This window comes from Nicotiana tabacum, chromosome 23, assembly GCF_000715075.1.
Source record: "Nicotiana tabacum cultivar K326 chromosome 23, ASM71507v2, whole genome shotgun sequence".
In the NCBI taxonomy this organism is placed as follows: domain Eukaryota; kingdom Viridiplantae; phylum Streptophyta; class Magnoliopsida; order Solanales; family Solanaceae; genus Nicotiana; species Nicotiana tabacum.
In genome coordinates, this window is record NC_134102.1 from 18,835,041 (window position 1) to 18,907,129 (window position 72,089).

Genomic DNA, 72,089 nt, shown 5'->3' on the forward strand with positions numbered 1-72,089 from the left:
AGGTTTGAAACCACAAGTTTCAAAATTTTTACAGTCACACAAATGTTATGGCTTATTTAAGACAACATATCTTAAAAGTCTTCCATTCTTTATTAAACTTTGTGTCAAGTTAAACTAAGATAATTTTTACTACTCTGTACAAGTTAATACTTATTTTCATAAGTCACATTCACTGATATTTGCTTATTTTGTTTCTATTATATTGACTGTAGTTCTCAACGAAAAAAGCAGTGTTTTGTAAAAAGCTAAAGAAGTGATATGTCAGAAGACCTCCGTAGATAAAGACTGGTTAACAAAAAACAAAAATACGCCGTTGCCGGGGATCGAACCCGGGTCACCCGCGTGACAGGCGGGAATACTCACCACTATACTACAACGACTTGTTTGTTTATCGAGTCCCCATATATAATTTGGACACCCTAAATTTTGTTAGTACTTCCCTTTCTATCTCAATTTGCTGGTAAAGATGACCAGCAGAAGCCTCAACAGAGGAAGAATTCCGCACGAGATAACAAGGGACGTTAAGGAGGACGTGGTTGTATGACAAATTTTCTCTTTTTGTTTGTTTAGAGAAAAAAAACATATTTTTCTATAGTTGGTAATAATTTATTTTAATTTTTAATTTGCATTTAATGCAAATATTTATGGTCTGATTTAGATTACAAGTTTCAGACTATACTCAGATAAAGCTCATTACATGGCATTCTCCTTGTTGGTTAAACATGATCTTTGCCCAAAACGAAGTGAGATATTGTTATTCCCGTCAATATTGCTGTATTTGTAAATAATAATTCTGCAAAATATAAGTTAACGTAATGAAACAGTAATAAATTCGAGCCCACTGAATTCACAGTGTTTCCTTAAGGAATTTAATCCCCTCTTAGTACCCAAGGTAATGGATTATTTCCTCCCAGGATAGAACGAATAACACACTGGTGTAGCGGTACTTCAAACCCCAGTGTTTCAGCGAACACAAAGTTCGGTAGCAAATCACACTTACAGTTGCTTTGTTTGAAGTTAAAAAAACAATGCAGAACGAAGGAGTATAAACTCAGAAAATCGTATGAAAATGCTGAGAGGAAGGAGTGCAAATGTATAGCCAATTTGTTGAGCGAATTATGTGTTGTGTGTTGAGTGTCTTTCTTCAACATCTGCTGCACATATATATAGCAGCAAAATGTTGAAGAAGACCAAACGTCCACCCTCCATGGTGGAGCAAGCATTACATGTTTGTGGAGCAAGCACTTCATGGTGGGAAGACCATTATCCGGCTGCCAAATGATCAATACACGGATTGGAAAATATCCGTTACAAATACGGATAATCCTACGTTAATATTTACTATTAACAAATAACCAAATCCGAAGCCGAAGCCGCAGCCGAAGCCGTAGCCGTAGCCGTAGCCGACGACGGCGCGAGGCTTGCTTTCTTCTTAACTCTTTAAGAGCTACAAGAAGAGCAATTATATATATACCCACCAAAAATGTCTTCCTCTTCCAATATGGGACAATGTCTCATTGTTAAGAGGGGAAACTTAAAATTTTACTCAAAATTTCATTTTCCCTCCATTTCCCATTCACCCTCATTTTAAGAATATTCATCTTAAAATAATTAAGAATATTCATCTTAAAATAAAACCTCAACAGATATAAAATTAGCCAACCTAGAAATCTTCCTTCCTGCCCAGAGGAATGCCACTTTCTTATTTTCTTGGTGTTACTTTTTTGTTTTTGTTTTTCCTTTCTTCCTAATGAAAAGAAACAATATTAGAGTAAATATTGTGTTACCAAAGGACCAGACTACGTATCACCTTTGGCGATTTAGAATATTTCTGGCTATATGGGTGAAGACATAATTAATTTTGTACAGAGGCAGCTCCACAACACTTAGAGACCTAAAGCCAAAGTTTAATTGAAGGCCCTTCAATAATAATTTTAATAGAGATTTTTATGTAGAAATTATTTTTTAATTTTTTGAGATGCAAAATTATTAATTAATTTTTTATAATAGATTTCTTCTAATAGATTTGTTCATCGAAAAACACTCCCCTATAGTTTCTAATTTTGGTTATTCTATTGATTGCGAAAATTTATCAAGATCTCCTTTTTGAGATTGTATATTTCAATTCTTTTTTCTAGTTGTCATATTTAAATTCTAATAAATATTTAAAAAATATACCAATGAAGTAAAAGTAACAAATATAAAATAAAAAAATACTAAAAAGTTAGAATAAAAGAATCCGATTCAAGAAGTTTGAAGACTTAATTCCAAATTTCGTAATGATACTTCAAATATTTCCTGCAAGCTTTAAACGTGAGAAAGAACAGAAAACGAGACACAATGTATTATAAGAAAGGTAAATTTTAACTATGTTTTTATAGAAGCAATCGGAAGATTTGGACAACGAATAGTTGATCTTAGAAAAAGTAAGAAAGAATATAAGACAAAGTATGTAAATTGATAGAAAAGGTAAAATGAAAGATTGTAGCTATTGCATAAACCAAAAAAGAGAGCCTAAAGTTTTAACATGTTTCCTAATTAAAAAAAAAAAGTAAAAAGTGGAATAATAATTTTCCTTATCAAATCCATTTCCCATTTGTATGTAAGTGATTTATAGAGCTATTCGTATTTCCCTATTTTTTAAGTCAAACGGTCACTCATTCATATAGCTAAAATGTTGGCTTTTCTTTTGTATGAAAATTTTAATTTTCTTCTGAATAATACTCTATATTTCCAAATAAATAAATAAAATATAAGCCCATTATTTTAGAAAATGCCCTCCCTCCTCAAATTTAGGGGTCTAAAGCAACAACTTTACTTTAGTTGCTTTATGGTTAAGCCGGTACTGCTTTTGTATCTAAAACCCTTTTGGATGTATACATGAGCGCATGATCTTCTTCTACATAAACTTTATCCTAAATGCAATTTCAGAAAATTAATTTTTTTTAATTTCTAATGCTCGGGGGAGGGATATAAAGGATTTTGAACCTTTCTTTTTAATGGAAAAAAAAGATTAATTCACTTCATTTTAGATTAAAATTTAATTTTCATATGATCTTATAGTATCTGTATGACCCAAAATTTAGATCTAGGTTTATACAATCAAATTTATAATGAAATAAGGTTAATCTTAGCCAATATTAATGACCAAAGGATAGATCAAATGTATTTATTGAAGATACCCCACATATACTGTTGAATAGCGATAAATGATAGCAATAATGGTGTAATGAATGATTCAAGAATATGAAAGATAACAATAAATAACAATAAATGATATTTAAGTAAATAAATGCATAGAAGTCACCCACAAAAGGTGAGATTCTCCAATAATTCTTCTGATAATGACGGATAATGATAAGCCTCTTGGTATTCGGATCCTTCTTGGATCGGGGAAGAAAAGATAGATAAAGATGTAAAAAGGTAAACTTTGTATGTATATGATACAAAGAGAGAATCTTCAAAGAATGTCAATGTATTGCCCTTTACTATGAATGTCCAATCCCTTCTATAACTACACATCTTTCTATCTATAAGGGTACATGGGTCACAAAACCCTAGATAGTACAACTAGGAAGAATATTCACTGAAATATTCTCTAGGGAATAGTAATCCTAGAACTAGCCGTTACTGCTTTCAGAAAAGGGGTGCTCGTCCTCGCCTTCTATCGCATCACTTCGACCTCGTCGAAGACGTGTTGTCTTCTCGTGACGTCGACCCTTTGAGGTCAGGTCATTGTATCCTTTTGACAACACGTGGCAGTCTTCGAAGGCTTCCTTATGTTGACTTGATCAACATGCAACGTGATATTTGTCACCCATACAGTATCGTGTGTAAATTATTCTTTGTCCGAGAAAACTTTTAGAAGATTATATTACTTTCTTTATGGATTTTAAATGTAATATCCCTTGTACGTTAATAAACAGGCCAGATGATATAGAATAGGAATGATGAGGCAAAAAAAAAAAAAAAAATTTAATCTAGAAAAGTGTGAGTTTCCATTCATATTCACTTTCACTCCAAAAATAAATAGGAAAACAATGCAACATTTAAAAATTGAAAGTAGTACATGCGTATCAATTTCTTTTGGTTCTCTTTATCTTGCCTAATAATAAATTATTGGGAAAAAGAATCATGCATCTCTTTTGTGTATGAAGTATGGCCTCCTTTGTGTGTGAATTCAGTGGAACACATAACTAAAGGCCGACCTTAGCTCAGTTGGTAGTCCTTAGGTCACTGGTTCGAATCCGGTAGGTCGGAAATTTTCTTTTAATGTTTGATTTTTTCTTTAATTTTTCTTTTCACAGTATTCATTGTAAAAAATTTGGTTTAACATAGCAATGTACCAAATGCTGCCGTTACTGAAAATATAAATTTACCACTTATGGTAGAATAATTTTAAGTACGTAACTTTTAAGTTAATGATATGTGTATTGCTGGAAGTGATCGGACGCCAAATACGTTTGTAAATGATAAATTTTGGTGTGTAAAAATTCATCCTTGAAAATGGAGTGTGTTAAAGGCACCAAGGAGCAATGGTGTATGCAATAACTTTTGTAAGCCGTGTCAATAGTTGAAGAAGTTAACAAATAAATTTATCATTATATACCAAATATTTTTATTTTTTTTATACATATTTACGAAAAATTTTAACGAAGCGGTGTCATGTGACACCGATTGAGATAAGGTGCCTATGTTCATTTTGTAATATCCCCATCTGGTGCAAACCATAAGGTGCACCATATTTCTGAAAACTGTTCAAATTGCAGCTGCATTTGCTTTACTTGATTCAGCCAACTTTCCTATAATTCAAGTGCAACATACTAAAATAATAAATATCTTTCTGTGGAGGATATGAGAAGAGGAATAAGGTACTTAGAAAGGCACTGATAAATGAAGGGTGACAAAAAACACATACACAAACAGTAAAATTTCTATCTTATGCAAATTTGCATTTTCTTTGGTAAGAAATCATCCTACTTATATCATGATAACCGTTCCAAAAGAAGATGTTTTGTTATACCTCACAATAGAATTAAATTTCGCATTTTTACTTCGTGTAAAAGAACGCATTACATAATGCTTCAATTTACACAAACTTGACTGGATATTATATCACATGGAGCAATCATCAGTGGTGCTCTCATTTGGATATTATAAATCAAGCAGAATGTCATCAGACTTAGACCAGCTTTCCACCAAAGGCAAAGCACAGAACAAAGAGCAGTTTCTTTGATGAATTTTCCAAATTCATATTTCAAACTGTTGTACAAATTACATCAAAAATTTTAGTACACTCACCAGTTGCCTCTTGGCTGCAACATTCACTTTTTCTTCTACCTCGAAAAACTAGAGGCAGATTCAGGATTTAAATTATATGGATTCACTTAGTATAAAACCTATTGTATTTTTAAAATTATGGGTTCATATCTACTATTTGTTTTCAATTTTGATGAACTTTTACACAAATTTATGCTCTATGTCGAAAGTACCGGGTTCATATGAACCCGGTGCCAAAACGTTGCATCCGCCTCTGTCGAAACCCTCATCCCCACCACCCAAAAAAACAACTGAAAAGTCAATCTTGATGAACTACCCAACTACTACCAGGAGCTGCTTTCATGCCCCTCTTGATCATCTCTCTTCTGAGTCCTTCCGCTTCCTCAAATCGCCCACTGGTAGCATAAATTCTTGCCAATATCACAAAATTAGCAGGATTCTCAGGCTCTACTTCAAACAAAGCCCTTCCAGCTATTTCTGCCAGCTCGACTTCTCCATAAGTTCGACAAGAAGCAAGAAGTGCTCCCCAAGCTTTAGCAGTCACCTTCACTGGCATTCGCCTAATAACGTCATACGCCTGATGCAATCTTCCCGCCCTACTCAATACATCTACCAAACAAGCATAGTGATCACTGCTTGCTTCAGCACCATATCGATCTCTCATACGAGCAAAGTACATTTGTGCTTCATCAGCTAATCCAGCATGACTACAAGCTTTCAATACTCCAAGGAAAGTGATCCCATCGGGCCTTACATTGGCCATTTCCATTTCCTTAAAAACTTCAAGTGCTATTCTTGCTTGCCCCTGAAGCGCGTAAGCTGAGATCAAACTGCTCCAAGCAACCACATCCCTGTTCCTCATACTGACAAACACATGATGGGCTTTGTCAAGACACCCGCAACGCCCATAAGCCTCTATCAATCCGCTCTTCAATTGGGGGTCCGGATCAATGTCATTCCTTATTGAATACCCATGAATCTGTTTGATCAAGTTCACATCCGCTATGCCAATACATGCACGTAACAGTGCAAGAACCGTAATCAAATTCGGCCTCAAACCCATTCTTTCCATTTTTCTATAACACAAAATGGCCTTAGAAAACCCGTCATCTGTTTCCGCCAATGCTGCAATAATCACGTTAAACGTGGAAGAATTAGGCGCCACGTCCATTACTCGAAACAGTTCTAACGCACTGTCAACATCATTAGAATGTGCGTAAAGCGAAATAATCGAGTTCCAAACGACTACATTTCTCTCAGGATATTCATCGAACAGTTGGCGTGCGGACGCAAGTGAGACACACTTACCATACATGTCGACTAAAGCGCAAGCAACAAAAGGGTTGGAGGTAAAAGATGCTTTGTATGTGTGAGCGTGAATGGTGGTGCCGAGCTGAGAGAAGTTAAGGGCGGCGCATGACTTAAAAGCAAGAGGAAATACGAAAGGGTCGAGCGAAAGGGAAAGTGAAGAGTGAATTTGGTGGAAAAGAGAAAGAGCTTGTTCATGTCGGCCTTGATTAACGTGGGATGTTAAGAGCTTTGTGTGAGAGAGCAAACGTAGGAAGTTTGAAGAATAAGTGCTCATTGTTTTGTAGCTTTTGCCGCCCAACTTTGATTATACCGTTGGATAGTTCTTTTTTTAAAAGGTTGAGCTTATTTTAACTATCCGCCCAAACAAAAACAAAAAAATATTCAAATCATCTCATTATATCGAGCGGCGGAAATAATTTTTTTGCAAATGATGCGCAACAGAATTTTGTAAGTGGTTTTGTAAGTGGCAGAGTGATTTTGATGCCATGATCTATTGAGATTCAATTATTTATCGCTCTGATAGTTGGAGTAAGTGAATTCGGTGGCGGGTCTACATGGAGTGTTATGGGTGCTTAAGCACTCATTGCCTTTAATTAAACTAAGTAGATTTACATAGGCAACTATCAAAAAATTTAGATAAGCATCATGGGCGGATGCGATATACAGTTACTGGGTTCAACTGAATCCAGTACTTTCGACACGAAACATAAATTTATATGTAAAAAATATTAAAATTACAATAAATAGTAAGGATGGACTCATACTTTTAAAATATAATGAGTTCAATGCTAAAACTTTAAATGTTGAACCCATATAATTAAAATTTTAGATCCGCCTATAACAAGCATTGAGTGAGCACCCATAGCTAAACCCTTATTCCTTCTTTTGGAATTTTTTCGACGAGCACTCATAACTTTAAAATATTGGATCCGCCGAGTGAAATCAATAGGTAAAAACCTCTTGATGTTTGAGACAGTTGGAGGAGGATATGGGAGGCCAAGATGAAAAGATAAATATAGAGGAGAGGCCAACTAATGTTTGGCCATGGCATTGCTTGTTTTCAAAAGTAAGACATACAGGAATATAAAAGAAGAGTACAATCATAATTGCAACATATTTAAGTACAATCGAATTACAAATAAGTACAAAATTCTATCAAGGAGCTTTAGAGATATAATGGAGGTTAATGAATCGTTTTAGTGATAAAGTAATAGATTTTAGAGGTAATACTTGTCGAGCACTAGTAGTAGTTTCAAAAACTATGGGAGCTAAATGGTAAATCAAGCTTGGTAAATTCCTATTTTGGCATCAAATGGAAAGGTTCAATTAATAAAAGATACGGGGCAAGAACAGATTCAACATTCAGTAATTTTTTCTTGTAATCGGTAATGAGAATCATAGGGTTATGATCATGATTATATGTTACAATTTATCACTTGGATAACATCAATTTACATACAACACTACACTATTTCGATAAAGATAAGGATTCTGATCTTCACTAGTACTAGCAAAGCATCTCATTATTGTAGCTACAATTTGAAGTGTTTCATCTCTGACCAATCCCCCAGAACACTTAAAACGGCAACTCTATTTTGTGGTAAAAATATAATGTTAACCAGGCTTCCTACAGAAAGCTAAGCCCGTGAGAGAACATAGCAGCAAAAGCATTCATTCGAGTTTTGGGCAAAGACAAGCCAACCTCTAAATCTCCTTTTGAGTCTTTGGACTTGCTGAGGGACATCGATACGCCATCACCATTGTCAATAGAAACGAACTCTAACTTTTCTGGTTTTCCCCAACCAAAATCAACAGCATAAAAGTTAAGTTTTGTTGATCCAGCAATAGTAAGCGACCGTTTAATGTCTACGGAGCAAAATTCCTTGAACCACTCCCCAGTGAGAATATAATTTTCATCCTTCATCCTTTTCTGAATGGTTTCTCCAATTAATTCCACAGCAATTGTAAAACCTTCTTTTCCTGCTAAGTCAACATGACTTGCTCTTGCAACGAGCGTCACTAAGCAATTCCCGAAATAAGATTGAGGAAGTGGTGGATTGAGACGCGATCTGCAATCTGCTACACATCCCAAGAACTCTGTTACATTTTCTTCTATCTCTTCTCTGATCGCGTCCTCTGATTTTATCAAGCAAGTCCATACATAAGCACATGTTACTGTGAAAGATGTTACATGAGTTAGGTTTGGTCGTCTTGACAACATTAAATTCTTGAGCTTCGTGATGTCATCATGTGTTATAATAAATGTACCTCGAACTTTATCAGGAGGAGTCACAATGTCACACATCTCCAACTTAAATTTCTGCATCTCATCCCATATAGACATCGCTTGTCCATGAGGGTCTTTGATTACGGACCTATCATAAAACGGAATAAACTCATTAGCTAAGAATTGTTCATCTCCACTAAATTTATTAAGCGACGCCCATGCCCTTATGAACCCTAATATAGTAGCTCCATCACCAGCAACGTGATGGTTAGTGAAACCAACGGATATACCATTATTCGGAAAAAGTGTCACTTGAATGGCTAAGACCGGGGCTAATTGGACGCCTGGTGCATCCTTAGGTTCTGCCAACTGAGGAACAAAGTGATACAAATCCTTAGAATTTCGGGGATTGTTACCAATGAGATGATTGAAATCCATATCCATCTTAGAAAAAGTAATACAGAATCCCCTGTTACATAAAGCAACTCAGGATAACCGCTCGAATTTAGTGGACAAGCAACGTTGCCAGCTAAGGGTATATAGTGTTTGAGAGCGAGGGAGAGTGAATCTTTAAGAGTAGGAATAATAGTTTGGACGAAATCGGATCTGGAGATGGGGAGCTTGTAGAATAAAATCCGCCGCATACGGTGGAAAGCTAACCAAATATGATCAAAATATGTGAGAGGGAGTGTGAGCTCAGCTGCACTGCCGGGAGGTGGCGCAACTTGACATTGCTCAATCACAGACGCCATTGTTGTAACTTTTGGTTAAGATACACAGAAAGTAGGTTTGGCTTATCAATATATAGAAATATTGCATGTGACAAAAATTATTGCTTCTGATATCGTACATGAATTATTAGGCCAATACTGCATATTGAAAGCTAATAGGTGGTTGTAGAAAAATCCAATTGCACATCAATGATTTTTCATCTTTACAATAAATTTCACGCTGAAGTAGACCATAATAAGAATAGACCATATCTTTTCTTTAACTATTCAGTATTCGAAATTTATCAGCTCAAGTAATCTGAATTCGTGTTGAATTAGACCATAATAAGAATAAAAACTCCCTACAAAAAATTTTTAATATTCTCAGGGTTCAAATCCGAAACCTCTCATTAAGTGTATATGAATCCCGATCATTCCAGCAAACTCTTTTGTGGTGCCAACCTTTTTTACCTACTAATTCGGTGTGGACAGAAAATTCAGCGTGTGGGGAGTTGAGAATACATACAACTTCATCATTGATTAAATTTAGTTGTTTGGTCAATCATATAGGAAATCAATATTATGGGAAATTTAGCATTGCCTTGAAATGGCGATATATATCACCTTGGTTAGTGAATGGATGAATTCAAACGAAAATAATCAGTTGATAGATCTCTTCAGAAAATTTGGCACACAACCGTATGTGAATATATAAACGTCAAAAGCAAGACATAAATTGCACAAGACTGTGAAATCCATTTCCAGAAAAAGAATTGTTCTTCCTGATTGCACTTTCTCATTATTTGATTAGAAAATAGTAGGGTATATAAATGCTAAATAAATAGGAATGTTGTTAAAACCTTGGACGATATTATATTTAAATAATAATAAAGGCTGCCAGTGCTTGAAAATGACATTATTAATGATTAATTGTTGCATCCCTGCAACATAAGAAAGACGTTATTGTAATGGTAAAAGGGGTTCAAAATCACGAGTTCAAATCCTAGATATTATATTTTAGTATTTCATTGCTCTGGGTTGTTTCTGCTGCATGCTTCAGCCTTAATAGACAGGTATAGATGAGAGGAAATTTTAAGTGATAGTATAAAGATGAATTTTCATAATCCTCTGCAGTTTAGAGCCTAGTAACTATAGTTTGTCTAATTACTATTCGTAACTACTGTTTAATTATTACCAACTTGTATCACTTGTATTCAAACGTGCAATCGAATACATCCTGTGTCAACTGTATTCGTTCGCGCAACGAATACAACATGTATTGATTGTATTCGTTGAACGAATATAACCAAGGCAAAATACAAAAATACTGAAAAATAAAATGTTTTTTATTGAGAGTCGAACGCAAGACCTCCGCTAACTAAGCAAGTGCTCTAACCAACTGAGCTACGAGAGCTTCTTGCTCTCTTGTTTCAGTTCAAAACAATTAATCTCTTGTTTCATGGATTTGCTATAAAATTCAAATATAGCTACGAATGATAAATTTGCTTAAGGTATAGTTACGAATGATAAATACAATGTATATGTTTGATGTGTCGCGTAAATTGAGGCTTCCGAGTTTCTCTCAAATTCTGAAGATTATTTGAAGTGAAGATGTTAGATGAATAACAGCTCGCTGCTATAATTCATCTAATATATGTCAGCTTAATTCTTTTCATTCTCAGACTGTTGATACTAATTCCCTTTACCTTTCATACAACACCAGGTGATTTATTAACTCTTTGCATGAAAAGAACAACTAAATCAAACTCCATTTCCTCCACAACGAGCAGAAACGACAGAGAGGATTCATCCAACTCCAATTAAGGACCCGTTTAGCTGTTGTGGTGTTTCAAGAGAGCAAAATGTATCAAGAAGATATGGAGCAAAATAGAAAATACTTTGAAGACAAGGTCACAGTAGAGCATACTTAAGATACTAAGGACTTTTGGCCCTTTGGTCCAAACTTGAAAAATGTATATGAGGAAAAGAAGATAGATGTTATTAACTTTTTGCAGCACTGATTTTGTACAGGGCTATCTTCTGGATTGAGCTAAATTATACGCCAACTTCGGTATCAGGGAGAAGTATGGCTATTCCGCCTATCAAAATATACAACAACAACAATCCGGTAAAATCTCACAAATGGGATATGGGGAAGGACGAAGGTAGTGTCTACTCAGACCTTACCCCTACCTCGGAGGAGTAGAGAGGTTGTTTCCGATAAACTCTCGGGCTCAAGAAGATGAAAATAGACAATAGATCACTAACCCACCTATCAAATATACTTTAGGTGTCACACCCCTTTAATACACCCCAAAAAGACATGTGTTATGAATTGTTGTAGGTTAAAGAGTTTTTCCAATTAAAGTGACAAACTTGAGTAAGGACTATTTTATTTACAGAATCGCCACTTGGAATTGAGTTTTTGGGTGTTCCAAGCCACCTTTTATTTGAATCCCTAGTCAAAGGAATGTTTGACTCTATTATTATTGGTCTGCGAAAACAAAGTCCGGGTAAGAAATTCTGTTGACCGGAGAGAAGGTGTAAGGCATTCCCCGAGTCCCGTGGTTCTAGTACGGTCGCTTTATTGACTACAACTTGGCTTGAATTAATTTTGGATAAACTGTGATTTATTGATTTCCATATTTTATCTATCCGCTTTCAATTATTAAAATATGGAATTATCTTTGAAACGAATCACGTGTATGGATCCGTTTTGTTCATTGTGCCAAAACCATGTCACACATACGTGTACACAATTAATAACACTTTATTATTATCAAGATTGTTTGGTCAAGGTCACGCGAACGCTTACCCTGATTTAGTTTGGGAATCATAATCATGTCACGCGAACATGTACATAATCACGATAATAAATTTAAAACGCGCTTAAATCGCTCTAACGATGTTCCAGTAGTTCATCCTATACTAATTTGAGATTATTGTAAGGCCATGGATTATGAAAGTTGTAACGGATAAAGTGTACAAGGATGAAATAATTTATTAAGGGTCAAATCTCTGCATGCCTCTACGCTCAAACTTCCAACAAATCAGGCATAAGCGTAGATAGGCTCAAAATAAGGCCCCAAGTCTTAAACTACTGCAACATGTTCTAACTCTAATCCATAAGAAAATATGAAATTAACTCATTCATGGATAAAATGCATACATAACCATGAAAGACAAAATCAGAATCCATTCTATTTAACTTACAAAATTAATAACCAACTGACTCACACTTTTATGCCTACACCCTGTTACAAAGATAGCCTTATCTAAACAATATAATGACAGCCATTTTCAGTAACAAACAATTCCCAAAAAGTTATGCATCTCGATTCTGCCTTTGTTGATTCCTATGGAGGCCAACTCTTAAACATGAACTCTTCCCGGTATCAATACATGATTACTACGCTAATAAACAACTACCGAGCCACTGATCTTTCAACCCAACTGATTATGCAAGTTTCATTTCAGCATGTGACAGTACTAAAAAAAGGAATTAAGCTAATACAATAAAGTGGCTCACGTTCAGGAAATCAAACTCAATCAGAAATCTTATTCTAGTTGAGTTTACCGGCAGCGAAAGCTAAGTCAAAACAGATAGGTTCTAATAGCAATAGCAAATGAGGTCTAAACCGACCATAGCTTCGATTAAGAACAGCAAATGAGCCGGAGAATAAAAACAATTACATATCATAGCAAATCTGAACACAGTTTAAAGGAATACATACCTAATTACGAAGGAATTGAATTTAGAAGAAAGGGTAGCCAAATAAAGGCTTAATTCCGCAAATTAGAGTTCAGCTACAGATTTAGCAGTCAACAGCAAATTCCAACAGCAATCAACAATGTTTTTGAGAGATGACCACTCTTAGAATCCTAGAAATTATCAAGAAAACCCAACAGCTCTTTGAAATCCCTTTTTCTTTCACTTTTTCCTCTATTTTTTCAAACCGTAGAACTACAGATCTAAACTTGATATTTTTGGGGTATTTGGAGTATTTTCAGTTGCTCCTTCGTGTGAGATCTGTGTGTGAATTGAGAGTGAAAATTCAGCATGAATCTGTATGAGAGTAGAGATCCGTGTGAATGGGGTCAGAATGAGCTTATATCCTCCAGAGAAAAAAAAATGGGCAGCGGCTAGGGTCTTAAAAATGGGAGAAAGGTCTTCCCCTTCTAGAAAGCAGAGGGCTGCTAGGGTTTTTGTAAAGGAGGAGGGATCCGTCCTTTTTTTTTCTTTGTCTGAAAAGTGTGTGTTTTAATAGCTAAAAATGAGGTATGAGGTTTATGAGTGGGGGACAAGCATGGGGGACAAGGAAAAGTGGAGAGGGGACAAAGTGTGGGGGGACAAGCATGGGGGACAAGTATGGGAAGATGGGAGCGGGAAATATTCAAGCACGGTAAAAAATTAGGTGCTCACATTAGGCAAATTGTCATTCAAGTGCTATCGATGAGACAGAAAGCCTCATCGCCTGCAACTATGGGTCAAAGGGGGTGCCGAACATGGTAAATATTAAAGGGCTAACCACATATAGCTCAAAATATAACAGTGAAAAGCAAAATCAACACATAGAGAACTAGAAGGCATTGCAAATGGGACAAGACTTGGTCTGTATAGGTGTTTACTTCAGGGAAGATATGAAATTAGAAATGCTAATCGGAAAACGACAAGGTCTCTGCAACTAAGTTGACTACAGAAAAAACAAGGTCCGTCAGAGGCGGAGCTAGGACCTTTAGTTTATGGGTTCTGGACCATAATCTTTTTTACTTACTGGGATCTAAATAGACTATTTATACAATATTCAATAAATTTTTCAACACAAATTCAGGGTTTGAGCCAAAACTATTGAGTTGTGCCGAACCCGTAGCTATAAACTATTGAGTTGTGCCGAACCCGTAGCTATAAAGCTGGCTCTGCCCCTGAGGTCCGTCGCTTGATTGAAATCACAATAATTAAACGAGAAATACATCAAAACAACAACAAGAGTGCACTAACAACTAATATAAGGCAACAAATGGGAAAGCAAAAGTTCATCATTCAATATGTCATAATTATCAGATAGCTCTAAACTAGTTGAACCAAATTTGATAAAACATCTTACACTTCCACTATGCCATGAAACAGAATTAGCAGAGCGACATCCCATGTCGATTGAACTTGGTAAAATACTTTACCTTCTAATCATGTTCTTCTTTCTTGCACCAAGAAGTTCTATAGTCCAGCTAGTCTTCAATCCATAAACTTCCAATTCCTTCCAAGAACTCATCCGAAACTACACTATCCCCTTGAAGCAAAACAAGCGATTCCATGTAATTTTGAACATAAAACGAGCGGGAACTCCCACGAATACCAAGATCCTTCTTGTGTCCACTATTTGGATCATAAGAAACCAGCTCATAGCTCCTAGTTGAAAACAAAACTTCACCATTATTCCTATATCCAACTACTCTCTCCATATCATCCAAATTTATACTATAAAATCTACTCCAAGATTCCAAAACTCCGTACTGCTTCATCGCCCATACTTCACATGAACCACCATCTATCTCCCTCTCATACTTAACAACAGCAAGGGAGCCCTCAAACACCATGATCGATAAATTCGTTGCAATTTGACCAGCTAAAGCATCCGGCAGCATAATATCCCCAAACACCTCATCAGCTATACTAAAAAACATAATTAAACTCCGAACACCACCATTCTCGCCCACATCATATGCAATCCAATGGACAGCTCCATTCACAAATGCCTGAGACCACATAAACTCCACCATACAATGCTTAATCTCAGCTCCTATCACTCTCCTCCAAACCCCAGTATTGAGTGAATAAATTTCAACCTCAGGAGGAACATTATACCTAGAAAATACATCATCATTCTTATGATACACAAGTCTGACCAACTTGTAATCATCATCATCATTATTAGACAAATGATCAGCACCAAATCCAAGTACAAACATGTCGGGTGACTTAAACCTAATTAAAGGCAAGGGTAAAGTTGTAAACTTTTGAATAGAAGGGTTCCATAGAATTACAACTACATTCCCTACGTCAGCAAAAAAATCATCACACAAACACATGATTCCATTGCAGCTGCCAACTATTCTGAAATACCCAAGTTGGCAATTGAATGGCAAATTCAGTTGTGATGAGAAATCCAAGCAAAAGGGTCGATTTTTACAGTCTTGAAATAGTGAATAATATTCTTTATTGTGAGTATTATCGTAACGCCTAAGAAGAAGGGTGGAGGTTTTGGGGGTTTGGTTGAGGTGTGTGGAGATGAAAGCAGGGCTGCTGATAAGGGAATTCCATGATTTGGAGACAGCTCTGAAACGGAGCAGGGATTTTACAGGAAGTTTTAGCAGGATTTCGATCAAAAGATCAGGAGGAAAGTAGGAGTTAGAATCAGTCATTGATCAGTTTGAAAGAGGGAGAAACAAGAACCTAGTTGTTGAAGAGAATTTTGGTAAAAGTGGGATATTTTATAATACATTAGTGTGAACCTATTTGATTGGACACGAAATTTAAGAAAATAGAATAAACTTTTAAATTTATGGTGTAAAATGAGAAACATATATTTTATGTGGTTATAAATTATTGCATAAAGTTAAATTGTTTCCAAATAAGCAAATAGGTCATTCTTTTTGACACACACTAAAAAAGAAATAGGTTCACATAAATTAAAATGGAGGGAGTATAAAAAAGGTTAAATTACACTAAACACCTTGGGAGGCGTTTGGATAGCGTGAGACAAGAATTCTAATTTCGGTATAAAATATGCGATTCTATTTATTCATTGTTTACGTATTACTCTATTCGTCCTAATTTATGTGGCATCGTTTGACCAATCATGAAGCATAAGAAAGAAAAGAATTTTTTTTGAAATTTATGGTCTAAAATAAGTTAAATAGTTTTTAAATATTAAAAGATGTCATACTTTTCGGGACATATGAAAAAGGAAGAAGTAACACATAAATTGAGATAAAGGAATAACTAATTTGGATATAAATCTTTACCTCTATCTAACTTACTCAGACTCCGCTTGTAAAATTTCACTGAATTTATTATTATTTTTACCAAAATATTAATATTATTCTAAATTCAATGTAGAATAAGTAATGATAAGTAATATCATCATTAGTAATCCCCGGATAAAGATATGAATATGACAATTTTAGCCCTCAAATGCCCTTTTCATTACCATATCAAATGTTGAAATTGAAAATAAAATTTTGTCCATGTTTGTTCAGCTTCAAACCAAATACTGCATCTTTTATTTTTAATTCGTTTGAATCAAACAAAACAATTCTGTTAAATAATCTAGGAATTATGAATTCCAACATTACAAACGACCCCTTTTAAAATAACTCAGTTACAAATACCCCGGAAAGAAAGTTACAAATATACTCCTTTAGGAATGTCAAAATAGCATAAGCTAGTTAGTTTTTGGATTTTGATAATTAAAAAATAACTAGCATTTGTAAAATTATTAAAAACCTCAATATTTTATAATATTTGAACAAAATTTACCTTTAGTAAATACGGAAAAAATCTAGCATAATATGCTAGAGTATGAAACTCTTGCATATAAAACTTCGGCGCATTATACTGGAGCTCAAACTTTAAAAATACTTTGAATGCGAATTACACCATATTATGTTGAAATTTACATACAAGTTATTTTGAACTCCAACATATTATGCTGAAGTGTAAGAAGTTGGAACTCCAACATATTATGTTGATATTTTTTTGAATCTTAATTTAGGATATTTTTGTCCAGATTTACTTACCAAATATAAAAAAAAAAAATTTAAATTTTGATTAATTTTAAAGCAAGGGCTATTTTGTAGTTATACATTAGGCGAATTTTAAATTTCTTCCTGTATGAATTGATTGCGGGTCGGACTCTTCGGGTTATCGAATTTTGCAAAACCCCAAACCCCCACTCTTCTTCTGAGTAACCAATTTTCTAGCAATGGCTGAAGTCTAAAACTCCAAAACCTTAACTTCTCCGACCTCCAAAAACAATGTCGATTACACTCTCAGCTCTCTCATCTTCAATCCCATCTCTCAATAAATTCCATAAAATCTCCTCCTCACATTTTCCTTTAAATGCTTGCCCTCGTAATCAGAATATAATTTTTCCCTTATCTATAACCAGAATTAAACCTTTCAAACTAGAATTGACCCAAAAAAGATATTCCGGGCTTTTTGGTAGTAATTGTGGATTTTCGTTAATTAAGAAAAATGGGTTTATTGTGAAAGCTGAGAATGGAAAAAATGTTGAGAAAGCTGAAAATGAGGCTAGGGGAGAGAGCACAATGCCGGATAGATTCAGGTATTTGACCAAAGAAGCTCCTGATAATCCTGTTAGATGGCCTTGGTTCATAGGTATGTACAATCAAACCACTTTATAGCAACCTCCTTTGTTCCGATATTTTTTCACTGCTATAGTGAACTGCTGTTATAGAGAACATATACTATAACATAACATGACAAATTGGTTCCAAAGCAAACTTGGTTGTTATAGTGAACTATTATAGAGGATTACTGTTATAGAGATGTCCATTATATACAATCAAACCTCTTTATGCAACCCTGTTTGTTCCGATATTTTTTGGCTGCTTTAGTGAACTGTTGTTATTGATAACATATACTATAACATAACATGACAAGTTGGTTCCAAAGCAAACTTGGTTGTTATAGTGAACTATTATAGAGGATGACAGTTATAGAGATGTCTATTATATACAATCAAACCTCTTTATGCAACCCCGTTTGTTCCGATATTTTTTGGCTGCTTTAGTGAACTGCTGTTATTGATAACATATACTATAACATAACATGAAAAATTGGTTCCAAAGCAAACTTGGTTGTTACAGTGAACTGTTGTTATAGAGGATGTATGTTATAGAGAGGTCTATTATATACAATCAAACCTCTTTATGCAACATCGTTTGTTCCGATATTTTTTGGTGGTTATAGTGAACTGCTGTTATAGATAACATATACTATAACATAACATGACAAATTGGTTCCAAAGCAAACTTGGTTGTTATAGTGAACTGTTATAGAGGATGACTGTTAAAGAGAGGTCTATTATATACTCCCTTTGTCTCAATTTATGTGATACTCTTTCCTTTTTAGTTTGACTTAAAAAATGATATATTTCTATATTTAGAAATAGTTTAACTTTAAACTTCTCATGATCAATTGGGACACAAGTATCTATGGCTTGTTATAAAAGCGTTTGGTTCTTTCTTAAAAACTATGCCCAGTCAAACATCATACATAAAATTGGGATGGAGAGACTAGTACTCTTTTTTTTGGAATAAAATTTGCCCAAATAAAGCAGAATGGATATACATGATTCATGTATTCGACCGCGAGTAAGCATAGTTGATTGATTGATATGCCTGTTAACTTGTATGTTGGTGGTCTGATTGTACTCTAGCTTTGGTATTGCTGTATGAGAATTCAATTTCCCTTACAAAAAGAAAGAAATCAGCTTTGATTTTTCTGTTTTTCTTAGTATTTTTTGGAATGAAATTGGCCCCAAATAAAGCTGAACGGATAAAAATGATTCATATAGTCAACCCCAAGTATGCCTAGTTGATTGATTGATATGCCTGTGAAAACTAGTACTATGTTTGTAGTCTGATTGTACTCTAACTTCCGCATTGCTGTATGAGAATTGGAGTGCCCTTACAAAAAGAAAAGAAGTCAGCTTTTGTTTCTCTGTTTCACTTAGTTTGAATGGTTGATGTTTCAACTTATATTATTTCCTAGTTGTGATAGTAGGAGAATTCATAGAGGGAATATTGAGATGAGAGTAGAGATCATTCTGCGGAATGGACGAAGTCTGAGCGAACACTGCTCTTATTTGAATGAAGCAAAAATATCGCAATCTTTATAATATTAAATGCTGTTATGTCCTAGTAGCAGTCCTATGGCTTATGATAATAGCATAATAATGGTAACTTTAACTACTTATCCTCTTGTTTGGTTGTGGTTAACTCCCATATAAAATGGAAATTATAGACATTTCAAGTCCTCTTAGCCTGAAGGATTTTTCTATTAGCCTCTCTTCTGTTTCTGTTTAGTAAATAAGATTTTATTAGAAAAGCGCCAGGAGGAGGAAATGAACTTTACATAATTACAAAATACATCAGTCAAAAGTGGTCGCAACAGTCAACCCTAAACAAAGTCAATCGCATGATACAATCTCATTGCCGTGCTCTGCTTTGTCATTATTATTTTCCTTGAGGATCTTTTTTCACTATTTACACTCCATTATAGGTTCCTCGGTTACCTTAATATTTTGTACTAGTTTCTTTTGTTCTAGTCTTCTAAGGTTCTCCTCTTTTACTATACTACAGGACTGTCTGCTTTGTGCAACAGTCTTGTTAATTGTTATCATTGTTTCTTTGATAATCCCTGTGAATTGACGATGTAGGGTGCTACCAGTATGATAAACTTCTATGTGTATTTGCTGACTGTTGAAATTTACCTTAATACACATTATGCAAATCTTCAACCCCCACCCCAAAAAAAAAAAGGAAAAAGATAAGAAAAGACCCACACAACAAATGTATTCATTCAGGCAATCTATGTCCATAGATAGATTATGACTTATGCAGTACCGGCATTCTTAAGGTTGAGATCTAGAAATTGCAATCTTAAGCCATGGGATAGGTCAATAATATACCTAAAATATCATCTGAGTATACATAATGATTGAATGGTATAGCTTGATAGAATCACCATTTCCCACCCACCCCTTTTTTTTCTCATTATATGTTTAAACACACATACATTACATAAAATTAGTCAATTCTCTATTCTTGGTCATTAGTTTAGCTGAGTGCCCCAGTCTAGGACGGTGATTTGTGTAGTTGATAGTATAGCTGCTGCTTGGAAAAAAAAGGAGTATAACTGCTGCTGAGTTGTTGAGTGATGTTAGTGGTAGTGCAACTACTTTATCGAGCCTTCCTTAGGGGGTAACAAGGTCACTGTTCTCTTACTCCAATGAATTCCTAGAAATTTTGAAGAATTCTGTTGGTTTACTGTTATATCTTTATCTGGACTACATGGTAGGTAAATAAGAAGGATTAGTTTGTCTCTTCTATGTTTGTCTTTTTGCGTTGTAAGCTTGACTTTTTCATATTTGTTAAAAGCAGCCCAAGATACTGTGTAGTTTTGGCGGGCAACTTGCCAGGACATGTATCTGTTGTAAAAGTATCATATAGTTGTTGATCATTTGTGTTCCTTACAGTTCTCATTAAGTAATGGATCGCCTCCTCGTTCTGCACTTTTCTTGTGTGGCCTGCCCTCTATTTATGAAGAAGTGTTCAATAGATATAGATAGAGTACTTAACTAACTCTGTAAATTGTTGTCGATATGCAGCATTGGCCTTTCTGCTATATGCCTGGAGAACTGTCTTGTGGGAACTGTCTAATTGGAAAAAAGCTGTGGGTGCTATCTTCCGATTTCTTGGTTACATCCCGAAACTTGCATTGTCCTTTATATACTACTTCATAGGGGATCAGATCACAGCTGTAATTAGATTTATTGAATCAACAATTTACTCCATTCGAGCTTTCTACTCTGGTGTAGTTGCATATGCACCACTTCAAGAGCTGACAACAATCATAATTTTGGCATCTTGTGTACTTGCCATTGCTGAAGCGGCTGTTCCAGATTCTGTGAACAGCCAACCGTACCTTCTTACAGCAGCTGGAATAATGGGATTCGCTGCTGTGAGAGGTTATATCTCTGAGCTGTTCTTTTGGTTTCTACTTGTGGGCTTGTTTGTCTTTGCTCAATTTATTAGAAAAAGAGACTATGTGTCTTCCGCATTGCCTGCTGCAGCTGTATTAGCTGCTGTCGGAGAGCCTTGGATTAGAATGGTAGTAATGGTTTCTTATGCTGCTTTGGCCGTTATTCAACATTCTAAGATGCCTTTAAATAAAAGTGAAGGTGAAACTACTGGTGCAGTTAAGAAGGTCCCGATTCCTCTGATTTGTGCTGCATTGGCCATTGGCGTTCGACTTGCTGCAAAATGGGCTGGTTATCGGCATTTGACTTGGATGATTGTTTGATATGCAACAAGTCTACCCCTTGTCCGCGCTGATAGAGCATTCTTAGTTTGAGCATTCTTAGTTGTTAGTTTCTACAGTGGCAACATGTTTTCTCATTTGGCAAAATTGCTGCTTCTTTCTCTTTTTTGCCTGTCCAGTTCTTTTTGTACAACTCATCTTTTACAGAGCTTATTTTTCCTTCAAATTATGTTCTAAAATCCACTGTAGTTGCAGTTTTTATTGGTTCTTTAATCTCTTTCCTTTTATATATGCAACTACAATGTAGAAGAGGCAAGACACTCAATGATATTGGCCATTTCAGATACGTGTGTGATTTTGCAAGAGTGGCGTGGTAAAAAACATAAAATTGTGAATTTGATTGAAACTTGTTAGATGACTAAATTTTTGTTACCCTGCAACTAACCTATTTTACAGCAACGTAAATTGTGATTAAAAAAATCAATACATCTAATTGAAGTCATTCGGTAAACAATGTAAATTGTCTTTCAAATTTTAATTTAATCGTGTTCAGAATATAACTTTTAGTTGGGAAAGGTGTCAAAGTCCTTTAACTTTGTGAAATAGCAGATTTCCCCATCATTAATAGTTGCGTCAGTTAGATCTTGTCGTTACCAAAATCGGCTTTCCAAATCGTGGTCCTCTATTACAAAGGAAAAAAATCAAATTTGTCATTGAACTATGCGAAATGGTGCAGATTTGCCCCTAAATTTTGAAGATGATCACTATTTCGAGATGACACCACTATTTTCTTCAGCACTTATTTCTATCCCCCAAGCTTAAAGAAACCACCCTCAGACTTTAAATAAGTTCAAATGGAACTCAAACTACAATTGTACGACCAAATCTGATCCTCAATTATAACGTAACTTCATCAACACAATCCCATCACTAATCTTTCTTAAATCACCAATAGCGATGTCAGAGCTCCACATCAACCCCCTAGTGCTAAAATAAACTCAAGAACAAAGAAATCAACTCCTAAATCATTTGCAACAGAAATGTGGTCTTTTCGTGGAGGTAACATAGTAATTAAGAAAGTGATAAAGATGAAGTGTGACTTTGTTTATTTGAATGAATGATTTTATATGAAAATTATTGTGTGTTCTTTTTTGGAGTGTCGTGGGAGTTATAAGCAGGTGTGGAGTAACAATGATCTTCACGTAGTGTTTTTAAAAATGGAAAATATTAATTGTTATAACGGTGATCGATTGAGGGATGAAATATGGTGGTCTAAAGAAATAGTGGTCAATTTTGAACAATTTTGCAAAGTTTAAGGGCAATGTAGATCATTTCTCTTAGTTCAACGAAAAAATTGACCTTTTCCTTTTAAATGACGGTTCACATATTGAAAAATTAGTGAATAAGCACGAATATAAACTACTTTTATTATGTCAAGAATAGATTTAATAGGATTGCACAAACTTAGGGCAAAGTGCAACAATAGCCACTTTTAAATCCACTATTTACAATATATTCATAATTTACAATGTATTTAAAAATTAATCAATTCACCCAAACTTCAGGACTAAGTATCCTGAATTTGGAAATTAAGAACTTAGTGTCCTGAATTTTTGAGCTGCTAATTTAAAATTCAGGACTAAGTGTCCTGAATTTCTGAACTTAGGACATAAGATTCGAACTTCTTGACACAATTTTCGAACTTTAGGGCACGATGTCCTGAAGTTTGAACTTTAAGAGTTAAACTCTAGGATGTCGTGTCCTGAAATTTGAGCGAAATCGGCTAATCTTTTAATACATTATAAATTGTGGATATATTTTAAATAGCATGCGTAAAAATAGCTACCTGGTGTCATTTCCCCACAAACTTAAAACTATGGTTGGAAAACATAGCTAGCACAATCTAAAATTTCAATATTTAGAGTAGACAATAAAATTGCTTAATGGGCAAAATACAAAACTAATTGGTCGGCAGAAACTAATTATATTTCTTATATAAAAATGTATTAAAAAATTATATATTTTGTACATATATTCCCATAAAGAGATTTTTACATTCCTATATACAATTTGAAACTTTATTACCCTCCCTACTCAAGTTTCAATTTAATTATATCATATATACAAATTTACCAATTATATACACTTTAGGAATTAAATGAGTATCTCTTTATATTAGAAATCAATTATTTCTCATCTTTATTCTCTCTCCCTCCTGCTCTCTCTCTCTCTCTCTCTCTCTCTCTCTCTCTCTCTCTCTCTCTCTCTCTCTCTCTCTCTCTCTCGCTATACGTCTCTCTCTATCTCTCAATCCCTAATTCCAGTAATGTAGAGCAAAGGAAAAGAGAGCAGCAATTCCATCATTGACAGCCATTAAAAAGCTTTGAAGCTTTGAATTTGAAATTGGGTTTTCAAATACCATTATTTGTTTGGATTGGGTGTTATTGTAAATAATTGAGAATATTATTTGGAGTTTATATCTCAATTTTGAGGGTGTTTTGGTGAAGATTATACTTGATTTTGGCTGAATTTCAGATTGAAACTCGAAGAAGAAGAAGACATGACATACATTATACTTACGAAATTCTAGTAAAGTTGTAAAAAAATTATATTATGTTGTTTATATATATATATATTATATGAAAGTTAAACAATATTGTATAAAAATTATATTTCAGTTGTATGATATTGTAGTTATATATAACTGGGGTAGAAATAATGTATGAAAGTTGTAGATAAGTTGTATAATATATAATTAGTTGTATGAAATTTATTTTTACTATGTATAAATCACATACAAAATATCCAAAAGACATTGTATAAAGTTTGTATAAAAATTGTAGTTAAGTGGTATGATATTGTAGTTGTAGATAAGTTGTATAATATATAATTATATAATTATTATGTATGAAATTTATTTTTTGTATAAATCAGATACAAAATATACAAAAGACATATTTTGTATAGAATTTGTATTTAAATTTGTTGGGTGTGAGATGAAATGTTTATTGTTATTTTCATATCTCTTCTCTATATCATTAAGCAGTTCTCATGTCTAAGTCTGGTTGATTTTGGGTATGTATATTTTGCCATGAAGTAGTAAGCGTCGTGATTTCTATATTTTTCCATGAAGTAGTAGAAGATGAGATATGGGAAAAAAGAGAGGGTGACGATACTCGAGATCTGAGGGATTAGATTCTCTAAATCCCTAAATATAAGTTCAATCTGGAGAGATGCTTCAGAATTAACACTATGATTTCTGCAGAAAACCGGCAGCACTTTTGGGGGGAGCTTGACTGAACCACTGGTTATATACATCTCAGTAAGCTCGACCAGGTTCAACCAACTTTGTCGAACTTTTTCCTGAATGTTAAGGATGATTTGTACTTGCTGCAAATCGATGCTAAAAAGCTTGGGAATGGGTTGGTTTACGAAGCTATCGATGACTCATGTTCAGAAGAGTTTACTAAGCTTGTTTGCTGTAAGAGGGGAGAGAGGATAGAAAAAAGAAAAATGGTGTAACTAAATCCCTTGACTGAAGGTACAACTAATGGGATGAGAGTCTTTTAAGGTGAGTTGTATACATTTTGTAACTAAAATGTGTTTAGGTCTGGTAAATACCAAAACATGAACATTTTTTGTAATAAGATTTTAAATAGTATATAGGAATGAAAAAATCCCTATAATAAACTTATATATAAAAAATATATATTTTGTTATGAAAATATTATATTGTGGATGTCCATTCATTACTCCGCTATAGATAATCTTCCCGAAAAAGATTATCTATTTAGTACTCTGTTGAAATTTATCTACAAGCAGTTGATGCAGGCAGGTTGCAAGCAACTCAATGAAATGATTTGCAGCAGCTTCTTAGTAAGCAGGCATGTTGCAAGCAGCTCAAGCAGACACCTTACAAGCAGCCGATACAAGCAGGTTGCAAGCAACTCAATGAAATGATTTGCAGCAGTTTCTTATTAAACAGGCAGGTTGCAAGCAGCTCATGCAGACAGCTTACAAAGAGCTAAAGAAAAGCCTTGCAGCTGCTTCCTGTAAAGCCTCGCAGCTGCTTCCTTTCTTCTATAAATAGAGTAGTTTTTAGTTCATTATAAACATAACTTTGAAAGTTGACTAAAATATCAATCTCCCTCTATACTTGTCTTCAGTTTATTTCTTTTATAGTCTTTATTTTATAACACGTTATCAGCACAAGACTCTGCCATTTTGAGCACTTACATCGAATTTAATTTCTATTTTAATGTTCATCTCCGATGTAAGGCGACACTCTTATGTCCGTGGTCAGATCTTGTTCATTTCGAGCATCATGAGGCAGATTATATCCTTGAGGTGGTGAGTTTTTCTTCTTGGCGGTAGTGATGTAGATGTCACTTACATATGGAGTGGCCAAATTTGCGTAATTTAATTTGAGCATTTTGCTTATATTTTAATATCTTTATCATCGCTTGTTTGGTTATATGTTACGTATACAATACCTATTTTGGTATTTGTTTTCATCCTTCTTATCTTACTAAAGGATTACAAAGTGAATAACATTGTTAGATCCACTTAAACTCCAGTAGAGTTTGCAAGAAATATACAACCACCAGAAGTGGTTATATTTCGTATATCTCAATGTAACTAAATTTTGTTAACCACCAGAAGTGGTATATGCCTATGACCACCAGAAGTAATAATTTAGGCTTTCTATGGTTACAATTAAAGATAAGCTAGAGAAATATTCTCTATATTGCATGCACGCCTCGATTTGCTCCTGAAGTAGTAAATATTTTAAAAGAGGTTGAAGCATCAAATTTGATGTGATTAATGCGCGTTCAGATAATTATGTTCGATTTCCTGAAGGATGAGAATTTTTGATAAATATTAATCTATTCCCTGAAGTGAATGTGATAATATTAATAAAGTCGTAAATATGAACGCGCTCTTGTTGTAAATATATTACAATTCACCTCCAGAAAAGTTAATATAATTGAGAGAATATATACTCAATATTTCGTATTTAAAATTTGTTCCTGAAGAAGTAACATAATTGAAATTTCCTCCTGAAGTAGGAAAATATTTTGAATCAGTATCTTTATGTGCTAAAACAAAATAATGAGCTATTCAAAGTTATTTTTGAAGCACATTTTCATTCCCTGGAGTGAATGAAGAAAAATCACAACTCACCTCCTGGAGAGGTAGAATAATAGAGGATATAAATATTATTTTTGTAGCATAAAGATCATTGCCACACGTACTTGTTGTACGTAAAATATCTTGGATAATTTTATTAAATATCATTCTAAGGCAAAAGCATTCTTGTAGAATGCTTTCTACTACAACCACATTAATATATTATGGTTAGTTATTGAGTTTTTCGGAGGAAATAACAACTCGTGTATATTTCCTTAAAAGATGCAATGACTGCCGTATTGATACAAAATATTCAGATGTTAATGATATTTCTCCTTGAAGGAGATATTTGTCACAAAGTTAGTGGTAGAAATATTAAAATTCTTAATTTTCGTCATTTATAAATTTAGAATTAGCTTTATATTGTTCATTTGATTATGATTTTCTCTCATGACACCAGAAGTGTCTGAGCAATATTTGGTAGTACAACAAAAGCTCCTGAAGAGCTAACTGTTTGTCTAGAAGACACATGACACAAGTAGTGTCTGAATAATATTTGATTGTGGACAATAAATGGAAGGCTCCCGAATAGCTTATTTGTCATTATTGTGGTCAAAACATATGTTATGATAAACCGAAGTTTATTAATACATATGACTATCATACTGAGACTACAAATGATTGAAAGATTGAAAATTTTTATGTTTCCACAATCATATGGGGTAAATATGTATGTGAGAAGATACCTGCCTTATTCTTCAAATTTGTACTACATCATGTATCACAATATACCAGAAGTTTACTAATACAAAAGCAGTCACAGTAAATCTGAAATTTACTGATACAAACGTAGCCACAGTAAATCAGAAGTTTACTGATGCAAAAGTTTATGCCATAGTAAACCAGAAGTTTACTTAGAGATAGCACATGCCATGATAAACTTGAAGTTTTCATTTGCCATTTTTAAATGAGCTATTTGAGAATTCAGATAAGCATATACTGAAGAACTAGAAGATTCTTCAAGAATTCTCTTGTGTTGCTTGTTCTCATAATAACTTGATTATACCAGCTAAAGTTGGGACTAAAATCCTCGAATTCTGAAATATATAAAAGGTGAATATAGGCTCATTCACCTAACTTGTGAACCACTTATAGATGCATATATAAGATGGTTACATGTATGTTTATTGTCAACCTGCAGTTTGGCATTTGCAATTGTCTTTCTCAATTAAGAGCATAATTTTCAGATTATGAAATCAAGATAGTTCATCTTGATGATGCTGATTTATATCCAAACTAGTTTAGCATTGAATACCTCCTATTAATGGCTAAACTATTGCTTATGAGAACAAAGTCTCATGTGTTGGTCTAAGATTTTCTAAATTGCATACAACAGCACTTGTATGCATCAGACCAACAAAATATGATAAGTCCTCCCCTCACAATTGGTTTAGGATCAAAAACCAATTTTTTTACTATCTAATAACTTTTGATGTGCGGTATATGATTAATTTCTCTACCACAATGTACAAAGATATGTTTCCCAAAGAATATTGGGGATATGAGTTAGTTTTTCTAACATTTGGAGGATGGAATTATGTCATCAACATAAATAGCAAGTATAACAAATTTTGATGCCATTTTCTTTATAAAAATACATGTACAAATAACACCATTTATGTAACCTTCTTTCAACAAATATTCACTAAGGCGATTCTACCGCATGTGCCCAGATTGCGTTAAACCGTACAAAGATCTTTGTAATCTGATTGAATACATTTTTCGAGATTTTGAATTTGCTTCAGACATTTTAAATCATTCAGGGATCTTCATATGGAATTAATCAAATGAGTCATATAGGTAATGACTTACATTTAAATGGCATGACATCTTCAGGTGTCTGGACTACAAGTCCGATCCTCACAATCTTTTACAATATTGTGCACTATATTGTATCAAATATATCGTCGATGATCATTTCGTATCAGTTCGCAAGCGACATAACTTGTTGAGATCTCATCACTTTCTTTATTTTCAGGTACCTGAACTTCTTCTGGAGTTTCATGAAATGTTATGTTGTGGGCTCTTCCTGAGCTTATTTCCTCATTATTATGATCATTTGCTCCTATTCTTTTCAAAGATTGTTACCTTTGGAACCGATTGGTCTACCACGCTTCATACGTACAGTAAACTCTATCCTTCAGGGACTTTAATTTTAATAGGAGCATTTACAGCTGAAATATGATATTTATTTTTGGATCAGCAAATGCTTCTGGCATTTGACTTGAATTATCTTCCAAGCGAGGATCATATTAATGATAATTCGATTCATATAGCATATTTCAATTGAATATCTTAAGAAAGAATTTGAGATGAAAGATCATGGAAAGACAACACTTTGTCTTGGTCTGCAAATTTAACATTTAGTAGACGAGATCTTTATCCATCAATCTGCCTATACATAAAGGGTCTTAAAACGCTTTTACATGGACAAAGCGCACCCATTGAGTACACCAATGATTGTTCGATCACTTGAAGTGAATAAGGACCCGTTCCAACCTCCAGAAGAGGATGAGGAACTCCTTGGTCCTGAAACACCCTATCTCAGTGCAATTGGTGCACTTATGTATCTTGCTAATGCTACAAGGTTTGACATAACATTTTTTGTTAATTTACTAGTAAGATATAGTTCTTCTCCTACACAGAGACATTGGAATGTGATTAAGCATATATTACGATATTTAAAGGGAACTCTTGATATGGGTTTGTTTTATGCTAACAAAGGTAGTGCAGATCTTGTTGGTTATGCAGATGCAGGTTATTTATCTGACCCCCATAAAGCTCGATCTCAAATCGGGTACGTGTTTACATGTGGAGGTACTGTCATATCATGGCGCTTCACAAAGCAATCTATTGTTGCTACTTCTTCAAATCACGATGAGATAATAGCTATTCATGAAGCAAGTAGGGAATGCATATGGTTGAGATTAGCGATTCATTTCATTCGAGAAAAAATATGGTTTGGAATGTGATAAAAGATCCACAATTTTATACGAAGACAATGCTGTATGCATAGCCCAATAGGAGGATTTATAAAAGGAGATAGAACGAAGCACATTTTAACAAAATTATTCTACACACATGATCTTCAGAAAAATAGTGACATTGATGTGCAACAAATCCGTTCAAGTGACAATCCGGCATATTTGTTCACCAAGTCTTTGCCAACTTCAACTTTTGACAAGACGGTATACAAGATTGGAATACAGAGACTCAAATATTTGAAACAAGGTTTTCATCAGGGGGAGTGAAATACGCATTGAACTTTTTTTTTCTTACTAATATTTTTTCTCATGGGATTTTTCTTGTAAGGTTTTTAATGAGGCAACTAGAAATTCGTATTACTAAATATGTGTACTCTTTTTCTTTCACTAGATTTTTTTTCACTGGGTTTTTCCTAGTAAGGTTTTAACGAGGCACATTATCTTTTAATGAACATCCAAGGGGGAGTGTTATGAAAATATTATATTGTGGATGTCCATTCATTACTCAGCTATAGATAATCTTCCTGAAAAAGATTATCCATTTAGTACTCTATTGAAATTTATCTACAAGCAGCTAATGCAGGCAGGTTGCAAGCAACTCAATGAAATAATTTGCAGCAGCTTCTTAGTAAGCAGGCATGTTACAAACAGCTCATGCAGACAGCTTACAAGCAGCTGATGCAGGCAGGTTGCAAGCAACTCAATAAAATGATTTGCAGCAGTTTCTTATTAAACATGCAGGTTGCAAGAAGCTCATGCAGACAACTTACAAGCAGCTAAAGAAAAGTCTTGCAGCTGCTTCCTGAAAAGCCTCGCAGCTGCTTCCTTTCTTCTATAAATAGAGAAGTTTTCAGTTCATTATGAACATAATTTTGAAAATTGAATAAAATATCAATCTCCTTCTATACTTGACTTCAATTTATTTCTTTTATATATGAATTCATATTCTTACATTTTAATTGTGGAAAGAAGAGCCCATTAGCTTCACAGATCCACAACGGCGCAATTAGGGTTTCACTGACCCCCTCCTCTCTTCTATATAACTAAGCCACAGCTCTGCTTCTTATATAGCCTCCTCCTTATTATAATACCCTACCTCTTCTCCTCTTCCCTCCAATGGCGTCTGAAATAATGGTCGGAATCAGAGTAAATGAACATGTTCAAAATAACGATATGAACCTTCAAATCATTGATCTGAGGTCATTTACCTTTACTTGTGTACTTATTTTTCTCTTTTCGTTTCATTTCAGCTAAGCAAAATTGTAAGTCTGCAGTCTGCACGTAGCCTCCCGGTCTCGCCTGAGCAATTTTTACATGAAGTTAGCAGCCCCAAAGCTCGTGCTATATCTACCGCCGCTAGTGTTGCAGTTTAGCCCTTTTGTACCTTCTTTACCCTTGGCTTTATCTGTGTCAAAATCAACGGCTACATTAAATCCTCTTTACAATATTTCTGTGTTAATTTGTTTTTAATTTAACAAAAAAATGCCTCATATCACCTTTAGCTTATTTTCTTCTGATTCAGTGAAAAAACAAAGCTAGTCAACGAGGCTGAAATTAAAATAGCAGTGTCAACGTGGGGTTTATTGCATTTTTCTTACTGTTTTACTCCTAAGTCCACTGCTATATTGTATACTTTTTATTGGAAGTTTTTGTTTTTCTAATTTGGGATTTTTTAATATGTTGGCTATGATTTAAAAATTTATCCGCGCTTCTGAGAGTAATCTATGAAGCAAACGATAAAATAATGGTTGAATTTCTTAATATGAGCCTATATTTTCTTATTTTTCACTTTATTTTAGAATAAAGTGAATTTTTGACAAAAGAAAAATTATTCAGCTTATTTGAATTTTGGCAGTGATGATATATAAATACAGCTTTAATGCCAGTTCTGCTTCTGAAATTCCGTGATTGATAGAGCTGTTTAATTATCTGAGCCTCAATTTCATTAAGAAAATTACGTTTTACACTTAGTCTTAGCTTTTATGGTTGGAAAAAATGTTTTAAAGTGTGTTATTAAGAAATGATTGATTTTGGTTATTAAGAGGCCAGTGATGTATGGTAATTGTCCGTACCATATGAGGAGTTTAACAGCTCCTTTGATTTTAAATTTACCTTAATTTCTGAGGTCTCTTTAATCTTCTTTCAGTTTTCCTTATAAAAAAGTACTTTTAGTAAGTGACTCAATTTATATAATTGCATCATATCTAGTAAAAGTTTTTGTTTTTATTGCTCGATGTGCGAAGCGTCTTGTGTTTATGGAGGGTCTGAGCAACAATGCAAGCATAAGTGTCTGTTTCTACCGTTCGAGCCCATGACAATTAGGTCGTATGGAGATAACTTTACGTTGTTTCAAGCGCTTAATTGCTAATGATGATATAATCATTTTAATATGAGGTGTAGTTGATCCAAGTCCCTGCTTTTGCAGGGGGAACCTCTTGGTGAAGCTGCATTACAAATGATCATATTGGATTCTACTGAAGCTATAATTTTATTTGAGTTTTTCAGAATGGGATTTTTTTCTTGATTTCTTAGTATGCTGTAAAAATGAGTTTCACTATACCCTTGCTCTTTAAATGTGGATGTAGGGTCTGAAAAACTCATAAAGTTAAAGTGCTGTCATCAGCTTCTTCACTTGTACTAACATGTTTGAAGTCAAATAAAAGCACTACATTTTTTGCCTTTGTTCATATAAATTCTTTTATATTATTCACATGTTTGGAGTCAAATAAAAGCACTACAATTTAGAGTCTAATTCGCCAGTTGATGATTAAGATACACTGCTCATTGAATAAAATTCCACCATTTAATATCCACTCCGCCGCGTGAAAATTTTTAGTCCTAAAATGATTGTTATCCAAACCATGTTCAACAGTGGCAATAGACATGCCTGAGAGTTGAAATTTAAACCTCACGTGTTATTCACGAGAGTTGAGTAAAAAATTATCACAATAGCGATAACTATCATAGGATTAACTGCCCATGCTAATGATATATAATTTGTTCTATTGTTATATCGGGATTGATATCCTTATCCTAGTAACTGTTTGACCACTAGAGATTAAAGAACTAACCCTGAAACTCATCGCTTTGTTTTGGTTACAAATTATTACTTCTTCGGACCCAGTTATTGTGTCATTTTTTGCTTATCAAGAGTTAAATTGACTAGCTTTTAAAGTCAAATTAAATTAAATCAATTCAATATTTTAAAATTAAAATTTAGGATATAAATGTTAAGAAATGTATTTCATATAGGAGGAGGTTATGGAGTTGTGAGAGTTACCATCATAAAAATTAAAGTAGTAAGAGGTTAATGGAAAAGAGTAGTGGAGTTAAAGGCATCCACTACATAATATAATATTTTATAACATTCCTCTTTGAATGTCTTAGAAAAAATAATTTATTGAAGTAAACAGGTCCGCAAAAGCGGAAGGGAATTCTGTAGGCACGCACGCGCAGATGCGGCCTTTTCATCGTAGGTGCGAAGGCAGAGGGAGAAAGTGAATTGCGCAAATGCGCACAATTTCCACACAAGCGCACCCGCAGGTGCGAGCCCAGGTTCTGCAGGTGCGGAAATACCTGGATAGTGGTTAAAACCGAAAGGCTTCATGATTTTTGTCATTTTTTACTTTGCAAACTCGGTTTAGGGCGATATTTGAGAACATTTTCGAGGCATTTCTTGAGGTAAGTCCCTAGTGCTTATTTTTTATCAATAATGTTGCTTTGCCATGTATTTTTCTACCTAGTTAGTATGTATTTAAGGTGGAAAATAGTAAGTCGGAGGCTAGGGATTTGGAAGTTTGATTTGTGGATTTGGAGGACCATTTGATTTCGAAATTTAGTAATTTTGGTATGGTTAGACTCGTGGTGGAATGGGCATTTCTATTTTGTAACTTTTACCCGATTCCGAGACGTGGGCCCCACGGGCAATGTTTGAGTTAATTTCGGGATTTTTGTTAAAGTGTTGATTTCATTAATTAGATGAGTCTATTGTTGTTGTATTTATGATATGTAATTACTTTTGGCTAGATTTGGGTCATTCAGAGCCGGATATTCGTGGGAAAGGCATTGCGACAGATTAATTGAGCTTGGTTCGATGTAAGTGGCTTGCCTAACTTTGTGTGGGAGAAATCCCCTTAAGATTTGGAACTACTGTGATGTGTAAGCGCCGTGTACGTGAGGTGACGAGTACGTACACGGGTTAGTTGTGGTAAAACCTTATTTTCTTACCGAGCAGCAACATATTTTCCTGTTATTTTGAGTTATACCATTTTAATGAGTACTAATCTATTTTCATTCTTATTTGAGTTATTCCAATATGTGTAGCTATCATGTTTAGTATAATACAACATGTCTACGTGTCTTAATGGTTTGTGTGAATTATGTGCAGCATGCTTAGTGAATTTTTTGCTTCTTCCCTGACTGGTACTTAGTCTAAATTGTAAGAATTTCGTGATGTTGTTGTATTTCTACAATTCGCGCTGCATATTTACTTTGGGACTATGGAACGGTATTCCGGGAGATCCCCATGTACTGCATATTTACTTTGGGACTACGGAACGGTATTCCGGGAGATCCCCATATCTTGCATATTTACTTTGGGATTACGGAACGGTATTCCGGGAGATCCCCTGTTGTGTTTCTGTGTACTGAGTTGTTACCTTCTATGATTTAATTGTTGTTAAATTTCAGCCATTATTTTATTGCGGTATTACACTCTATATTGATTTATTATATATTTACCAGTTGATCCCTGACCCGACCTCGTCACTACTCGACCGAGGTTAGGCTTGGCACTTACTGGGTACCGATTGTGGTGTACTCATGCTACGCTTTGCACATGTTTTTCGTGTGCAGATCCAGGTGCACCTTATCAGCCGCACTATCAGTGAGCCGGGACAGTTTTGGAGACTTTAAGGTATATCTGCCGCGTCCGCAGACCTCGGAATCCCCTTCTACTCTTTCCCATATCCATTATCTTCTGTATTTTTCCTTGTTAGACTCTGATGTATAATGACACTAGATTTTTCCTTCTGTAGTTTGTGATTCACGATGTTCCGGGTTTTGGGATTTGTTGTGTATTTTTGAATAGTTGGTTAAATTTATATTTTTATTTCATATTTTTACAAAATCTTAGGCTTACCTAGTTGTAGAGACTAGGTGCCGTTACGACGTTACACAAAGGAAAAATTGGGTCGTGACACCAATAGCAGTGGCGGAGTCAGAAATTTTACTAAGAGATGTCAAAATATAAAAAAGTAAACACACATAAGAAATTTTTCGACAAAAGAGTGTCAATTATATTGATACTTCTTAGCATAAGGTGGCTCCACCATTGACCTATAGATCACATGGAGACAATTTTACCGTTCATCCAACGCTCCCCTTGAGACCATACTAAATTAAAGCTAAAAAAATAAAAGAGATGACAAATAAGAAGATGAAACAGGAAAAAGGGCAAAACAAACCCCAAAAAGGAAAAAGTAAAAAGTAAACACAATCTTTTGTTTATTTAGTCATTCGATATATTAAGTTATTGATCCAAATAAATCAAATTTCATTGAAATATATAAAAGATTTTCTATTCTCAATGCTCGAATAAGCACTATAATTATGAGAAGGGACTATTTGGGTCCCCCAACAGATAAGATGCATGACTTTCTCAGCCTTCTCAACCTCCCTCAGCTTCTGACTATTCATGTATGCCTTCTTCCCCGTGCGTAACATGCTAGAAAACCATCTCACTCTGTCTCTGTTGTCGGATTCCGCCGTGGAAAGTGCCGGAGAATTCCTCATTCCGACGGTAGTAATACTCTCTTTATTAGTTAAATCCTTGAACTAGCTAGTCTGATCAAAACCTGTTTATATTTTCAGCTTTTGCTTTGTTCTAGTATTGAGTTGTTGCTCTTGACTTATTAGTGGCTAAATGTATGAAACAAATATGTGGACATGGTTTAGTTGGCTAGTTTCACCACAAATGCTTGTATTTTGTTTCTATATGTGGACCTCGATGCATGGATTTACACGAAACTAGGGTTGATGGTCCCCTATGTCCCTTCACCTTCAACTTTGAACATTTAGCTCGTGTAATTTGGTGACTCACTGACTTGGAATTGTGAGGTTCGGTTATATTAGTGTTCACAAAAAATAAAAATAAAAAGAATTATACTGAATCGTATATCTTAATTAATATGATTTGACAAAGTAATTTTGGATAATATATGGTTTAACAAATTAATAGCTATAGCATTAAAGTCGTAATAATATATTTGAGTTGTGCTTTCACTAGTTGAATTTTGTTTTGCCAGCTTCTTCACGAGCTTTGTTTTGGTAATTACATTTTTCATTACCAGGAAAAATATTTCTATACAAAAAAAATAATTCTTCACGAATTTACTTCTTTGTATTTTGAATATCTTGTCGTTGCCTCTAGAATGAGGCGATGAAGATGGTGGGAAAGGTGACTATTGTGGCGTTGAGATTGATGGATTATTGTAAGCAGCGGAAGCAATCCCAGTATCAAATTCACATGTAATCTAGACAACTAGCATATACGGAGTTTTCCGTATTACCTCTTGAAACGTGAATACGACTTTTCAGTCACGTAAGCCTTCAGTTCCACAACGTCTCAATGGAATCTCCACCACTCGCATAATCACGATCTCCGAACGTTCCACGGTCTTCTACTGTGTTATTCAAATAATAACCGAAAATTACAATTTCGTGTGGGCGAAATTTCTAGGAAAAGGGGCTGAAATTCAGCCATCATATTGGTGGAAAACCTTTTGTAGTTATAGCACAAGTTTTAAGGGTTAAACCCCTTTTTCAAAACCTGTTGAGTTTTCTTTTCCACCAGAAAAAGGATTCCTTTATTTCCTATTATTTAGGCACAGCAAGGACCACATAATTTAATTAACAAAGCTTCCAATTATGGAATTTACTTTTAATTTTCGAAATTAATATCCACCATAATTAATTACGAATTATTCCACTAAAAATTCGTAATTGCACTTCTTATTCAATTTTGAAATTCATCCACTAAATCTTAAACTCTCCATGCTAAGATTCAGATACTAATCTATTAAATTAAATTACTGACAATTTAATTTATAACGACCCGATCGGTCGTTTTGATCTCTAGCACGTCACACGGCGGTTTGAGGCCATGAGTAGCTTCACTTCGGGTATTACGACTTGTACGCATGGTCAGAATTTAATTTCGGGAAAGTTCGGAGTCGATGTGGAAAGAAAATTCTGATTTCGGAAGCCTTAAGTTGGAGGAATTGACTAAAGTATTATTTTTTATTAAACAACCTCAGAATCGGGATTTGAAGGTTCCAACAGGTTCATATGATGATTTTGGATTTGGGCGTATGCCCGGTTTTGGATGATCCGGGAGCGTTCCGGCGCCTATTAGGGAAGTTGGCATTTTGGAAGAATTTCATAAAATTGGGTTGAAGTGTATTTCAATGTTATCGATATCTGTTTGGGATTCCGAGTCTGGAAATAGCTCTATATGGTGATTCTAGTATTGGGAGCACGTCCGAAAGTTGATTTGGAAGTCCGTAGGTCATTTCGGCGTCAATTGACGAAAGTTGGAAATTTGGATGATTTTGAGAAGTTTGACCGGAAGTGGACTTTTTGATATAGGGGTCGAATTTCGATTCCGAAAATTGAAATAGGTCCGTAATGTCAAGTATGACTTGTGTTCAAAATTTGAGGTCAATCGGACGTGATTTGAAAAGTTTCGTCATAGAGTGTAGAAGTTTGAAATTTCAAGATCATTAAGCTTGAATTGGAAGGTAATTCGTAGTTTCGATGTTGTTTGATATGATTTGAGGCCTCGAGCAAGTTCGTGTCATGCTTTGGGGTGTCTTGGTATATCTGGTTGATGTCCCGAGGGCCTCGGGTGGATTTCAGATGGTAAACGGATTAATTTTGGATTTGGGGGAAAAGCTGAAGCTTTCTGCTACCGATGTGATCGCACATGCGCAAAGGCAGTCGCAGGTGCGAGAACAAGGGGCGCAGGTGCGGAAGAAGGCGCAGGTGTGGCGTATCGACCGCAAAAGCGGTCTCACAGAAGCGAGTCACTGACCGCATGTGCGAGCGGGGCCAGCTAAGGAAAAGGCCGCATCTGCAAGGGCTTTTCCGCAGATGCGGAGCCACAGAAGTGGCTCAGTAGCCACAGAAGCGGAAATCGCCTGGATTGGGCAGAATGTTTTAAAGCGGGGTTTGGGTTCATTTCATTCATTTTTCACACGGCTTGAGCGATTTTTGGAGCTTTTCAAGGGAGTATTTTCACCATCCTTCATGTGGTAAGTGATTTCTACTGGTTGTTAGTTAAATACAAGGTTTATACATGGATTCAGATATGAAATTTTGTAAAAAATTGGGATTTTGAAGAAAAACCTAGAAATTAGTGTATTTGGATTTTGATCACGAAATGGAATTGGAAATAAATTATGTATCTTGGTTCGTAATTCTATGGGTAGTGTTTATCTTTAAAAATTTTCGAAATCCGGGCAGGTGGGGCCGAGGGTGATTTTTGTCGACTTTTTGAGCGGAGTTGAAAATTGTTGTAAATTGAATTGTAATGAGTATTAGAGTATGTATATATATATATATATATATATATATATATATATATATATATATATATATATATATATATATATATATATGGATTCGCACATTCATTGACTAGTTTTGAAGTTATGGGCATCGGTTAGAGTTGTTGGAAAGGCTTTGGAGTCGGTTACAACATTTCAGAGCAAGGTAAGTCTCTTGTCTAATCTTGTAAGAAGGAATTTACCCCATAGGTGATTTAAATTAATAATTATTGATAATTGTGGGGGCTACGTACGCACGAGGTGACGAGAGTCCGTGCGTAGCTACTAATATTGCTAAAGTCCGGGTAGTTTAGGACTCAAATCATGAATTACTTGTGATAATTGTATCCTTATTTAATTAAAGCAATAGAATTGTGTTGTAAATTGTTAGAGAAAATGGTAAAAGATTGAAATTTCACGTACTTGAAACTTTGTTCAGAATATTTAACTGTTGTAGAAATTTGTACAACCTCACGTGTTAATCTCATAATGTATATATATATTTTCATTCCGGAGGTTCATAAGAAAATGTCCTCCTTTCTTGTGGAGCGGGCCGAACGCCTCGGCAAGATAGATGCATCTATGGATCGCGCCGCACGTCCCTCGGCAGTATACACGACACTCTGGATCGGGCCGTACATCCTCGACAGAAATCGTGCCTAGTAATAAAAAATAATTACATGATACCTTGTTTTTTTTTATTGCAGCTTGTAAAGCTAATTGATAAATTAGAAATCATTGGAATTGAAAGAATTAATTATTTCTAATGTTTAAAGAAAATTATTGTTGTTCCTATAAATCATGTTGATTTAAATATTTCCATTTTTAATATTATTGATCCTTAGTGAGTGTCAAATTCGACCTCTCGTCACTACTTCTCCGAGATTAGGCTTGATACTTACTGGGTACACATTGTTTACGTACTCATGCTGCACTTGCTGCACATTTTTGTGCAGGTACATATATGTCTAGCGGCCTTGTGGGCGCAGAGGTGTGGTTAAAAGAAATACGGGGACTTAGGTGAGATGCATTCTATATTACGATCCGCAGCCAACAGAGTCTCCTTCAGAGTTATTTATATTTTCTTGTCTAATTTGTATTCTAGACAGATGCTGTCGTTTATTTTACATTCCTAGTTGATGCTCATGCACTGGTGACACCTGGTTTTGGGGTGATTATGGGTTGTTCTGTATTGAAACGTTTTAAGAATATTATTATTTACTCGGTAAATTTCATCTATTACTATTTAATTAAGGGAAATATGATTTCAAAAATATTAAAAATATGAGAACCACATTAAGTCTTTATTTTTGGCTTTTCCGACAGCGGTGTCCAGCGCCATCACGACCTTTAATGGATTTTGGGTCGTGATAATATGGTATCAGAGCACTAGGTTCACGTAGGTCTCACGAGTCATGAGCAAGTCTAGTAGAGTCTTGCGGATCGGTATGGAGACGTCTGTACTTATCTTCGAGGGGCTACAGGATCGTTTGGAGCACTTCCCTTTCTTGATTCTTCATCGTGCGATTTGATTCCTTTGAGGATTATGCCTTCGTTTCCTTCCTGTTCGATCTTATGCGACGGGAAGCGTTTGTTATAAATTTGGAGTCAAGGAATTTGGATGGCACTACTGATGTAGAGAAGGATATTTCTCCCTGCGTATTCGATTAGGCTAATGTTTTCGCCTTGCGGAAGGATGTTATGCCATCTCAGCTCAGTAGCTGTATTCCTGATGTATTTGGGGTTATGCATCAATTGCTATGATGTTCATGAGTGGTTACCGCACAGTATTGAAGTAATGGTAGGATACTTGTCTATTTGTAAGGGCAGTGAATGATTTGAAATAAGGTTTTACTCAGTGCATGATTCAGAGATTTAGTGTTTCATTTCCGGCGGAGAAAAAGGCAATCGGGCTACGAATGCTCAGGTTTGGGTAGATGGGGTAACGAGACTTGGTATTTTCGAGCGTGGTGGAATTTTCATCTGTGATGTAGTGTCGTCGTCCTTGTTGAATGCGTTAAATTCACCGGTGTTATGGTCTTCTTCAATTCACCTTCGGAGTAAGGTATTGTGAAATGGCGTCGGAGAAGCGGTTGTCAGGAATAACGTGGTGTATCGATTTCGGGATCGAATCGGTGTTTCTAGTGTTGATGGCTCGAGAAAGATGATCTTCGGAAAGGTTTAAAGTTGGTAGCGATCTATTGTTTCAAGTGCTACAGAGATAGATTTTGATTTAAGGCAACAACTGGGAAACGAAGGATAAGGAAGGACATGTGGGAGGTGTCTTACTGTGGTTAAATTTCTAGAAGGCCAAGTGTGAGAAACAGAAGTCGAGTAGTTGCTTAAAAGAGAGGGTTTGACCAAAGTGGGAGAGAGGCAAGGTAGCATATGGGTTATGTGGTAGGATAACTACACGTCCTGAGGAAAGTTGGAGTGATTTGGGATTCATGGGAGACAGTGACTAGGTCTATGGACTTAATTTGGAATGTTGGCTGTTACACTAGGGAACGATTGGATGCGACAGAAATGATTTTGCTTGATATGAAGAGGAATGCAACATGACTTCGGGTTGGGATGTATTGTCGCAGTTTTAGTAATATCAATAGGGAGTGAACGGACTTGTACCGCTAGATGACGAGCATAGGCTCAGGAGGTTTACTGAATGCGTAGTAGTTGCACCCAGTGCAACGTCATTGGAAGATGTCGGCATGGAAGTTCACATGTGGGTTACTTCCTATGAGCAAGATAACGGTTGTGTGATGTTGATGAAGTTTCTACAAAGAATTTTACTGGCTACCCGATAAGAGGTCAAAAATGTGAATGTGGCTAGTGATTCAGAGCGTTCATGAAATGGTTAACAAGAAGATTTTGAGGAATTTGGTCGGTCGATTGTGCGAGGTCATGTCAGCAAGGAAGAAGGAATCTTGGTAGGTTCCAGGGTTATGTAATGGTAGCTTCAAGCTAAGTGGGAGAGCCCCACCGCCTACTACTGGATTGCATGGTTGTTTACTTGGGAGGTTTCTGGTTATCGTCATATTGATGGGTTATTTCGGCTAAGGAAAGAGAACATCAGTGGTGATTTGAGCAAAGGATTTGAGGAATGTGTGCTATAATTGGTCTTATCAATATATGTTCAGGCTTTAGGAAGACTCAAGATTTATGCTTCGTGTAGATGGGATGTACAAGAGAGGTGATTCAGCCAGGTGTTTCTTTGAGAGAGCGTTCATGTGCTAACAGAGCCTTGGAGTTGATTATATTTGGGACCAATTTAGAATGGGTGGCTATCAACAACGGTCCTAAGGATTCAAAGTTAAAGTGTGGTGTCTAAGAATTTCGAGTTCATAGTAGAGTTAAGTATCGAGTCATTGTAATGGAGTATGAAAGAGACTTAGAATGTTCTATGCTATCATTGGGTATGCGGTGCAGTATTGGAGGAAGGGAAGAAGTAGCTTTGAATTCGCAGCAGTTCTTGCAGAGCGGGTGTACCCATTGGCGATGCTACTGTATGCATAAAGAGGGTATGAGATGGTTCGTGGGTTTTGGAGACAACGTGGTCTCATGAAATGAGGTCACTCAGGATGAGTGCGGATTTGGGTTCATGATGTTTTGAATGGAGCTATTATTATTCCTAAGGCAAATCCAAAGTAAGTTAGGAGAATTCGGATCGGTTAGCAATGGTTGAATTGGCATGATGGTGGCAATGATATGTTCCTTCAGCATGTTAAGTTATACATGTGGTTGGTGGCGGTACGTGCGAGGCTTGACAGCCCCCATAATTGACTTTATTTGGAGGCATTCGAGTATTATGGCATGTTATGGGTAAATGGATTACAGAAGAGTTATGGCGGCTAGATCACGACTTGAGGTTTGTATTTTTCTATGGTTTGAGAATTCAGTTATACGTTGTAATGGTTCTCCGAATATAAGTAAAGTGAAAGGTTTCTACATGATGAAGTTGTGTATCATGTTAGTGGTCCAGGAGTTATGATGAATGCTCTCGCATACGGGTAAGATGGGTGTGGTGAGCGATATGAAATTTGAAAGTTGAGGATCAAGGTTACAGTTTCGTGTCGACAAGAATGTCAAGAGCTCGGATGAGCAGGAAAGGATTCAGATGGTTAGAGTAAGCTGGCATTGTCTTTAGAGTCAACTGAGATCGGTGTTATGTGTGAGAGTCTTTACGTACTAATCGCAAATTCCTGATTTGCCTTACAGCATTAGTGTGGCTGGTGGTATGGACGTGCAGACATGTTACCTAGTGCTGAAGGTCGTGGGAGTGTATCCCACGAGAAGATTGTATAACTGTGACATGTAGTCACTTGATTGATTAAAGATTTAGAACCAAGTATGGAGATTGTGGTACTATCGCTAATGTGAGAATTTATGCCTGAAGGGCACTCGGTTCATTTGGTTGTGGACTGTGGAAGTTTGTTTCGAATTTGACGGTTGTTATTGTGTGTCATGGGAAAAAGGGTTATTGTGGCACCTTGAAAGGTTAATAGCCAAGTGCGGTACAATCAGAATCGGCTTGAGGTTCGTGGATGGATCTAAATGTGAATGTGGGCTCTATATCAGGCTGGATGCGTTCATTTCAGCATAACGTGGTTTTCGGAGGGGTTTTCGAGCCTTGGATGTTATTTCTATTGTCAGCCCTTCCATGTAGTCTTTATTGTGCCATGTGGGTTGTGAGGCGGTTTGATTACTCGCACTCGTATTGGGATCCCGTATAGTTGTGGTGTTATATAAGCAGGATGGTTTGTATTATGCACTGGCGTGCTTGTAATCGATATTTAGGTATTTTGTAAGAAGCATTGCGACTTGATGTGTGTTTTCTTCTTGATTGTTATGTATGAATCAGGTGGCACGTGGCCACGTGTATATAATATTTGGATAGGGTTGCACGCCGCAACAATGTCGTGATGAATCGGGTTGCACGCCGCAACACTGAGATGTTGGGTACAGTTCCATGTATTTATTTCTGTGCATTTTATTTCTCATTCACTAAGGAAAGTTCATAGTGTCTGGTCGACGTTTTATTTGTTACGCGGACTGGGAAATTCCATTCCAGAGTTTGCTTTTCCTTATGTATCGCATTCAAGTTTGTAGCCTATTGGCGCATTGTTGGCATCATACGAGATCTGAGCCAGTGTTTGAGGTGGCTTATTGCATGTGTAGCTTATATTGGGTGAGACGAGACTATTGGACCTGAAATCAGTGCAATCAGATTTATATAAGGTGCAATAAGGAACAAATATCGCTATTCAGTTCAAAATGAGGTAATGGTCCTTGCCAGGAGAAGAGACTCCATGATTTGATTAATTCAATAGGTGGTTATGAATTTCTACACATATTCTCTATTATGGCAGTATTGTGAGGATTGAAATCAGGCTTATTTGTATTATGAGGTGTATTGCGAGCATCAGGATCGTGAAATTCCAGTTATTATAGTTGGAGGATGTTGCCTTGGACAAATGAGTTATGCGGTGCGTGGTCTGATTTCTGCATAGATGCACAATCGTGTTTTAGCACAACGTGTAGTGATTGATACGGTGTTTGTATGTTTGAACAAGTTATTGTAAAGAAATTGGGAGGTTGGAATTGGTTCTAAGCCTTATTTGACTAAATAAAAGGGAGGATCTCCAGACTAGCTCAAGCTAATGTGCTCAACTGGGTTGTGATAGCATGGTTAGGTGCATGAGGTATTAAACAGAAATTTTGGACAACTTCGGAACAATTCTTAGCACTTCGAGGACGAACATATGTTTAAGTGGGAGAGAATGTAACGACCCGACCGGTCATTTTATGTTCTAGCACGTCATTCGGAGATTTGAGGTCATGAGTTGCTTCACTTCGGGTATTACGACTTGTACGCGTCGTCTGAATTTAATTTTGGAAAGTTCAGAGTAGATATGGAAAGAAAATTCTGATTTCGGAAGCCTTAAGTTGGAGGAATTTACTAAAGTATGATTTTTGAGTAAACGACCTAGGAATCTGGATTTGAAGGTTCCAACAGGTTTGTATGATGATTTTGGACTTGGGCGTATGCCCAGAGCGGATTTTGGATGACCCGGGAGTGTTTCGGCACCCTTTATGGAAGTTAGCATTTTGGAAGATTTTCATAAAATTGGGTTGAAGTGTATTTCAATGTTATCGATGTGCATTTGGGATTCCGAGTCTAGAAGTAGCTCCGTATGGTGATTCTAGTATTGGGAGCGCGTCCTGAAGTTGATTTGGAGGTTGGTAGATCATTTCGGCATCAATTGGCGAAAGTTGGAAATTTGGATGATTTTGAGAAGTTTGACCGGAAGTGGACTTTTTGATATCGGTGTCGGATTCTGATTCCGAAAGTTGGAATAGGTACGTAATGTCAAGTATGACGTGTGTGCAAAATTTGAGGTCAATCGGACGTGATTTGAAAGGTTTCGGCATCGAGTGTAGAAGTTTGAAATTTCAAGATCATTAAGCTTGAATTGGAGGGTAATTCGTAGTTTCGATGTTGTTTGATGTGATTTGAGGTCTCGAGCAAATTCGTGTCATGCTTTGGGATGTCTTGGTATATTTGGCTGAGGTCCCGAGGGCCTCGGGTGGATTCCAGATAGTAAACGGATTGATTTTGGATTTGGGGGAAAAGCTGAAGCTTTCTGCTTCCGATGCGATCGCACCTATGTAAAGGCAGTCGCAGGTGCGAAATCGCAGGTGTGAGAACAAGGGGCGCAGGTGCGGAAGAAGGCATAGGTGCGGCGTATCGACAGTAGAAGCGAGCCGCTGACCGCAGGTGCGAGCAGATCCGGCTATGGAAAAAGCCACATCTGCGAGGGCTTTTCCGCATATGCGGCTCAGTATCCGCATAAGCGGAAATCACCTGGGTTGGGCAGAATGTTTTAAACCGGGGTTTGGGTTCATTTCACCCATTTTCCACATGGATTGAGCGATTTTTGGAGCTCTTCAAGGGAGTATTTTCAAAATCATTCATAAGGTAAGTGATTTCTACTGGTTGTGAGTTAAATACAAGGTTTATACATAGATTCAGACATGAAATTTGGGATTTTGAAGAAAAAATTAGAAATTAGTATGTTTGGATTTTGATCACGAAATTGGACATGGAATTAGAAATAAATTATGTATCTTGGTTCGTAATGTTATGGGTAGTGTTTATCTTCGAAAATATTTGCAATCCGGGCACGTGGGCCCGAGGGTGATTTTTATCGACTTTTTGAGCGGAGTTGAAAATTGTTGTAAATTGAATTGTAATGAGTATTAGAGCATATATTTATGAATTCGCACATTTATTGACTAGTTTTGAAGCTATGGGCATTGGTTGGAGTTGTTGGAAAGGCTTTGAAGTCAGTTATAATATTTCGGAGCGAGGTAAGTCTCTTGTCTAACCTTGTAAGAAGGAATTTACCCCATAGGTAATTTAAATTAATAATTGTTGCTAATTGTGGGGGCTACGTACGCACGAGGTGACGAGAGTCCGTGCGTAGCTACTAATATTGCTAAGGTCCGGGTAGTTTAGGACTCAAATCATGAATTACTTGTGACAATTGTATCCTTATTTAATTAAAGCAATAGAATTATGTTGTAAATTGTTAGAGAAAATGGTAAAAGATTGAAATATCACATACTTGAAACTTTGTTCAGAATATTTAACTGTTGTAGAAATTTGTACATTCTCACGTGTTAATCTCATAATGTATATGTATATTCTCATTCCGGAGGTTCATAAGAAAATGTCCTCCTTTCTTTGTGGATCCGAACGCCTCGGCAAGATAGATGCATCTATGGATATTGTCACACATCCCTCAGCAGTGTACACGACACTCTGAATCGGGTCGTACGTTCTCGGCATAAATCATGCCTAATAATTAAAAAAAATACACGATACCTTGATATGTTTTTTATTGCAGCTTGTGAAGCTAATTGATAAATTAAAAATTATTGGAATTGAAAGAATTAATTATTTCTGCTGGTTAAAGAAAATTATTGTTGTTCTTATAAATTATGTTGATTTAAATATTTGTATTTTTAATATTATTGACCCTTAGTGAGTGTCAAATTCGACTTCTCGTCACTACTTCTTCGAGATTAGGCTTGATACTTGCTGGGTACACGTTGTTTACGTACTCATGCTGTACTTGCTGCACAATTTTGTGCAGGTACAGATATGTATAATGGCCTTGTGGTCGTAGAGGTGTGGTTAAAAGAAATACGGGGACTTAGGTGAGATGCATTCTATATTACGATCCGCAGCCAACAGAGTCTCCTTCAGAGTTATTTATATTTTCCTATCTAATTTGTATTCTAGACAGATGCTGTATTTTATTTTACATTCCTAGTTGATGCACATGCACTGGTGACATCTGGTTTTGGGGTGATTATGCCCAGAGCTGGTTTTGGATGACCCGGGAGCGTTCCGGCGCCTATTAGGGAAGTTGGTATTTTGGAAGAATTTCATAAAATTGGGTTGAAGTGTATTACAATGTTATCAATGTCCGTTTGGGATTCTGAGTCTGGAAATAGCTCTGTATGGTGATTCTGGTATTGGGAGCACGTCCGAAAGTTGATTTGGAGGTACGTAGGTCATTTCGGCGTCAATTGACGAAAGTTGGAAATTTTGATGATTTTGAGAAGTTTGACCGGAAGTGGACTTTTTGATATCGGGGTCGGATTCTAATTCTGGAAGTTGGAATAGGTCCGTAATGTCAAGTATGACTTGTGTTCAAAATTTGAGGTCAATCGGACGTGATTTGAAAGGTTTCGGCATCGAGTGTAGAAGTTTGAAATTTAAAGATCATTAAGCTTGAATTGGAAGGTAATTCGTAGTTTCGATGTTGTTTGATGTGATTTGAGGCCTCGAGCAAGTTCGTGTCATGCTTCGGGATGTCTTGGTATATTTGGTTGAGGTCCCGAGGGCCTCGGGTGGATTCCAGATGGTAAACGGATTGATTTTGGATTTGGAGGAAAAGCTGAAGCTTTCTGCTACCGATGCGATCGCACCTGCACAAAGGCAGTCGCAGGTGCGAGAATAAGGGGCGCAGGTGAGGAAGAAGGCGCTGGTGTGGCGTATCGACCGCAGAAGCGGTCTCACAGAAGCAAGCCACTGACCGCATGTACGAGCGGGGCCGGCTAAGGAAAAAGCCACATCTGCGAGGGCTTTTCCGCAGATGTGGAGCCGCAGAAGCGGATGCGGAGCCGCAGAAGCGGAAATCGCCTGGGTTGGGCAGAATGTTTTAAAGCGGGGTTTGGGTTCATTTCACCCATTTTTCACACTGCCTTGAGCGATTTTTGGAGCTTTTCAAGGGAGTATTTTCACCATCCTTCATGTGGTAAGTGATTTCTACTGGTTGTTAGTTAAATACAAGGTTTATACATGGATTCATATATGAAATTTTGTAAAAAATTGGGATTTTGAAGAAAAACCTAAAAATTAGTGTATTTGGATTTTGATCACGAAATGGAATTGGAAATAAATTATGTATCTTGGTTCGTAATTCTATGGGTAGTGTTTATCTTTGAAAATTTTCGTAATCCGGGCAGGTGGGGCCGAGGGTGATTTTTGTCGACTTTTTGAGCGGAGTTGAAAATTGTTGTAAATTGAATTGTAATGAGTATTAGAGTATATATATATATATATATATATATATATATATATATATATATATATATATATATATGGATTCGCACATTCATTGACTAGTTTTGAAGTTATGGGCATCGGTTGGAGTTGTTGGAAAGGCTTTGGAGTCGGTTACGGCATTTCGGAGCAAGGTAAGTCTCTTGTCTAACCTTGTAAGAAGGAATTTACCCCATAGGTGATTTAAATTAATAATTGTTGATAATTGTGGGGGCTACATATGCACGAGGTGACGAGAGTCCGTGCGTAGCTACTAATATTGCTAAAGTCCGGGTAGTTTAGGACTCAAATCATAAATTACTTGTGATAATTGTATCCTTATTTAATTAAAGCAATAGAATTGTGTTGTAAATTGTTAGAGAAAATGGTAAAAGATTGAAATTTCACGTACTTGAAACTATGTTCAGAATATTTAACTGTTGTAGAAATTTGTACATCCTCACGTGTTAATCTCATAATGTATATATATATATTTTCATTCCGGAGGTTCATAAGAAATTGTCCTCCTTTCTTGTGGAGCGGGCCGAACGCCTCGGCAAGATAGATGCATCTATGGATCGCGCTGCACGTCCCTCGGCAGTATACACGACACTCTGGATCGGGCCGTACGTCCACGACAGAAATCGTGCCTAGTAATAAAAAACAATTACATGATACCTTAATTTTTTTTTTTTTGCAGCTTGTGAAGCTAATTGATAAATTAAAAATCATTGGAATTGGAAGAATTAATTATTTCTAATGTTTAAAGAAAATTATTGTTGTTCCTATAAATCATGTTGATTTAAATATTTTCTTTTTTAATATTATTGACCCTTAGTGAGTGTCAAATTCGACCTCTCGTCACTACTTCTCCGAGATTAGGCTTGATACTTACTGGGTACACATTGTCTACGTACTCATGCTACACTTGCTGCACATTTTTGTGCAGGTACATATATGTCTAGCGGCCTTGTGGGCGCAGAGGTGTGGTTAAAAGAAATACGGGGACTTAGGTGAGATGCATTCTATATTACGATCGCAGCCAACAGAGTCTCCTTCAGAGTTATTTATATTTTCCTGTCTAATTTGTATTCTAGACAGATGTTGTATTTTGTTTTACATTCCTAGTTGATGCTCATGCACTGGTGACACCTAGTTTTGGGGTGATTATGGGTTGTTCTGTATTGAAACGTTTTAAGAATATTATTATTTACTCGGTAAATTTCATCTATTACTATTTAATTAAGGGATATATGATTTCAAAAATATTAAAAATATGAGAACCACATTAAGTCTTTATTTTTGGCTTTCCCAACAGCGGTGTCCGGCGCCATCACGACCTTTAATGGATTTTGGGTCGTGATAACATGGTAGCAGAGCACTAGGTTCACGTAGGTCTCACGAGTCATGAGCATGTCTGGTAGAGTCTTGCGGATCGCTACGGAGACCTTTGTACTTATCTTCGAGAGGCTACAGGACGGTTAGGAGAACTTCCCTTTCTTGATTCCTCATCATGCGATTTGATTCCTTTGAGGCTTATGCCTTCGTTTCCTTCCTGTTCGATCTTATGCGACGGGAAGCGTTTGTTTACGTACTCATGCTACACTTGCTGCACATTTTTGTGCAGGTACAGATATGTCTAGTGGCCTTGTGGGCACAGAGGTGTGGTTAAAAATAATGCTGGGACTTAGGCGAGCTTCATTCTATTGTACGATCCGCAACCAACAGAGTCTCTTTCAGAGTTATTTATATTTTCCTGTGTAATTTGTATTCCGGACATATGCTGTATTTTATTTTACATTCCTAGTTGATGTTCATGCACTGGTGACACCGGGTTTTAGGGTGATTATGGGTTGTTCTGTATTGAAATTTGTTAAGAATATTATTATTTACTCTGTAAATTTCATCTATTACTATTTAATTGAGGGAAATATGATTTCAAAAATATTTAAATAAAATGAGAACCACATTAAGTATTTATTTTTGGCTTTTCCGACAGTGGTGTTCGATGCCATCACGACCTTTAATGGATTTTGGGTCGTGACATAATTTATTGATTATTCCCTTTAAACTTTCGCTTAACTTATTTCATAAAGGCGTATCATCAATCTATAAACCGAGACACGGATTCCATCAACTAGCTATTTTTTTACCAATGTACATTATAGTTATTATTCAATTTACTAAGTATATTGACCCACGAAAGGATTTTACCTTTTAATAAATTAAAACAATAATAATATACACGGTTAATAATAATTATATCAAGATTAAGAGTATAAATACATTTAATGGCTAGAGAATTTATTTTACTAAGTCAATATAAAATACTTATCTCTACTTGGTTCGTTCAATACATACAAAATGTACTAGCACAAGAAGTTGGAATTAAACCATTCTCATAATCAAGATAAATTATATTTAATCTTATGCTACAATCATTCCTGATGGTTTGTCCTATTCCAACATTAGATTGTGAACTCAAACTTTATACTTATAAGAACCGATAATTTAATCTTCCGTGTATAAGCTAAACTCTATAGACTAAATCATCTACTATATAAGCAAAGGATACTGACTAATATATGATCTATTTAAAACTTTATTAAAATTGAATAAATAATTGTTCCATAATAAATACTATATCCAAACCAAACTCATGGTTAATAGTATATATCCAACAATCTCCCACTTCGATTTTTAACCGTGATAGAATATACTATATCTAAAAGCATGGTTAATTGTATATGCCCCAATAATCTCCCACTTAGACTCATAACCATGCATCTATAACTTTCTCAGATATTTTTTTTACATGACTATTACAAGTCTCCACAAAATAAGATTTTGTTAAAGAATCGTGCCATGTTGTTTTAGTGCTTTGTCGTAACTATATAGTTTGGTATGAAACTCTTTAGGGATCCTGTGACCGAAACTATCCCAAGAGTGTACACCGAACTGTGATGTTCCTTAGTATTCTCCCATTACGACGAAGTACTACTAATATTACCTTCATTACCTTTTGGTATTGAAATACTAGTGACTTCTTACTATAGTGTTCAATGTTCAAACATCACTCCCACTCAATAAACGCATATTTTGCCTATTAACATTTTCCCACAACTTAAATGCAATGGAACGTCAATTCCAACGTGTGGGTTTTGATGTTCTTGAACATCTAGTTATTTCGTTGCCTAGTTCCTGTAAAACTAGTTTACTTCTAGGAACATAGTTTATAAAACGGTCCTTATCTAGAAAACTGCATTTGTTTTAACAATTGCCTTATTTTCTTTAGGACAATAAAATAAACCTCCATTCGTTTTCTTGGATATTTAATAAACATGCACCTATCCATTCTTAGTTCCAACTTATATATTTGCTTTCCCTTTCAGCATATGTGTCGGACAATCATATATCTGAACATGTCGTAGATTGAGCTTACATTTAGTCTAGAGTTCTATAGATGTCACAGGTACTAACTTAGAAGGAACTAAATTTAGAATGTAATTTGCAGTTTCTAGGAAATATTCCTAAAACGAACAACGCAAATCTGAATAACACTGTATTAATCTATCCATGTCCAAAAGAGTCTTATTTCTTTTTTTTTTATACTACACCATTTTGTTATGGAGTTTTCGTTGTAGACAATTGAGATGTAATCTATCACGACCCAATTTCACCTATAGGTCGTGATGGCGCCCAACATGACAGCTAGGCAAGCCAACTAATAAGTTAAACATAAGTCATTTATTTTCATAATAATTTTATAAGTAATTTTATTATTTTTCTAGCAATATTAAAGAAATTTAAAAAGATACTGATTAACTTAGATCCAAGAAAGTAATACAATTTCAAATTTTACCAATGTGTGTGCCAAGACCTAGTGTCACAAGTGTATGAGCATCTATTATATTATACAAAACTCCAAATACTGTCTGAAATAAAATAGACAAAATATAAATACAAGAAGAGACACTGGTAGCTGTAGGACGGCTCAGAAAAGTAGCTTACCATTAAGCCTCTAGATAACGTGGGTGTAAGACGATAGGTCCTCCACTAGTATTTGCCTCAGGTCCTGCACAAAAAGTGCAGCAAGTATAGTATAAGTACATAAACAACATGTACCCAGTAAGTATCAAGCCTAATCTCGAAGTGGTAGAGACGAGATGGACGACTTTGACACTCACTATGGGTCAATAATAATAATTGAAATAAAACTAGAATATCTAAATCAACATGATTCACAGAATTAACAATAATTTATTTAATCAGCAGAAATAATTAAATTCCTTCAAATGCAACAATTCTCAATATATTAATTAAATTCCTTCAATTCCAATAAATTTCTAATTTATCAATTAGCCTAATTTACAGGAATAACAATAATTCCTTAACAAGTAGAGATAATAATTTTTTAAATTTCAAAGATTTCTAATTTATCAATTAGCTTCACAAGCTGCAATAAACTATCAAAGTATTGTGTAATTATTATTATTATTAGGCACGATTTCTGCCAAGGTCGTCCGGCCTGATCCCGAGTATTGTGTACACTGTCGAGAGACGTGTGACGCGATCCATAGATGCATATATCCTGCCGAGGCATTCGGCTCGCTCCACAAGAAAGGAGGACATTTTATTATGTATCTCCGGAAGGAGAGTATATTTATTATAAGATAAATTCGGGAGAATGAACAATTTCTTTTAACAATTAATTAATTTAAACAGAAAATTAAGCATATAAGATTTTCATCTTTTAATATCTTCCATAACAATTCACAATATATATACATATATATCAAATAATTTAATTAGGTAAAGAATACAATTTACACAAGTAATTCATGCTTTTGTGTCCTAAACTACTCCGACCTTAGCATTAATAGAAGCTACGCACGAACTCTCGTCACCTCGTGCGTACGTAGCCCCCACAATTAACAACAATTATTAATTTAATCACCTATGAGGTAATTTCCCCCTCACAAGATTAGACAAGAGACTTACCTCAATTTGCTCCAATTTAATCCACTAGAAGGCCTTTTCCACGATTATTCAACTTTGTCTGGCTCGAATCTAGCCAAAATAATTCAATACAATAACTAAAAATTATAGGAATAAATTCCATAAGAAAATACTACATTTTTCAATAAAAATCCGAAATTAACTCAAAATATAGCCCGTGGGGGCCATGTCTCGAAATCCGGCGAAAATTACGAAATATGAATGCCCACTCAACCACGAGTCTACCCATACTAAAATTACTAAATTTCGACAACAATTGGCCCTCAAATCCTCAAATTTATCCATGAGGGTTTTCAAACTTTTCCAACTTAATTCACCAATTAAATGATAAAAACAGTGATGGATTTGGGTAATTTAACCAATATTGAGTTAAGAACACTTACCCCGTTATTTTATTTGAAAATCTTCCAAAAATCATCCAAATCCGAGCTCCAAATCGTTCAAAATGGAACTTAAACTCTCTGCCCAGTGATTCCTTCTACGCGATCGTAGATCAACTCACGCGATCATGTAGCATAAATTTTTCTGCCCAGAATATAACCCTACGTGATCGCAGACAATCCCACGCGATCACGAAGTACAGTCTCCGCAAGCCTACGTGATCGCGAGCCTCCTCACGCGATCGCGAAGCATTAAGCGCGTGGTCCAGCTTCTGCTTCGTTTCCTCTTCGCGAACGCGGTCTTAGCCACGCGTTTGAATAGCATGGCTTACCAAACCTACGCGATCGTGGACTTTCCCACGCGATCGCATAAAACAAATTTCCAGCTGCCCAACTTACCCTACGCGATCGCAGACGGACTTACGCGATCACGTATAAGGAAATAAGAGGAAAATTCTTGTAGCTATCAGCAATCTCCCAAAAGGCAAAAATGATTCGTTAGCCGTCCGAAACTCACCCTTGCCCTCGGGTCCTCAACCAAATATACCAACAAGTCCCAAAATATGATACAAACTTAGTCGAACCCTCAAATCACACCAAATAATGCTAAAACCACGAATCATCCTCCATTTCAAGCTTAATGAAATTTAAGATTTCCAACTTCTACATTCGGCACCAAAACCTATCAAATCAAATCCAATTGACCTCAAATTTCGCACACAAGTCATAAATGACATAAAGGAGCTATGAAAATTTTCGGAACTGGATTCCGACACTGATATCAAAAAGTTCACTCCCCGGTCAAACTTCCAAACTTAAGTCCAAACTGGATTTCGAACACGCTCCTAAGTCCAAAATCACCATACGGAGCTATTGGAACCGTCAAATCCCGATTCTGGGGTCGTTTTCTCAAAATGTTGACCGAAGTCAAACTTAGCACTTTAAGGTCAACTTAAGGATCCAAGTGTTTTGATTTCAACCTGAACACTTCCAAGTCTCGAACCAATCATCCCCTCAAGTCATAAATCATTAAAAGTACATACGAGGAGTTTTATTTTAGGGAACGGGGTTCTAAAAGTTAAAATGACCGGTTGGGTAAACATTCTCCACCTCTTAAACAAACGTTCGTCCTCGAACGAGATTAGAATAATACCTGGAGTGCAGTGTGGATATTTGCTCCGCATGTCCCCCTCGGTCTCACAAGTCGCTTCCTCGACTGGTTGGCCCCTCCACTGGACTTTTACTACAGAAATCCTCTTGGACCTCAACTGGAGAACCTGTTTATCAACAATGGCAACTAGTTTTCTTCATAGCCCAAACTATTATCTAGTTGAACTGTGCTGAAATCTAGTACATGTGATAGGTCGGTATGATACTTCCGGAGCATAGATACATAGAAAACCGGATGAACTCCTAATAGATTGGGAGGCAAGGCAAGCTCATAAGCAACCTCCCCAACTCGTCTCAACACCTCAAATGGGCCTATAAACCTTGGGCTCAATTTCCCCTTTTTCCCAAATCTCTTGATTCCCTTCATCAGCGAAACTTTCAAGAGAACTTTTTCACCTACCATAAAAGATAAGTCGCGCGCTTTCTGATCCGCGTAACACTTCTGTCTGGACTGTGCTGTACGATGTCATTCCTGAATCATCTTTACCTTTTCCAAGGTATCCTTCACCAAATCAGTACCATATAACTTAGGCTCACCGGGCTCAAATCATCCGATGGGCGAACTACATCGCCGACCATATAAAGCCTCAAATGGAGCCATTTCGATGCTGGATTGGTAACTGTTATTATAAGCAAACTCGCCCAAAGATAAGAAATGATCCCACTAACCTCCAAAGTCAATCACACATGCCCTGACCATATCCTCCAAAATCTGAATTGTCCGCTCTGACTGCCCGTCGGTCTGCGGATGAAAGGTTGTGCTGAGCTCTACACGGGTCCCTAATTCACCCTGTACTGCTCTCCAGAAATGTGAAGTAAACTGAGGGCCTCTATCTGATATGATAGAAATTGGAACACCGTGCAACCGAACTATCTCCTGAATATATATCTGGGCCCACCTCTCTGAAGTGTACGTAGTTACAACAGGAATAAAGTCTGCCAACTTGGTCAACCTATCGACAATGACCTAAACTGCATCAAACTTCCGCAAGGTCCGAGGCAACCCAACTTCAAAGTCCATAGTGATGCGTTCCCATTTCCACTCTGGTATAGTCATCTACTGGAGTAGGCCACTTGGCCTCTGCTGCTCATATTTAACTTGTTGGCAATTTAGACACCTAGCTACATACTCGATTATGTCCTTTTTCATTCGTCGCCACCAATAATGCTGCCTCAGGTCACAATACATCTTCGTAGCACATGAATGAATAGAATACCGAGAATTGTGTGCCTCCTCTAGGATCGTTTTCCTCGGTCCATCCATATTAGGAACACATAGACGATCCTGGAGTCGCAAAACACCATCCGCTCCAATATTAACTTCTTTGGAACCACCCCGTAGTACCTTTTCTCAAAGAACCACTAAGTGTGGATCATCATACTGGCGAGCCTTGATCAGTTCAAATAGTGAAGACTGAGCTACAACACATGCAAGAACTCAACTGGGCTCTGAAATATCCAGTCGCACAAGTCTGTTGGCCAAGGACTGCATATCCAAAGCTAATGGCCTCTCCTCTGCTGAAATGAAAGCCAAACTACCCATACTCTCTACCTTTCTACTCAAGGCGTCTGCAACCACATTTGCATTGCTCGGATGATATAAGATAGTAATATCATAATCTTTCAGTAATTCCAACTATCTGCGCTGCCTTAAATTTAGGTCCCTCTGCTTGAACAAATGTTGCAAACTGCGATGATCAGTGTAAACTTCACAAGACACCCCATAAAGATAATGCCTCCAAATCTTAAGAGCGTGAACAATCGCAGCAAACTCCAAATCATACACTAGATAATTCTTTTCGTGGGGCTTCAGCTGAAGTGAAGCATATGCAATAACTCGCCCTTCCTGCATTAATACACAACCCAAGCCAACGCGTGAAGCGTCACAATACATTATATATGTCCCCGAACCGGAAGGCAACACTAACACTGGTGCTGTAGTCAATGCTGTCTTGCGCTTCTCAAAGCTCACTTCACAATCATCGAACCATCGGAACGGAGCACCCTTCTGGGTTAATTTGGTAAAAGATGCTGCAATAGATGAAAACCCTTCCACAAACCGACGATAATAACCTGCTAAACCTAGAAAACTCCTAATCTCAGTCGCCGAAGTGGGACGATGCCAATTCTGAACTGCCTCAATCTTTTTGGGATCAACTTTAATGCCCTCGCCCGATGCAATATGCCCCAAAAATACTACAGACTCTAGCCAAAACTCACATTTAGAGAACATAGCATATAGCTTTTGTTCCCGTAGCGTCTGAAGCACCACTCTCATATGTTGCTCGTGCTCCTCCTTACTGCGCGAGTAGATCAAAATATCATCAATGAAGACAATGATAAAGAATCAATATATGGTCTGAATACCCTGTTCATCAAATCCATGAATGTTACCGAGGAGTTAGTTAAACCGAAGGACATCACCAGAAACTCATAATGACCATATCTAGTCCGAAAAGCAGTCTTTGGAACATCCGAATCCCGAATCTTCAACTGATGGTACCCCGACCTCAAGTCGATCTTAGAGAATACCTTAGCACCCTGCAACTGGTCAAATAGATCATCAATACGCGGCAACGGGTACTTTTTCTTAATAGTGACTTTGTTCAATTGGCGATAATCAATACACATCCGCATTGTTCCATCCTTCTTTTTCACAAATAATACTGGTGCACCCCAAGGTGATACACTCGATCTGACAAACCCTTTGGCTAGTAACTCTTCAAGTTGTTCTTTCAATTCTTTCGGAGCCATGCGATACGTTGTAGCTGCTACCACTGGCTGGGCTCCACCAACTAGTAGTGCACCCTGGGTCTGATATACACAGCTTCCTGTCCATGAGCCTTTGTGGTAGGGGTTTGTGCTCCCCCGCCCGCCTGAGATGTGGCTGGGTCTTCCGGAAATAAATCGGCCTGAGTCATATTGTCCATGAACCGCAGCATATGACCTATGACATCCTGGAATCCTAGTGCAGATGTGAAATCCATCGGCGCTGGCTCTGCCACAGGCACCTCACCTTGTTCCTCAACAATGGGATTCTCTGCTGGACCCACTGGTGGCATAACTGGAACAGTCCTAGGATGTCCTTGTCCTCTACCACGGGCTGGAGCCCTCCCTCGGCCTCGGCCTCGCCCTCGAGCAACTGGGGGAGTAGCTCTTCCCTGGTCTGGAACCTCATTAGAGCGAGTTCTCACCATATGTGAGAGAATAAGAGAAGGATGTTTAGTACAACATTAATTGCACGATGGAATATGAAGAAAGGTAGTTTCCTAACATCCTATAGCCTCTCGAAGATAAGTACAGACGTCTTCGTACCGATCCGCAAGAATCTATTAGGTCTGCTCATAACTTGTGAGACCTACGTGAACCTAGTGCCCTGATACCATGTTGTCACGACCCAATTTCACATATAGGTCGTGATGGCGCCCAACACTATAGTTAGGCAAGCCAACTAATAAGTTAAACATATATTAATTATTTTCAGAATAATTTTATAAGTAATTTTATTATTTTTCTAGCAATATTAAAGAAATTTGAAAAGACATTGATTAACTTAAATCTAAGAAAGTAATACAATTTAAAATTCTACCAATGTGTGTGCCAAGACCTGGTGTCACAAGTGTATGGGCATCTATTTGATTATACAAAACTCCAAAATTTGTCTGAAATAAAAAATACAGAATGTAAATACAAGAAGAGACACGGGTAGCTGCAGAACGGCACAGAAAAGCGGCTCATCACTACGCCTCTGGATAACGTGGGTGTAAGGCGATAGGTCCTCCACTAGTACTTGCCTCAGGTCCTGCACAAAAAGTGCAGCAATTTTAGTATGAGTACGTAAACAACGTGTACCTAGTAAGTATCAAACCTAATCTCGAAGTGGTAGATACGAGATGGCCGACTTTGACACTCACTATGGGTCAATAATAATAATTGAAATAAAACTAGAATATCTAAATCAGCATGATTCACAGAATTAACAATAATTTATTTAACCAGAAGAAATAATTTAATTCCATCAAATGCAACAATTCTCAATTTATTAATTAAATTTCTTCAATTCCAATAAATTTTCAATTTATCAATTAGCTTCACAAGCTGCAATAAACTACCAAAGTATCATGTAATTATTATTATTATTAGGCACGATTTCTGTCGAGGTCGTACGGCCTGATCCAGAGTATCGTGTACACTGACGAGGGACGTGCGGCGCGATCCATAGATGCATCTATCCTGCTGAGGCGTTCGGCCCGCTCCACAAGAAAGGAGAACATTTTCTAATGTACCTCCGGAAGGAGAGTATATTTATTATAAGATAAATTCGGGAGAATGAACAATTTCTTTTAACAATTAATTAATTTAAACAGAAAATTAAGCATATGAGATTTCCATCATATCTTCCCTAACAATTCACAATATATATATATATATATATATATATATATATATATATATATATATATATATATATATATATCAAATAATTTAATTAGGTAAAGAATACAATTTACACAAGTAATTTATGCTTTTGAGTCCTAAACTACCCGGACTTTAGCATTAATAGTAGTTACGCATGGACTCTCGTCACCTCGTGCGTAGGTAGCCCTCACAACTAACAATAATTATTAATTTAATCACCTATGAGGTAATTTCCCCCTTACAAGATTAGACAAGAGACTTACCTCAACTTGCTCTAATTTAATACACTAGAAGGCCTTTTCCACGATTATCCAACTCTGTCTAGCTCAAATCTAGCCAAAATAATTCGATGCAATCACTAAAAATTATAGGAATCAATTCCATAAGAAAATACTATATTTTTCAATAAAAATTCGAAATTAACTCAAAATATAGCCTGTGGGGCCAACGTCTCAAAATCCGGCATAAGTTACGAAATATGAACGCCCATTCAACCACAAGTCTACCCATACCAAAATTACTAAATTCTGACAACAATTGGGTACTCAAATCCTCAAATTTATCCAAGAGGGTTTCCAAACCTTTCCAACTTAATTCACCAATTAAATGATAAAAACAGTGATGGATTCGGGTAATTTAACCAATATTGAGTTAAGAACACGTACCCCATTGTTTTCTTTGAAAATATCCCGAAAATCGTCCAAATCCGAGCTCCAAATCTTTAAAAATGGAAAATGGTCCCATTTTCAGAACTTAAATTCTCTGCCCAGTGATTCCTTCTACGCGATTGCGGACCAACTCACGCGATCGCATAGCACAAATTTTTCTGCCCAGAAAATAACACTATGCAATCACGGATAATCTCACGCAATAGCGAAGCACAGTCTCCACAAGCGTACACGATCGCGAGCCTCCTAATGCGATCGCGAAGCATTAAGCGCGTGGTCCATCTTTTGCTTCGTTTCCTCTTCGTGAACGCGGTCTTAGCCACGGGTTCGCATAGAACGGCTTGCCAAACCTACACGATCACGGACTAGCCCACGCGATCGCATAGAACAAATTTCCAGCTGCCCAAATTACCCTACGCAATTGCGTATAAGGAAATCAGAGGAAAATTCCAGCAGCTATCAGCAATCTCCCAAAAGCCAAAAATGATCCGTTAGCCGTCCGAAACTCACCCGAGCCCCTAGGGTCCTCAATCAAATATACCAACAAGTCCTAAAATATCATACAAACTTAGTCGAACCCTCAAGTCATACCAAACAACGCTAAAAACACGAATCATCCTTCACTTCAAGCTTAATGAAACTTAAGATTTCCAACTTCTACATTCGGTACCGAAACCTATCAAATTAAGTCCGATTGACCTCAAATTTTGCACACAAGTCATAAATGACAAAACGGAGCTATGAAAATATTTGGAACTGGATTCCAACCCCGATATCAAAAAGTAAACTCCCCGATCAAACTTCCAAACTTAAATTCTTGTTTTAGCCATTTCAAGTCTAATTTAACTACGGACTTCCAAATAAAATTCTGAACACGCTCCTAAGTCCAAAATCACCATACAGAGCTATTGGAACCATCGAATACCAATTCCGGGGTCATTTTTTCAAAATGTTGACCGAAGTCAAACTTAGAACTTTAAGGCCAACTAAAGGAACCAAGTGTTCTGATTTCAACTCGAACACTCCCATGTCTCGAACCAACCATCCCCGCAAGTCATAAATCATTAAAAGTACATACGGGAAGTATTATTTTAGGAATAGGGGTTCTAAAAGTTAAAATGACCGCTTCTCCACCTCTTAAACAAACGTTCGTCTTCGAACGGGTTTAGAATAATACCTGGAGTGCTAAATAAGTGTGGATATTTCCTCCGCATGTCCTCCTCGGTCTCCTAAGTCGCTTCCTCGATTGGTTGGCCCCTCCACTGGACTTTTACTGCAGAATTCCTCTTGGACCTCAACTAGCGAACCTGTTTATCAACAATAGCAACTGGTTCTTTTTCATAGCCCAAACTATTATCTAGTTGAACTGTGTTGAAATCTAGCACATATGATAGGTCAGCATGATACTACCAAGCATAGATACATGGAAAACCGGATGAACTCCTGATAGATTGGGAGGCAAGGCAAGATCATAAGCAATCTCCCCAACTCGTCTCAACACCTCAAATGGGCCTATAAACCTTGGGATCAATTTCCCCTTTCCCCAAATCTCATGATTCCCTTCATCGGCAAAACTTTCAAGAGAACTTTTTCACCTACCATAAAAGATAAGTCACGTGCTTTCTAATCCGCGTAACTCTTATGTCTGGACTGTGTTGTACGAAGTCGTTCTTGAATAAACTTTACCTTTACCAAGGCATCCTTCACCAAATCAGTATCCTATAACTTAGACTCATCGGGCTCAAACCATCCGACGGGTGAACGACATCGCCGACCATATAAAGCCTCAAATGGATCCATCTCGATGCTGGATTGGTAACTGTTATTATAAGCAAACTCGGCCAAAGGCAAGAAACGATCCCACTAACCTCCAAAGTCAATCATACATGACTTGAGCATATCCTCCAAAATCTGAATTATCCGCTCTAACTGCCCGTCGGTCTGCGGATGAAAGGTTGTGCTGAGCTCTACACGGGCCCCCAATTCACTCTGTACTGCTCTCCAAAAATGTGAAGTAAACTGGGGGCCTCTATCTAATATGATAGAAATTGGCACACCATGCAACCGAACTATCTCCTAAATATATATCTGGGCCAACCTCTCTAAAGTGTACGTAATCACAATAGGAATAAAGTGTGCCGACTTGGTCAACCTGTCGACAATGACCCAATCTGCATCATACTTCTGCAAGGTCCGCGGCAACCCAATTACAAAGTCCATAGTGATGTGTTCTCATTTCCACTCTGGTATAGTCATCTGCTGAAGTTGGCCACCTGGCCTCTGGTGTTCATATTTAACTTGTTGGCAAGTTAGACACCTAGATACATACTCGGCTATGTCCTTTTTCATTCGTCGCCACCAATAATGCTGCCTCGGGTCACGATACATCTTCGTAGCACCTGGATGAATAGAATACCGAGTACTATGTGCCTCCTCTAGGATCATTTTCCTCAGACCATCCACATTAGGAACACATAGACGATCCTAGAGTCGCAAAACACCATCCACTCCAATAGTAACTTCCTTGTCAACACCACGTAGTACCGTTTCTCGAAGAACCATTAAGTGTGGATCATCATACTGGCGATCCTTGATCTGTTCAAATAGTGAAGACTGAGCTACAACACATGCAAGAAGTCGGCTGGGCTGTGAAATATCCAGTCGCACAAGTCTGTTGGCCAAGGACTGAATATCCAAAGTTAATGGCCTCTCTTATGTTAAAATGAAAGCCATACTACCCATACTCTCCGCCTTTCTACTCAAGGCATCTGGAACCACATTTGCTTTGCCCGTATGATATAGGATAGTAATATCATAATCTTTCAGTAATTCCAGCCATCTGCGCAGCCTCAAATTTAGGTCCCTCTTCTTGAACAAATGCCGCAAACTGCGATGATCAGTGTAAACTTCACAAGACACCCCATAAAGATAATGCCTCCAAATCTTAAGAGTGTGACCAATCGCAGCTAACTCCAAATCATGCACTAGATAATTCTTCATGTGGGGATTCAGCTGACGTGAAGCGTATGCAATAACTCACCTTTCCTGCATTAATACACAACCCAAGGCAACGCATGAAGCGCTACAATACACTGTATACATCCCCGAACCAGAAGGCAACACTAACACTGGTGTTGTAGTCAATGGTGTCTTGAGCTTCTGAAATCTCACTTCACAATCATCGGACCATCGGAATGGAGCACCCTTCTGGGTTAATTTGGTCAAAGGTGCTGTAATAGATGAAAAACCTTCCACGAACCGACGATAATAACCTGCTAAACCCAGAAAACTCCTAATCTCAGTCGTCGAAGTGGGACTATGCCAATTATGAACTGCCTCAATCTTTTTGGGATCAACTTTAATGCCCTCGCGCGATATATTATGCCCCAAAAATGCTATAGACTCTAGCCAAAACTCATATTTAGAGAACTTAGCATATAGCTTTTATTCTCACAACGTCTGAAGCACCACTCTCATATACTGCTCGTGCTCCTCCTTACTGCGCGAGTAGATCAAAATATCATCAATGAAGAAAATGACAAACGAATCAATATACGGTCTGAATACCTTGTTCATCAAATCCATGAACGTTGCCAGTGCGTTAGTTAAACCGAAGGACATCACCAGAAACTCATAATGACCATATCTAAGTCCGAAAAGCAGTCTTTGGAACATCTGAATCCCGAATCTTCAACTGATGGTACCCCTACCTCAAGTCGATCTTAGAGAACACCCTATCACCCTGCAACTAGTCAAATAGATCATCAATACGCGGCAACGGGTACTTGTTCTTAATAGTGACTTTGTTCAATTGGCGATAATCAATACACATCCGCATTATTCCATCCTTCTTTTTCACAAATAATATCAGTGCACCCCAAGGCGATACACTCGGTCTGACGAACCCTTTGGCTAGTAACTCCTCAAGTTGTTCTTTCAATTCTTTCAATTCTTTTGGAGCTATGCGATACGGTGGGATAGATATAGGCTGGGTATCTGGAGCCAAGTCAATACAAAAATCAATATCACAATCAGGTGACATACCTAGAATATCTGAAGGAAATACATCGGAGAACTCCCAAACTACAGGCACTGAATCAATAGACGGAGTCTCTGAAGTAGTATCCCAAACATAGGCTAGATAAGCCAAACAACCCTTCTCAACCATGTGTTGAGCCTTTATAAAAGAAATAACTCGATTAAATGAACTAACAGACGAACCCTTCCACTCCAGCTTAGGCAATGCTGGAATAGCCAAGGTAACAGTCTTGGCGTGACAATCTAGAATAACATGATATGGAGATAACCAGTCCATACCCCGAATAATTTCAAAATCGGTCATCTCAAAAAATATGAGATATGCTCTAGTTTCATAACCACAGAATGTAATAATACAAGACCGGTATATCCGATTCACAATAACAGAATCGCCCACAGGAGTGGACACATAAGCAGGAGTACTCAAGGACTCACAAGAAACACCCAGGAATGGAGCAAATAGAGATGACATATATGGATACGTAGATCCTGGATCAAATAATACTGAGGCATCTTTGCCTCAAACAGAAATAATACCTGTAATCACGACATCTGAGGCCTCTGCATCTGGTTTGGCAAGAAAAGCATAGAACCGAGCTGGAGCGCCAACTGGCTGGCCACCACCTGGCTGACCTCCACCTCTAGGATGGCCCCTACCCACCTGTCCTCCACCTCTTGGTGGTCGGACAACTGGTGGAGAAACTGGTCTGGTAATCATAGGATGCTGACCCTGTTGCACTAGTTTACCCCGAAGCCTGGGGCATAATCTTCGTATGTGAATGGGATCTCTGCACTCGTAATAATTTTTCGGTGCGATGAGCTGCTGACTAAGAGTCTGGCCCTGGGGAACTGAATGCCCACTGGGAGGACCCTGAATAGCTAGTGGGCGATAAGAACTCTCTGGTATAGCACTGAGGTAGGGTCACAATGGAGCACTTAGAGGAGGCAGTGGTGCTGGATATGGGGGCCTGCTGGACTGCCCTCTCACGAACTGACCTCTGCCCCCAGACGGAGCACCTCTGAACTCTCCAGAATACCTAAACCGCTTATCTCTCATAACCTGCTCTCGGCTCCGCTGACGTACACCCTCAATCCTGCGGGCTATCTCCACGACTAGCTTATAAGAAGTACACATCCCAACCTCTCGAGCCATAGTGGCCTGAATGCCAATATGTAATCCCGCAACAAACCTTTGCACTCTCTCTGCCTTAGTAGGGAGTATCATAAGTGTATGGCGAGATAACTCAGAAAACCTCGCCTCATAATCAATCACTGACATCTGTTCATTCTGGAGCTGCTCAAATTGAAATGTCAACTTTTCCCTCTGGGAGGGTGGAATATACTTGTGCAGGAAGATACAGGTGAACTTGTCCCAAGTCATGGGAGAAGAATCTGCTCGTCCGCCAAACCTATCCCAACTCTTCCTAATCTGCTGGATTCCGACCCCGATATCAAAAATTCAACTCCCCGGTCAAACTTCCAAACTTAAATTCTTGTTTTAGCCATTTCAAGCCTAATTTAACTACGAACTTCTAAATAAAATTCCGAACACGCTCCTAAGTCCAAAATCACCATACAGAGCTATTGGAACCGTCGAATCCCGATTCCGGAGTCATTTTTTCAAAATGTTGACCGAAGTCAAACTTAGCACTTTAAGGCCAACTTAAGGAACCAAGTATTTCGATTTCAACCCGAACACTCCCAAGTCGCGAACCAACCATCCCCGCAAGTCATAAATCATTAAAAGTACATACGGGCAATTTTATTTTAGGGAACGGGGTTCTAAAAGTTAAAATGACTGGTTGGGTCATTACATAATCCCGAATTTTGATAAGTACCAAAAGAACTCTCTAGAGATGTCACGGCCCAAAATCCACTAAAGGTCGTGATGGCGCCTAACATCGCCATCAAGTAAGCCAACGGTGATTGATCAACTTAATTACCCATTTTCGTATTTTGAAATCATAATTTTCCTTAATTAAATCATATGAAATAGAATTTACACAACAACAATAACGAACAACCCGTAGGAACTCCCAAAACCCGGTGTCACCAGTGCATGAGCATTTTCTAAGGAGTACAATAATAATACAATATTTGTCTCGAATGTAATAAGACAGAATAAAATAAATAGTACAATGGAAACTCGGTGGACTGCTATGCGTAACCTGGAATGCAACTCACATAAAGTCTCCTCAACAGGTGCGCCTACGCGCCAAGGTGATCATCAAATGAACCTGTCAGATCCTGCACATTTAGTGCAGAAGTGCAGTATAAGTACGTAACTCAATGTGTACCCAGTAAGTATCTAGCCTAACCCCGGAGAAGTAGTGACGAGGGGTCACATCGACACTTATACGTCAACGATGGGGTAATCTGTAAGTTACATAATCTTCTAGTTTCTTCTTTCAAAGCATAAATTTCTAAATCTTGTATTCTACCTTAACAGCTCAGAAAAATGTCAAGTGTCGTTATCAAATAAATAAGGAATACCATATAAAATGTCAGGCATCAGTGGAAATATTAGCTCATAAATATTTGGACTACTAGCGATATAACGCATGATTCTATCGAGGTCGTCTGGCTCGATCCGGAATAATGTGTACACTGCCGAGGGTTGTGCGGCATTGTTACACCCTATATTTTCGTACGTAAAAATGCATCGTAAGCAAACTAATGTAGGGCCAAAAATGAGATAATATTTAAAAGTATATAAAGTAATTTAATCATGTTACCTCTGAGGTTACAAATATTGAAGAACATGAATAACAAGTACAAAGAGGGTTGGACGGTTCAGAAGCTAAAACAATTGAAGAAAATAATGTTTCGTCGAAAGTCGACAAGTTGGGAATGTTATAACATGTACCTTTGGGTGAGACTAGGGTGCTTAACATGATAAGGAGATTATGTTATGATTTATATTAGTCGTATGACATCTGTGTGTTATGTTTTGAAGTCAAGCGAGTTGTGGAACAAAAGTCGATGAAAGTCATCACAAATTACATTCATAAGTTTTACTGAAACTTTGGGTCAAATGTAACTGCGATTTTCTCCCAATATACTTAGAGTTATGGGGTGTTCCACCCATCAAATTAAAGATCTATGAGTCTATTTTCCAACGCATTAAACCTTTTGTCAATACAACATTGGAGTAGAAAGATATGGGCATTTGTGTGATACTGCGCAAGCTGCTAGGTGACAAGTAGGTGTGTCACCTACTTGCTTAAATGAGAGCCCAAAAAATGGGCCATTTCAGGTCGTCCAAAGAGGCCTTTTAAAGGCCTATTTTCTTCATATATTAGACTTAAAATAGAGCATAATAACCAGACATAAGCTCTGCAAAAAAAATCCTCCCAAAAATTTCCCACAAACCCTAATTGATTTTCTCTCCCTTTCAAGTTCTAATTGGAGGTAAAACCTAGAGTTTGAAGAACCAAGATAGGACCTGAGTTATCCAACAAATAAGGTGAGTTTACTGATCTCTTTCATCCAATTTTTCTTCTGTAAGTTCATGGTAAGTCGTTCTATACTTGTAAGAACTCACGGGACGGTGATCAGAAGCCGTGAGTTCGAGTTATTCACTTGTAGCGGACTGTTTTGTGGACTGTTTTGTGTTGCTATTGGGCTGCATGTTTTACTACTATTTTGTGGAGTTTTGGAGGAGGAAGGGGGTTTATAAACACCATATAAATGTAGGGTGGTAGGCTGGTCATTCGTCATAACATTTTCGGGTCGTTTGACACTACTACGGTGGTCGTTTTGTGTATGAAGAGATTGGGGTGTGTTGGGCTGTTTTGTAGTATTTGATAGTGTATATAGGGCTGGAAAATGATGTATATATGTTGTTATTGTTCTGTTCCTGTATTGTTGGTGTTATCTTGAATTTGGAGGAAATAAGGATTATAGGGGAGATGCTGCCCATTTTAATACAAAATAAGTTTGTCGTTCGTTGTGCGATAGTTGTACCTTTCATAACTTAACGATAGTATTATTATCATTCTTATAGATTAATGTGCAAAGAGGTGAGTTCAAATTGGTGATTGGAAAGATTGTGATAAGGTATGTTAAGGCTAAGCCCTTCCTTCATTTTAGCATGATCTCGTAGCTACATGTGTTAATAATGAGACATAAAGAGAAGTCCGTATTCATGAATTTATTCACATTATTCTAGTCTCATAAGTTACAATATTATTCCTTATCGGGACTTCATATTTAGTTTAGTTTTGTCTTTATTCAGTCAAGAGAGCAGAGGGTCTATATATATATATATACAGTATTACACTATTTTCACCACCATCGAGCTATAATCGGTGGGCAGGCCCCTATTGGGCAACCTCTGATCAGATGGTAAGTTATATATACCGAGCCTACTGTGGCCGAGCGCCTATGAGCGAGCCCAGGATGGCCGAGATACAGAGCCCAGTATGGCCGAGCGCCTATGAGCGAGCCTACTACGGCCGAGCATTTACACGTACCGAGCCTTATAGGGCCGGACATTTATTTTACTTACTATATTGAAGGAGTTTAGTCACTATCAGCAGGTAAGTATATCTCCAGATCATCTTTGACTCCCAGTTACTTCCAGTTATTATATTATCAGTTCAGTTTCGATTTTCAGTTATGTTATTGCCTTACATACTCGGTACATTATTTCGTACTGACGTCCCTTTTCCGGGGACGCTGCATTTCATGCATGCAGGTTCAGATAGACAGACGAGTAGACCTCCTCAGTAGGTATTTCCAGAGTTTAGCCTGATTGGTAAGCTCCACATCCTTCAGAGTTATCGAGTCTAGGTTTTTGTGTGCATCTTATGTATGTATTTATATATATAATATGGGTAGGTCGGGGCCCTGTTCCGATCACAATATATCTATCAGTATAGGCTTGTAGACATATCCTGTTGGTTAGTGCAGTATGTTGGGTTTGTAGGCCTGGTATGTATAATTTGGTGGTTTGTCAGCTGTAGTAGCTATGACGGCCTTTTCGGCCTAGCTTTATATTGATGTTTAGTTAGCGCTAGTTTCCATTCAGTTTTATATTTTGCTTCGCAAATTGTCTTGCAAGGTGGCCCCATGGCCAAAGTATGACATTATATGTTCAGAGTCCCTTAGTCGCAATTTGGTACGCCAGGTTAGGTGAGGCACCGGGTGCTTGTCTCGCTCCTAGGTTCGGGGCGTGACAAACTTGGTATCAGAGCAGTTCTGTCCTAGGGAGTCTACAAGCCGTGTCTAGTAGGGTCTTGTTTATAGATGTGTTGTGCACCACATTATATAAGCAGGGAACTACAGGGCATTTAGGAGTTGGTTACCCTTCTTTGAAATCTAAATCGTGCCATAGAACTGAGTTATAGGAAATTTGAATTAAACTTATGTGTTGTTATTTGCATGCTCAGATGACGGTGACTAGGAAGACTACGGCTAGTCAGAGGAGAGATACAACAGCAGGTGAGGGGACCAGCAGGGTATCCCCAGTAGATGGGGCCCAGTCTGAGGCTCAAGGCAAGACCCCTACTCAGCCATTACCGGCTCCTCCACCAACTACGGAGATTCCTAGGGAAACCGCACATCCAGTTCCCCATCCACTTCCATCAGATCAGGACTTGAGAAGTGCAGTGCATTTGTTGACACAGTTGGTAGCTACCCAGCAACAGGCTAGGGCATCAGCTAGTGCAGGAACTTCTAAGGGGTCTGGGAGTTCAAGGGTCCGAGAGTTTATTGCTTTGAGTCCCCCAGAGTTCACGGGGACAGATCAGAGGGAGGACCCGCAGGATTTCATAGATCAGCTTCACAGGATCTTTCGTGTTATGCATGCCACGGAGAAAGAGGCAGTTGAGCTAGCAGCTTTCGACTCCGAGATATAGCCATCCTTTGGTACGAGGGATGAGAGAGGTCCAGGGGACGTGATGCACCTCCAGCTATTTCGGAGAATTTTTCAGATGCCTTCCTTGACCAGTACTTACCACGGGAGATCCGACAGGCTCGAGTCGATCAGTTTCTAGCCCTCAAGCAGGGTAATATGAGTGTTCGAGAGTATAGTCTCCGTTTTGACTCATTGGCCAGATATGTACCATCCATAGTTGCTACTATGCAGGACAGGATTCACAGGTTTATAGCAGGGTTAGCCCCAGAGTTAATCGAGGCATGTGCCACTGCTGCATTGCAGGATAGTATGGATATCTCCCGGATTCAGGCATTCGCCCAGAATATAGAAAGGGGTAGGCGTCGGCACCAGGGTACAGAGAGGGCTGAGCAAGGGCAACGTAAGAGGATGAGATTTCCCAGGTCTCAGGAGCAATCTCAGGGTAGTTATAGGACCCAGTACTTCGGACGGCCACCTAGGCCTCCGCCACCTCAGTTACAGGGTTATAGGTATGATCGCTATACTCAGTCAGGACCAGGTGAGAGCTCACGGGTGTCGGGTTTGCAGCGACAGCGAGGTTTTGCGCAGACATGGTCATTTCCTCTGCGGTGTGACATATGTGGTAGAGGACACTTGGGCCAATGCCGAGCAGGTTCTGATGCTTGTTATACATGTGGGCGTCCAGGACATATGATGCGAGATTGCCCAAATAGATATTCTGGGGTTACGGCGCAACCAGCGAGTTCAGCAACAGGATCATCTATGTCCGTGCATCCTTCAAGGCGTGAGTCTCAGTCTTCGGCTGGTAGAGGTCGAGGCAGAGGTAGAGGTTCCAGTTCAAGTGGTAATCAGAACCGTATCTATGCTTTAGCGGGTCGACAGGACCAGGAGTCTTCACCAGACGTTGTGACAGGTATATTAACCATTTGCTCTCACGATGCTTATGCTTTGATAGACCCAGGATCTACTTTATCGTATATTACCCCATTTGTCACGAGGAAGTTTGGTATAGTGCCTGAAATACTAAGTGATCCTTTTGCGGTATCTACACCGGTCGGAGAATCGATTATTGCTAGACAGGTTTACCGAGGTTGTACGGTGACAATTTGTAGTCGTCAGACCTCAGCTGACCTAGTTGAGCTAGAGATGATGGATTTTGATGGGCATGGACTGGTTGGCAGCTTGCTATGCCACAGTTGATTGTCGAGCAAAGGCAGCCAGATTTCATTTTCTGGGTGAGCCAGTCCTTGAATGGGTAGGTAATACACCAACACCCAGAGGTAGGTTTATTTCCTATCTGAAGGCGAGGAAAATGATAGAAAAAGGGTGCATTTATCATATTGTGCGAGTTAGAGATGCAGATGCTGAGATACCTACACTTCAGTCTATTCCCGTAGTCAAAGAGTATGCAGATGTGTTTCCAGATGTGCTTCCAGGTATTCCTCCAGAGCGAGAGATTGATTTTAGCATCGATTTGCTTCCAGGAACTCAACCAATATCCGTCCCTCCGTATAGAATGGCACCAGCTGAATTGAAGGAGTTGAAGGAGCAGTTAAAAGATTTGCTGGAGATAGGTTACATCAGGCCCAGTACCTCACCTTGGGATGCACCGGTACTATTTGTGCGGAAGAAAGACGGCTCGCTGAGGATGTGTATCGATTATAGGCAGCTGAACAAGGTAACTATTAAGAATAAGTATCCACTTCCAAGGATCGATGACTTGTTTGATCAGTTGCAGGGGGCTAGATGCTTTTCAAAGATAGATTTGAGGTCAGGGTACCACCAGGTCAGAGTTCGGGAAAAAGATATTCCGAAGACAGCCTTCAGGACCCGATATGGCCACTTCAAGGTCCTTGTCATGTCGTTCGAGTTGACTAATTCACCCGCTGTATTTATGGACTTGATGAATAGCCTATTCCGGCCATTTTTAGATCTGTTCGTGATAGTATTTATTGATGATATTCTGGTTTATTCCCGTTCAGAGGATGAGCATGTGGACCACCTGCGAGCGGTACTCCAAACCCTCCATGATCGTAAGTTGTATGCTAAGTTTTCTAAATGTGAGTTCTGGTTGAAGTCTGTAGCATTCTTGGGGCATATTGTATCAGATAATGGGATAAAGGTGGACACTCAGAAGATTGAGGCCGTGAAATCTTGGCCTAGACCTACCACTCCGACAGAGGTTCGTAGCATTCTAGGCTTAGCAGGATACTATCGGAGGTTCGTAGAAGGTTTTTCTTCCCTTTCGGCACCATTGACAAAGTTGACACAGAAAGAAACTAAGTTTCAATGGACAGAGGCTTGCGAGCGGAGTTTCCAAGAGCTTAAGAACAGGTTGACCTCAGCTCCAGTTCTAACACTTCCAGAGGGTCTAGAGGGTTATGCCGTATATTGTGATGCATCAAGTGTCGGGTTAGGATGTGTCCTGATGCAACATGGGAAGGTAATTGCGTATGCTTCAAGGCAGTTGAGGAAGCACGAGAGGAATTATCCGACCCACGACCTCGAGTTAGCTGCGGTTGTCCATGCACTTAAGATATGGCGGCA

The 72,089-nt window shown here is 37.5% G+C and overlaps 3 protein-coding genes, 1 long non-coding RNA gene, 7 other non-coding genes and 1 pseudogene across 11 annotated transcripts; 7 read left to right on the forward strand and 5 right to left on the reverse strand.

The window, feature by feature from the left end:
• Window positions 1-308: 308 nt before the first annotated feature.
• On the reverse strand, window positions 309-380 carry TRNAD-GUC (transfer RNA aspartic acid (anticodon GUC)). The gene has a single exon. It is a non-coding gene; the product is annotated as a tRNA-Asp (tRNA).
• A 4,892-nt stretch (window positions 381-5,272) lies between these two features.
• On the reverse strand, window positions 5,273-6,990 carry LOC107798475 (putative pentatricopeptide repeat-containing protein At1g03510). The gene has a single exon (XM_016621484.2). The coding sequence runs from the start codon at window positions 6,863-6,865 to the stop codon at window positions 5,579-5,581; it is 1,287 nt and encodes a 428-aa protein (XP_016476970.1). The 5' UTR covers window positions 6,866-6,990; the 3' UTR covers window positions 5,273-5,578.
• Window positions 6,991-7,943: 953 nt separating this feature from the next.
• Window positions 7,944-12,527, reverse strand: LOC107798476 (phenolic glucoside malonyltransferase 1-like; annotated as a pseudogene).
• Window positions 12,528-12,641: 114 nt separating this feature from the next.
• Window positions 12,642-15,998, reverse strand: LOC107798477 (F-box/kelch-repeat protein At3g06240-like). Its single transcript, XM_016621485.2, has one exon. It carries the CDS (start codon window positions 15,946-15,948, stop codon window positions 14,755-14,757), a length of 1,194 nt encoding a protein of 397 aa, XP_016476971.1. The 5' UTR covers window positions 15,949-15,998; the 3' UTR covers window positions 12,642-14,754.
• Window positions 15,999-17,455: 1,457 nt separating this feature from the next.
• Window positions 17,456-21,856, forward strand: LOC107798478 (uncharacterized). Its single transcript, XM_016621486.2, has 2 exons — window positions 17,456-17,926; window positions 20,943-21,856. Exons 1-2 carry the CDS (start codon window positions 17,563-17,565, stop codon window positions 21,635-21,637), a joined length of 1,059 nt encoding a protein of 352 aa, XP_016476972.1. The 5' UTR covers window positions 17,456-17,562; the 3' UTR covers window positions 21,638-21,856.
• Window positions 21,857-30,648: 8,792 nt separating this feature from the next.
• LOC107798480 (uncharacterized) lies at window positions 30,649-31,118 on the reverse strand. The gene is made up of 2 exons (XR_001650897.2): window positions 30,978-31,118; window positions 30,649-30,892 (listed from the first exon to the last, which is right to left on the reverse strand). It is a non-coding gene; the product is annotated as an uncharacterized LOC107798480 (long non-coding RNA).
• On the forward strand, window positions 31,045-31,200 carry LOC142177884 (small nucleolar RNA snoR134). Its single transcript, XR_012706424.1, has one exon. It is a non-coding gene; the product is annotated as a small nucleolar RNA snoR134 (small nucleolar RNA).
• A 250-nt stretch (window positions 31,201-31,450) lies between these two features.
• Window positions 31,451-31,539, forward strand: LOC142177880 (small nucleolar RNA U36a). The gene has a single exon (XR_012706421.1). It is a non-coding gene; the product is annotated as a small nucleolar RNA U36a (small nucleolar RNA).
• Window positions 31,540-31,615: 76 nt separating this feature from the next.
• On the forward strand, window positions 31,616-31,709 carry LOC142177858 (small nucleolar RNA Z223). Its single transcript, XR_012706403.1, has one exon. It is a non-coding gene; the product is annotated as a small nucleolar RNA Z223 (small nucleolar RNA).
• A 103-nt stretch (window positions 31,710-31,812) lies between these two features.
• LOC142177883 (small nucleolar RNA snoR117) lies at window positions 31,813-31,898 on the forward strand. Its single transcript, XR_012706423.1, has one exon. It is a non-coding gene; the product is annotated as a small nucleolar RNA snoR117 (small nucleolar RNA).
• A 234-nt stretch (window positions 31,899-32,132) lies between these two features.
• LOC142177861 (small nucleolar RNA Z278) lies at window positions 32,133-32,250 on the forward strand. The gene has a single exon (XR_012706406.1). It is a non-coding gene; the product is annotated as a small nucleolar RNA Z278 (small nucleolar RNA).
• An 86-nt stretch (window positions 32,251-32,336) lies between these two features.
• LOC142177873 (small nucleolar RNA snoR97) lies at window positions 32,337-32,442 on the forward strand. Its single transcript, XR_012706416.1, has one exon. It is a non-coding gene; the product is annotated as a small nucleolar RNA snoR97 (small nucleolar RNA).
• Window positions 32,443-72,089: the final 39,647 nt, after the last annotated feature.

Excerpts from the sequence above, each read along its gene's own strand:
- LOC107798475 (XM_016621484.2), bottom strand. The coding sequence starts at position 6,865 with ATGAGCACTTATTCTTCAAACTTCCTACGTTTGCTCTCTCACACAAAG.
- LOC107798477 (XM_016621485.2), bottom strand. The coding sequence starts at position 15,948 with ATGACTGATTCTAACTCCTACTTTCCTCCTGATCTTTTGATCGAAATC.
- LOC107798478 (XM_016621486.2), top strand. The coding sequence starts at position 17,563 with ATGTCGATTACACTCTCAGCTCTCTCATCTTCAATCCCATCTCTCAAT. Across the intron at positions 17,927-20,942 it reads TAGATGGCCTTGGTTCATAG|CATTGGCCTTTCTGCTATAT; the intron begins GTATGTACAATC and ends GTCGATATGCAG.